The following is a 72,089-nucleotide window of genomic DNA, read 5'->3' on the forward strand; positions in this document are numbered from 1 at the left end:
CAAATCCTTATTCTATAAATTCTCAAAGTTTAAAAAAATATATATATCTAGAGATATATAAAGAAAAAAAAAAGTTTCAAAAAAAAAATATATTTATAAGGCAATGTGCACATAACATCATTATTCTATGAGATTAGTAGCATATATATCCCCTTGGACATTTTCGAAAGAGTAAAAGGACGGAACGGATATTACAACAATAATTTATGTTAGATGAAGTATTTTTACATTATTAAGAGTATTTTTTGCATATTTTTTTAAATAGGGAGTAAAAGTACTACGTGGATTATACTTTTGGAGCGTTCTATAAACTTGTACCTGTATACACACGCCATTGCATTGTCGAAAAACCAAGTTGCAAAGAACTATTATCCAATTTGGCTCTTTACATATATATACATACATATATATATCAATGGCATGATTTCAACAACAAATTTGAGATCTAAAGAGACACTAGAACACACAAAGTAAAATTGCTTATACATATACATACATATATATATATATATATATATATAACCGCACACATATAATAAGAATCCAAGCTCTGTTTTTTCAATTCAATTGCATACATATATATAACCGCACACATATAATAGGAATCGAAGCTCTGTTTTTTCAATTAAATTGCATACATATACATATACACATATAATAGGAATCGAAGCTCTGTTTTTTCAATTCAATTGCATACATATATATATATATATATACACATATAATAGGAATCGAAGCTCTGTTTTTTCAATTCAATTGCATACATATATATATATAGCCGCACACGCCGATACGCTTGCAATAGTATATACCGACATACATATGGGAGGAGTAGCGGCGAGCATAGAGCGAGGAAAGGTGCTGTTTGAGTGCTGTTTTGATTGTCGGCAACGATCGGTAGTGGAGGTCATCGTCAAAAGTGAAATTTGCAGAAAGTTTGTCATGATCCAAAGTTTAGGTAAGAGAGAATCTGGCAGGTCAAAAAAGGGTTAGGACTAGAGAAGAGAGAGAGGTGAGCTTTGCGTAAGGACAGATGTGAATGAATAGTATAATGGAGGACAAATTAAACTTTTTACACGTTTTTAGTCTCTGTTTGCATTGGTGTGAGTTGCGCAGCGGAATAGGAAGTAGAAAGTTGAGTTTTAAAAACCGTTTTGAGGGATTTAATCACATGCTCTTTTACCCAAATTTACTCAACTAAAATTACAGGTTAATTAACAATCACATAACAAAATATTAAGTAAAGTTAGAGTGACACCTAATTTCTCGAGCGTAAAATGATCCACTATGTATGAAGCAAAGTATACCAAACTGTGGCTTAGGCTCGCACCCCTTCACTCTACCAAGACCCAATTTGCTAAACGTCTCTGGCTTTGCGATCTCCTGTCTAACAACTCTCGACTTCAGACTTATGCCTCAAACCTTGTAGAATGATTGCTGGTAGATCAACAACACTCCGCAAGTGCCTTAATCTTTTAAAGTGTGATAAAAAAATCTTCTTCAAATCTGAATTTGTTGTAGAAAGAATAAAATCTGCTTTCTCTGATTGTTATAGATGCAATATTCAATAGCTTGAACTTCGATAAGGTTAGGAACAATACCCTAATTCACTCGTGTATAATGTGTATATGCTCTTAGAAAAATCTTACAAAATAGGCTCTTAATGAAAATCAGAATTTTGATTCAAAAAGCCGTATCAACCTAAGTGAGAAAAATATATTTTTATAGACTTTAGAAACCCTAATTGTACTTGAAAAACAAGTCAATTTCGTGCACAACCATTAAGGTAAAAGTTTATGCAAAACAGGAAGTCAAACAAAAAAAGGAAAAAAAGTTTCCAAAAACTGTTGAAAGACTCGAACCAGTTTAGGTGGTCTTGAACCGATTCAAGTTGGCTAATAAACTTTTGACACTTGAACTGGTTTAACTGCTCTTGAATTGGTTCAAGTTGGCCAAATCTGAAAAAATGTTTTAAACTTATAAAATTTCAGCATTGCTCAAGTTTCCAAAAACATATGTTGCATGCAAGTATCCTTACCTTCTAAGTACACTTTCTTAAGTGTTGTTCTCACATTTTCGAAGTATATCAAGTTCTCGATCACGAACAACACTCCAATTCCGCTTCCGATTTTAATCTTGAAAATTTGAATGGAAAAATTACAACTCAATAGGAATCGTTTAGACAACAAAATTTGTCAATTATAAATTTATATCTCACATTTGGATCCCATATTTAACCGGAACTGTCATTGTTCAAAAACAGACTAATTTGTATATGATTGTCAACATTGCAAACCTCATGATTGTCATTGTAAATTATCCTATAATTTAATTATATGAACCTTTTTTTTATTCAAATTTATATTTGGATTTTAATCTGGATAAACATCATTAAATCTTTTAATATATTTTTTCTATGTTGTTGGCAAGTGAATGAATTGGTGCAAATGAAATCCTATTTTTTGTGTGATTGTGAGGGGAAAAAAAAAAACAGAAGGTAAATGCTATATACTCAAACTAAACGCGTACACCAAAACCTCTCCAAAACTCGGTCATTTAGTCTGTGAAACAACAATAAACAAAGGGATTGGTGAAATAAGAAACTTCTTCTGTAGCCAGTGGTAATCTGTCCAACGTCACATTTCCTTCTTGAAGTCTACAGCCCTGAAGTCTTGAGATCACCTGGTGAAAAAACAAGATGAGAGCCCACTAATTGTTGTGGAAAAATTCTCCATATTTCATAAAATAATATAAAGATTAATACATCCATACATTTATTTATCATGATTCAAAACAAATGAACAACAATATCAATAAATAATTAAATAGCAATTTTTTTATTAAACTGAATAATACATCAATTGAGCAACATGAATACAACGAGCAAGAATTTAACAATATAAATAATTCAGTAATAGATCATTAATATAATAATAAAATTAAGAAGTAAAACGACAATAATAAAATAGGTTAGAAAGAGTTGGTCTAATTGTACTCACAGTGGCTCCAAGATACGTCTACTCCATATACACAATTACAGGAAGATTAGATCTAATTCGTGTCTTGTTGCCTACAAACTCAACAAGTAAATTGCCTGTTTGGGGGATGCTCTATGTTGTGATGGGTTGTTCCCTACAGTGCAAATGGACACTATTGAGGACACCAACTTGTTTGGAGATGGGCTGTATTGTACTAAACAGTGCAAGAACAATTTCATAGAATGGGCCAATTTCCAGAACAAAAAATTGGTGTTCCAAAGTGTGCCCAAAATATTGGTGGCCCATTATTCACTGTAGAAAGGAGAACAACAGCCCAAAGTGCAGGAATTCTGAGAACACATATTTAAGAATCGGTGGAACATTGCCCTAATTGTGAACCTGCCTCCATCTCTATTCTCGTTCTAAATTGTGAACTTGCCCTAATTTCTGAAACAACACTCTGACTTGCCCTAATTTCTGAAAAAAAAACACTCTGACTTGCCCTCTCTCTCTATGCAACTGCAAGCTACAAAATCTACAAGAATCAGAAGTTCGAAACCCACCTCCATCTCTATTCTCGTTCTCAATTCTGAAGTTGCCCACTCTCTCTCTGCAACTGCAAACTACAAAATCTAGCAGATCTGTGAACTTGCCCCCCTCTCTCTCTCTCAAGAACCCCATTGATTCATACATAGATAAGCTCAGACTTAGCTTTTTACAGCTAATTGAAAAGGACCCTTTTGGCTCTCTGATCTTATTTGACTATTTCTAGTCCTCCTTCTATATCAGTTCTCTCTAGGTAAACAGGTAGATCAACCCAAAAATTACCGAATACGATTTGTGTGTTGTTGAAAATGATCTCTATCCCCGCTCTGCGTTTTCCGGCGAACCCAAAGCTTCGGTGCGTAGATCTGTCACTCCGGCTATATATATATATAGCAAAATAGCTTGAATCCTCATTTTTTATATTTGTCTATCTGAAATTTAAAAAAAAATTGTTAGATAATATAATATATGACTTATTATTAGATAATATAATATATGATAAAATTTGTTTTTCTATATATATATATATATATATATATATATATATATATATATATATATATATATCAAAATAGCTTGAATCCTCATTTTTTATATTTGTAAATTTAAAAAATTTAAATTTAAATGGAGAAAGAAAATAATTGTGACTTATTATTAGATAATATAATATATGATTAAATTTGTTTTTTTATTTTTAGTAAAAATGTACTATGAAGAAGCAAATTTTCTATTTACAGGTTTTTATTGGTAATTTTTTAATATAAAAAAACCCAACACTCGTGCTAATTTCATGCAATGAAATTTATTGGTAATATTTACAGGTTTTTATTGGTAATTTCTTAACAAAGGAAACCCAACAATTTTTTTTGGTAACTTATAGTTTTGGAATTTGTCACTTAAAAAAAATATATATTACATGATTTTTTTTTAGTGATTTTGGCTACACTTTTACTCTTCCAAACATGTTTTATTCTCATATTTCTTAGAATAATATACATTACCAAACATGTTCTACCATGTTTTTGTTCCAAAATTCTCAAAGCAAATTTGGAACACCAAACATGTTTTGTTCTCATTTCAGAACATCACACTACAAAACACTTGTTCTGTTCTAGGCTAGAGCAGTACACTATATCACACTACACTTCCCAAACGGGCCTTAAAATACTCTCAAATACACTATACACGTATACATATATGGAAGAGTAGAATAGAGAGATGAAAAACTAATCTTTTAAAGTCTCACTCACCAGTCACACTATATATATATATATATATATCCATTTTTTTGATGCATAAAATGATAAACATCTAACCATTTCATAATGTAAAAGAATATGTAATGCTTATAACAACATAAATAGATAATTTAAATATAATTATACATTCAATATAAATATAATAAATTATTATATTAAATATTATTTAATAGTATTTAAGTATAATATAACTTTTTATTTAATTTTATTAAAAAATTCCTCAACACTAATATGGCTCGTGGTCGTTATATATATATATATATATATATATATATATATATATATATATATATATATATATATATATATCCATTTTTTGATGTATAAAATGATAAACATCTAACCATTTCATAATGTAAAAGAATATGTAATGCTTATAACAACATAAATAGATAATTTAAATATAATTATACATTCAATATAAATATAATAAATTATTATATTAAATATTATTTAATAGTATTTAAGTATAATATAACTTTTTATTTAATTTTATTAAAAAATTCCTCAACACTAATATGGCTCGTGGTCGTGGTGTGAAGTGTGTACTAATTTTTTTTTTTTTTTTTTTTTTTTTTTTTTTTTTTTTTTTTCCTTATAGCATGTTTATCGGCTTTACAACACACGTACCATTCAAGTCAGTAGTGTAGTTCAGAAACGAGATCTCAAGGGCTTACCTCCCGAATCCCTGTCACCGTCGTCATACCCCTGAGGACGAAGTATGTATTAGTTTAACAATAAAACTATCATATACATGTATTATTATACTCCGTATATAAGTGTGCATGTGTGTGCCCGTCATGGTGTGAAGTGTGGACTAGTTAACAATATACAATAACTATCATTATATATATATATAGTTATATACACACATACGCGCGTAGATATATAATTATATATATATACATATATATGATTCAAAAAGTAAACACATAATCTATCTGTTTGGAGAATTCAATGACTGATTCTAGCAACCTGAATCTCTCACAATTAAATCAACAATAAATATATTCTCCTCTATGTGTAAATCTGTTAGGAAGCAACAATAATCTGAAAAATATAATCAGCATCACACACACAATTGACACAATTAATTTTAGCGTGAAAAAAACTCCCCGATGTGGGAAGCAAAAAACCACAAGACCGGAGTCACTAAATCTTCACTATCAATAAAATAATAGGTGTACAAAAGTTCTCTCTAGTTAGAACTAGAGGTAATCAATCTCAAGAAATAATCTTTCTTGACAACAAAAATCTTTTAATCAAAGATTAAAGAAAGATCTCACCAAAAACACTGTTTACGAACCCAAAAACTGATCCAGAATGCTTGAAATCCAATCTCAACCATCCAAAATGTAGAACATTGTATTGCAAACCTACTTGCCAAATTTCAGCTCAATTGGACCACAAATGCCTGCTGTTCGAAGCCCTTGATGAAATCTGGTTGCTCTTGGAATAATCTGTTTTAGGGAATTTTTTTCTCTTTGTTTTTCGGCAGCAACAAAAGACACCGCCACTTTTTTCTTCTTCACCACACTACAGCATAAGATACATATATGTGTGTGTGTGTGTCTATATGTGGGCTTCATACCCACATTGGCTTCACTTGGGCCTCCTCAAATTAGGAGGGAACCCAGCCCAACAAATCTCCTCCTTCCCGACTAAGGAAGAGGATTCGCCATCCCGGCGATCAAGCAGCAAATCTCAAGCTTCTCCCTTGCCAGAGCCTTTGTTAACATGTCTGAGCCATTGCGATCTGTATGAATCTTTTCAAATTCCAACAACTTGTCATTCAAAGCGTCTCCGATCCAATGGTATTTCACATCAATATGCTTCGATCTGGCATGAAAAGTAGAATTCTTAGCAAGGTGAATAGCACTCTGATTATCACAAAAGAAGACATATTTTTGTTGCTTAAAACCAAGCTCTCTCAAAAAAAATTTCATACATAGCAATTCTTTACAAGTTTCTGTTGCTGCAATAAACTCTGCCTCAGTTGTAGAAAGTGCAATACATTCTTGCAACCTCGACTGCCAAGACACAACCCCACCTGAGAAAGTGATCAAATATCCTGAAGTAGACTTGCGGGTATCCACATCTCTTGCCATATATGCATTTGCATAGCCAACTAGCACTGGTTTGCCACTTCTAAAGCTAAGTCTGAACTTAGAAGTGCCTCGAAGATTCTTCATAATCCACTTTACCGCATTCCAATGCTCTCTTCCTAGATTTGAAAGAAATCGGTTAACAACACCAACTGCGTGGGCTATGTATAGCCTTGTGCAAACCATTGCATACATCAAGCTTCCTACTGCTGAGGCATATGGAACTCTTTCCATATCTTCCTTCTCTTTATCTGTGGAATGGCTTTGTTTGGTGCTTAACTTAAAGTGAGTAGCAAGAGGAGAACTTACCACTTTAGCATTATTCATTTTGAACATTTTAAGCACCTTTCCAATGTATTGCTCTTGTGACATATACAGTTTCTTCTCTTTTCTGTCTCGACAAATACGAATACCAAGAATTTATTTTGTTGGCCCCAAGTTCTTCATAGCAAAGGATTGACTTAGCTGCCTTTTCAATTTGTTAATTCTTGAAAGATTCCTGCCAACAATCAACATATCATCAACATATAGCAATAAAATAACAAAATCATAATCAGAGAATTTCTGCACAAATACACAATGGTCAAAAGTAATCTTCTTGTAGCCTTGCTCCCTCATAACTGACTCAAACTTCTTATACCACTGTCTAGGTGCCTGCTTCAAACTATAAAGACTTTTCTTTAGCTGACACATAATCCTCTTTTCCTTTCATCCTGAAACCCTCTGGCTGCTCCATGTAAATCTCCTCCTCTAAGTCACCATGAAGGAAGGTAGTTTTCACATCCATTTGCTTAATCTCTAAGTCTAGGCTAGCTGCTAAGCCAAGAACCACACGTATGGAAGACATTTTCATAACTGGGGCAAAAATCTCATCAAAATCAATGCTTTTTCTCTAACTGAATCCTTTGACAACTAGTCTAGCTTTGTACTGTGGTGGTGAAGTGTGTTCTTTTTGCTTCATCCTGTAAATCCACCTATTTTTCAAACCTCATTTTTCTTTAGGCAACTTCACCAGCTGAAATATGTGATTGTCATGTAATGACTGCATCTCATCTTGCATTGCATTAACCCATTCTGTCTTATGTTCATCTTCTATGGCTTCTGCATAACACTCAGGTTCTCCCCCATCAGTAAGTAACACATACTCATCTGTAGAATATAGAGTGGAAAGGTGTCAGTCTCCGATAAACCTCCTGAGTGGAACATCTGGTGGTGTCTCTGGTATTGGCAACTGATCAATCTCAATCTGTAAAGGAACATCACTGTCACCTGGACCCTACTGGTCATCCAGAGCATTATGTTTAACATGTGCTGGAACATCTGTCGAAGAAATTGAATCCAAGTTAATCAGACAAACATCGTATTGAGGTGTTGTTTTCTCTATTTTCTCAATATCTTGTATGATTTGATCTTCCATAAACACAGCATCTCTACTTCTCACTATTTTCTTATCAACTAGATTATATAACATGTAGCCAAACTCATCCAGGCCATAGCCTAGAAAGATGCACTGTCGGGTCTTCACGTCAAGTTTAAACCTCTCATCTTTGGGAATATGGACAAAAGCCTTACACCCAAAGACACGCAAATGATCATAAAAAACATCCCTGCCAGTCCAAACTCTGTTAGGTACATCGAACTGAAGAGAAGTACATGGTGTGATATTAAGAACATATACAATTGTACTCAAAGCTTCACCCCAAAAGGATCTTGGCTATTGTGCCTGTGAAAGAAAGCATCTTACTCTCTCAACTAGTGTCATGTTTATCCTATGTACTCTCCCCCATTATCTGTTCTGATGCACTTCAGTTTATTTCCAGTCTGCCTCTCAACTAAAGCCTAAAACTGTTTAAACATATCTAACTCTTGATCTTTTCTTCTCAAGGTATATACCCATAATTTCCTTGAATGATCATCTATAAAGGTCACAAAATAACAAGAGCCACCAAGTGACATCGTCTTCATAGGACCATAGACATCTGAATGTATCAAGTCAAGTATACCTAGCTTTCTCAAAGGAGGGGAACTCTTGAAGGAAACTCTATTCTGCTTCCCTGCCAAACAATGAGTACACTTTTTCAAAGATGCATTCTTAAATCCTGACAGAAGATTCTTTTTAGCCAACATTGTCAAGCTTTTCTCACTCATGTGAGTAAGCCTCTTCGACCACAAGTCAACTGAGTGCTCACCCTCTATTGCATTAATAATGCCTTTGGAGATTCTTACCTACAATACGTACAAACTAGAAAACTTCTTGCCTCAAGCAACTATCATAGCACCCCTGGTGAGCTTCCACTAGCTATTACTGAAAGAGCTGTAATAACCCTTATCATTAAGTTTGCCTGTAGAAATCAAGTTCAAGCAGATGTCAGAAATATGCCTTACATCTTTAATGACCAATCTTGTGTCATTATTCATTTCCAAGCACACATCTCCAATACCAATGATTTTGGCCAAGCCATCATTTCCTATCTTTATTGTCCCAAAGTCACCTGGTGTATAGGATGTAGAGGCATCCTCTCAAGATGTAGCATGAATATTAATAGAGGCACCACTATTAATAACCCAGCTAGTCTCCTGGCATGGAATATTAATAGCATCATTATCATAAACAATGAGGAAGTCTTTGGAAGTAGTGGTGGCAACTCGATCATATCCTTGCCATCATCATTCTTTTTCTCATTCCCTTTCCCCTTGTTGTTTCTCTTCAACTTTCTGCAATATTTCTTTATGCGCCCTTTCATGCCACAATGATAGCACTCAATATTAGCAAACTTGTTGGACTTGCTTCTGCCTTTATCTTTATTCTTCTGTCCTCTACTCTTACTTCTCCCTCTATTTTTTGTAACCAAAACCTCTGACTGTGAACTGGATCCCTGTAATTTTCTTCTCATCTCTTCATTCAAAACACTACTCTTAGCCAAATCCATATTGATTAAGCCATCCGTAGCTGAATTAAACAATGACATTCTGAAGGTCTCTCATGAGTTCGGCAATGTGCCAAGTACACATAACCCCTATACATCAGCATCAAACTTACTACCCATTCCAGCTAGCTGATTAATAATTCCTTGGAAAGTGTTCAAGTGATCTGTTATTGGAGTCCCATCTTGGTATCTCAAAGTCATCAAGTGTTTTATCAAAAAACATCTTGTTATTTCCAATCTTCCGGGCATAGAACTGCTCAAGCTTATTCCAAAGTGTGCGTGTATGTGTCTCTTCAACAATATGGTTCCAAACATTATCATCAACCCATTGTCTAATATATCCACACACTTGTCGATGTAGTAATGTCCATTCTTCATCAGACTTATTATCAAGCTTCACACTAGCAAACACCGGTAAATGAAATTGCTTCACATAGAAAAGGTCTTCCATTTTTCCTTTCCGAGTGTTGTAATTCAAAGTGACCAATACTTAAATTAGCTTCCATTATTTAACACAAGAAATTTAGTAATAATAATAACCAAGCTCTGATACCACTTGTTGGGATAATTCAAGGACTGATTCTAGCAACCTGAATCTCTCACAATTAAATCAGCAATAAATATATTATCCCTCTATATGTAAATTTGTTAGGAAGCAATTAAATAGAGCACAATAATCTGAAAAATATAATCAACATCACACACACAATTGATATAATCAATTTTAGCGTGCAAAAAACTCCCCGATATGGGAAGCAAAAACCCCTGGGACCGAAGTCACTAAATCTCCACTATCAACAAGATAATGGGTGTACAAAAGTTCTCTCTAATTAGAACTAGAGGTAATCAATCTCAAGAAATAATCTTTCTTGGCAACAAATATCTTTTAATCAAAGATTAAGGAAAGATCTCACCAAAAACATAGGTACTATTCATGGACCCAAAAATTGATCCAGAATGCTCGAAATCCAATCTCTACCGTTCAGAATGTAGAGCCTTGTATTGCAAACCCACCTACCAAATTTCAACTCGATCGGACCACATCCTTGATGAAATTTGGTCGTTCTTGGAATAATCTGTTTTAGGGAATTTTTTTCTCTCTGTTTTTCGGAAGCAGCAAAAGACGCCTCCACTTTTTTCTTCTTCACCACACTGCATCATAAGATACATATATATATGTGTGTGTGTGTGTGTTCATCTATATGTGGGCTTCATACCCATATGGGCTTCACTTGGGCCTCTTCAAATTAGGAGGGAACCCAACCCAACACTTTCTATCGTAATTATATATCAATTACTTCTAAAACCAAACTTGGTACCAAGCTTAAAAATCCTATCAAGTTTGATCATCGCATTCGGCACTCCATGTAAGAAGATGTGACAGATTGGAGACTAGTCCACAAATGAAGGCTGTTCAATCACACTCCCTAATAACCTAAAAGTGCGTTCTCATATAGAATTACATAATCTATCTGTCCTAGTAATTGATGTTACAAATATTTTAACTCAAATTGTCAAGTTTTTTCTTCTGACAATTTTTTCTTCTAAAAATTAAGTTTAAGTAAATACACACTTACAGTATGTGTTTTTTAGTAAGGATGAAACACTCAAAATTATTTCAGCTTGCTTAAATTCTCTCACGTTGCCAGTAGCCTCAATCAACATGGAAAAGTAATTTAAGAAATCAACAAAAGGGAATTAAAAAAAAAAGTCAATTGCGATATTTTTAAGAAACTCAATTTGTATACTAATTTTTTAAAAGTTCAAACCTGATTAGAGATCTCTCTCGAAGGATGGGTTATTTTGTCATTTCAACTAAACCAAACGTTTAAGTAGCAAGAGGACAATTGAGTTTGTGTGACCTTTTTTATGAAAAAAAATAAAAAAGGAAAAGAAAAAAGAGTGTAGGGGTTCTTTTTTAGTAACATAATAAACAAGTGTATAAGGGTGATATCTAAGATATAAATATGAAGGAAACAAAGAAGATGTTTGGTGGAGGAGGAGAAGAAGACCGATCTTCTAAGATTGAGATGGAGGTAGGGCAGATATAGATTTATGATGATAGTCCTTTTCTGGCTTATTATTCTTTCATGCGATAGTGCTATTTATAGACCATGAAACATGCTAATTATTAACCAACAGTTCTTTATGTGTCTCGCTCCTAACCATGACCACATGGGTAGTCATGATAGACCTAGAAACCTAAGAAGTCAAATCCTCTTATCGAGCCATGCATTATGTTGCGTCTCTCCCATTTGGGGCATTAAATATTCTTTGTTCATATTTGACCGTCGGTTGGCCAAGTCTGTCAGAGCATTAAATGTGATTTTAAGGTTTGTGATAAGCGCCGAATATTGCATATTCAAGTGCCCTTACTTGCATTAGTTAAGTCCATTTTTAGTTTATATGTATACATTTTCTCCAGTTCTTTGTTTCTGTGCATTTTTCAGGTTTGTCAGCAAAAAGGGAATAAAATGGAAGCTCATAAGGCTTGTTGAAGAGAAAATCATTCCGGGCTTTTGCATCTGGAAATCTCCAAGAGGAATCTGCTAAAACAAGTCTACAAAGTCCTTCTACAATGAAAAAGGGGTGAGTGATTCTCAATAGGCCAAGGCAAAATCCATGTAGAAGAATTCAGAGCAGAAAAAGAAGAAAATGCATTCTGATGCATTTTCGAGCGCTCGAAATCAGGACAGAATGGTCTACGGCAATCTTCGAGCGCTCGAAACCCATTCTTTGAGCGCTCGAAGGAACATGCAAACCCACTTGTGCCTTGATTCCCTCAACTTCGGATTTCCCTCTTTTATGAGTTAGTTGGAGATGTCTTTTGGTAGGAGTGGAGCCTTGTTTTGAGGAGGTTTGGTAGACATATCGTCTACAAAAAGGGAGGGGGGAACCATATATCAAATATACTTATATTTTTGCAAGATTTTTAGAGAGAGGGAGAAGGAGAAGATAGAGTTTTGTGTAACTAAAAAGGGGAGCTCGAAAATAGGAGTTACATCCAAGCTTCTTCCTTCTTCTAGGGCATTCATAGGTAACTAACTCTTCCTCTAGGGAGGTGATAAAGCCCTCCCTTGTAAGCATGTTCTAACTTAGTTATATTTTGGGGATTACAATGTATAATCTATGGTCTTTTCATGATCAAGAGCACTTCATTTGTTGTAATGGATGTTGATGTATATGAATGATTTTTCTAAGTTGATTATCTTATTCTAAATAATGTCTTACATTAATCATATTGCTTATGTTTTCATGGTGACAATGGAAATAAGGTTATCAAATGGTTTAATGGCATGTTGGTAGATATCTTTGATAGACCATTGCTTAGGCAATCCCTTTGATGGTTTATGCTTAATCTCTAGTTTCATGTGCTTCATCATTTTATCAAGGGCTTGATAATCTTTCATTTAAGTAAGTGTGTTTAAGCTGCACTCTAGTTTAGGTAGTTTAAACATATTCACCTTTGATGGATTATTCTTATTTGTGATTCAATGTACTTCTTGTTAATTATATGGCAACCATGTGTTGCTATATAATTCTTGACCATTATATATTGTTTTTCCTTTAAATTAGTTTCTAATCTAGCCTGTGTATAAGGATGGAGGCAGATTCACTTCCTTAGTTTTCTTTACTCGTAATTTATCTCTTTTAATTCTCGCAAGCTTTTATTCTATGAACTTCACATTCTTAGTTTTAGTGACAATCCAACAAATCCTCTATAAACCCCTTATCATTCTAAAATGATTCTAGACACCTTGGTTACCATAGACTAGCAGTCCCAGTGGTTCGACTTACCCGACCAATAACCCTATTTTACAATGATTTGTGCTATTGCAAATGGGTTGATTTAAAATTGATAATCGATCCGTCGATCAATTTTTGGCGCCGTTGCCGGGGACTGCAAACGGTTTAGCCACAAAAGTTCTAAGGTTAATTTTGGATTGATTGTTAATATTGTGATCTGTGAATATTTCTTGTGCGGTTTTGACTATCTTTGTGTTGTAAGTTGTTTGTGAGATACTAGGGACTTGATGCTCGCTGAGGGAACGCTAGCAAATTTGTAAGTCTAGAGGACTTCAGGTAAGTTTTCGAAGTTCTAGTTTCAGAAATTGTGAATAGCTTGCATGTGGTTAAATTAGAGATAGTTAAATTGTGAAGCCCTTGTCGAGACTATTTATTGTTTCTCCATATTGCAAAGCATCGGTCCTTGTCGTGGCTATTTATTTTATTTCTTGTTGATAATTGAGGAGAAAGGGATCATTACATGTGGATGTTTTGGAGAAGGGTTAAAGTGTATCCTGTTTTTGTGTTGTATATATGTTATGTGTGAATTTTTATTTTTATTTTTTTATTTTTTTTATTTATGTATCTCAACAAGAGGTTGAATTAGTCCTAAATGGAGGGTTATTTTCCTTCAACTCAATTTTACTAACTACATGAGTTTTGTGCATTTTGCTCTAGTCATACACATCATACAAGAGATTCCAATGCAAATTTCTTTGAACCGGGTAATGATCCATACTTCAATGGTTATGACTCGGGTTGGGGAGATCATCAAAACTTCTTATGGCATGACATGGGAAATTCAGCCACACAATCTCATGGGCAATATTTTCACGCCAATTTTCAACCCAATGATCATTATTTCCAGCCTTTTTCTCTTTTTCCACCGTCTCAATTGGATGAGTTTATTGCAGCCAACAAACAAATGTTAGAGTCTATCAACAAGCAAATGATGGATTCCAATAAGCAAATGTTGGATGCCACTGTTAGCATGCAACCCACCACTTATTCTCATTCCCAATCTAGAGTTGAGCTAGATGATCAAATAGCCCAAATTCAACAAATGGTTAATGCTCTAAATGATGAAAAGGAAAAAGAATTTCCAATTAAACTTGTGGCCAATCCAAAAGAAAATTCTATGAATGATGAGCTTACTCCTAGTAACCTTCATAATAAGAATTATCAAATGGTTACCACTTGTGAAAATGAAGAAATTGTGGTTAAAGATCAAATTGTTACCACACAAAAAATTGAAGAATTTGTGGTTAAAAATGAGGAAAATAATGATGAAGAGATTGTCTCCTTTAAAAATCCAAAACAGCCCCTAAAGAATCATTCGCTTGATGCACCTCCTTCAATGGAGGATCCTCTAAAAGCTTGCTTGTCTCATTTCAATTGTGAGGATTTTGATGTTGACAATTCTATTTGGGAGGTAAATTCTTTACTTGATATTCCTCCACCTATTCACTCTCTTCTTTGGGTAACATCAAATGTATCCCTCTCTTGGGAGCTTGCACCTCCTCTCATTCCTTCACTTGAGTTATCTCAAGCTGTTGAGCCCGAACTGCCAGATAAGTGTGACGAGGATGTTGAAAGTCTAAAAGATAATTTGTCAAGCATTCCCGTGCTCAATATGACCCTTCACAAGTCTTTGCTTGATATGCCCTCACTTGATCCACCTTTACATTATCCAAAACAGCCCCTAAATAATCCAAAGTTCTTCATCGAGGAAGAAGAGTGGGTTGAGGTCTTTTCTTTACCTCTTTTCAACTTTTGTCTTCAAGTTCTTTCTCCTCCGCTTTTAAAAGAACTTTCTTATTTGGGGAAGTATAACTCTCTAGAGAGACTTGGTGTAGGGTAAACCCTATTTTGAGATTCGTCTAGCTATTGACATTAAATTTAGCACTCATGGGAAACAATTCTTTCAACTTTCAAGCTTCCCTCTTCCAAGTTGCCTTAACCAAGAATTTTTCGGAAATTAGCTAAGTTTAGCCAAAATGTGAACTCTTCCGGAATTGTCTCGAGTTGTATTCCAAAACCACATTCGGTTTTCTTAGTCGTTTTAAGATCTCGGTACCATTTTCGAAATTTTTCAAGGTCATTTCGGCAATTTTCTCGACAAATCCAAACATCACGGGAAATTTGGGCCTCAAAAATAGCGCTTCTTGCAAATACTTTCCTAATCCCGTTCCGAAAGTTTTACGAGGTGACCCGAGTCCATAAGAACTTAAGTTCTACATTGGCAAATTCTCGGACCCCGGTACCGATCCCGTTCGTTTAAGCATAAAAATCCAGCATTTAAGGCATTCAAATTTTTCTAAGGCACCTACAAGCGCTCGTCCATCTTTTTCGAGCGCTCGTAGCTCCAAAAAGGGGAACTGCCTCATTTTCGAGCACTTGTCCCATGATTTTCGAGCACTCGCATCTCCACAAACCCTTACTGCCCCGTTTTCGAGCGCTCGTCCAGGCAGACGAGCGCTCGTCCTATTTTGGTCCCTTCTTAAACGACCTCCTCTCTCTCACTTTTCATCTTCACACGTTCTCTCCCCTTGCCCCCCACGACCCCCCATGCATACACCCTCTCCTAACTTCTCCACCCCTTCCTCTTCTTCACTTCTTCATCTCCAACCTTCTCCACATCACCACCACTTACCACCAAGCACAAGGGCCTTTTGGTTCTCCATTTTTGGGTAAGTTTCTTCTTTCTCTTTCTCTTTCACGTTTTTGGTATAAATAGAGGATGTGATTGATTGTGTAGAGGTGTGGTATGTGTTTGGGGCTTGTATATTGTCAATTGCAGGTAAAATTTTTTGGGTTTTCAAGAACCATTCACTGTCTTTGCCTCTAATTTTTGCAGAGTGCAAACCACCTGCTCGACAAAATTCTTGAACCAACTTCATCTCTCTAAATGGCACCGCTTTTGGCATTATTTTGTTATCCATTTTAAACTTGTGGCTAATGTGTGCATATTTGTGTTTTGTATGGATTTTTATCTTTCAATAAAATTCATGTTAGTGTTATTATCTCTGTTTTGGTTTTTTCTTAAGAGACCTATGCTTTTACATGTGTATATTAGTTTTGTTTTGACAGGTCTTCATGTCCAAGTTTGGGGGAAACATTTGCGCATTCACATAGATGGAAACCTTTGCCTTCGTCACTCCACTTAGTATTATTGTTATTTAACCCTCTCTACTCTTATTCTGATTTACTTGTTGTCCCATATTGAGGACAATGTGTTATTCAAGTTTAGGGGTGCAATATTGCATTTTTGGTAGCACTTTTGGTATCACAATTTTGTAAAGCAGTGATAGTGTAATTTGAAACTTGTCGGAGATGAAGCATATGTTTAATACCCTGTGTATAGAAGCAATTGTTAAGTTTTGAAAATAAAGAAAAAAGTGAATTTGAAATGATCATGTGGATGCAATTTAGTCTGTATAAATGTTTCAATTAGATTCTCGCTGGATTTTATACTCTTTTATGCTTCACAATGCACAGATGCACACCGGAAACTTAATATGTGAGGCATACAACTGGATTGACCTTGATTTTGACCTAGTTAATCTGAATTGATGAACCTAATGGATGGATACATTTGGCATGATATATATATAAAAAATAAAAATAAAAAAATAAAAAAAAGAAGATAATGACTAGCTTAAGTTCGTAGCCTGGTTGACTCGAGTTATTAAACCCTAGGAGTGTCTTTACACTTAGCACCCTAAAGCCATCCGGTTTGGGGTTGTTGGCCTAACGCTTGCTACATGGGTTAGTTAGAAAGCTTAAGGGACTTAAGCATTGCACGGTCATTCACAAAATAAAACTAAAATTAAAATAATATAAAAAATAAATAAATAAACATGGTCCGTTGGAGTTTGTAGCCTCGCCAATTCAAGCCATTAAGCCCTAGGATTGTCTCTACACTTAACACCCTAAAGCCATCTGATTTGGGAGTTATTGGCCTAACGCTTGCTAAATGGATTGTTAGAAAGCTTAAAGGATTTCAGCATTGCACAACCATTTTATGTATCATTTTTGAGTTATAATAAATTGTCAGCAAGCAACAAAAGTTGTTTTGTAAATAAATTCATGCCTTAGTGACTTTATTTAAAGGGGAACTCAATGATTTGAAGACTTGTGTCTTGAATTTGGAAAAAGAAAGTAAAAGCTGCATGTTAAGAATCCAATCCACTTTCACTGAAGTTAGAGTTGATTTCCATTCAAGAGATGACAATTGAGTTATTTATATAGACTAAGATGCTAATGCATGTATGTTGAAACGTGTTTAGCAAAATTTTGTATCAATGCTTCATATATGCAAGATAGTCTGCCTAATAACCCCGTCTCCAGTTCTTTGTCTGTTTCAAGTTGTATTTGAGCTATGTATGTATTTCATTTTGCCATGGTTGATATTATTTTCTTTGGGAAGCAATCCAATAGTTGTCGTTAGTTGAGTTTTTTCATTTTGGTTTTGCTATGGGACTAGCAAAATGTAAGTTTGGGGGTGTGATAAGCGCCGAATATTGCATATTCAAGCGCCCTTACTTGCATTAATTAAGTCCATTTTTGGTTTATATGTATATATTTTCTCCAGTTCTTTGTTTCCGTGCATTTTTCAGGTTTGTCTGCAAAAAGGGAATAAAATGGAAGCTCAGAAGGCTTGTTGAAAAGCAAATCATTCTGGGCTTTTGGATCCGGAAATCTCCAAGAGGAATTTGCTAAAACAAGTCTACGAAGTCCTTCTACAATGAAAAAGGGGTGAATGATTCTCAATAGGCCAAGGCTAAATCCATGTAGAAGAATTCAGAGCAGAAGAAGAAGAAAATGCATTCTGATGCATTTTCGAGCGCTCGGAGAACCTTCGAGCGCTTGAAATCAGGACAGAATGGTCCACGGCAATCTTGGAGCGCCCGAAACCCATTCTTCGAGCGCTCAAAGGAACATGCAGACCCACTTGTGCCTTGATTCTCTCAACTTCGGATTTCCCTCTTTTATGAGTTGGTTGGAGATGTCTTTTGGTGGGAGTTGAGCCTTGCTTTGAGGAGGTTTGGTAGACATATTGTCTACAAAAAGGGAGGGGGGAACCATATATCAAATATACATATATTTTTGCAAGATTTTTGGAGAGAAGGAGAAGGAGAAGATAGAGTTTTGTGTGGCTAAAAAGGGGAGCTCGAAAATGGGAGTTGCATCCAAGCTTCTTCCTTCTTCTAGGGCATCCATGGGTAACTAACTCTTCCTCTAGGGAGGTGATGAAGCCTTCCCTTGTAAGCATGTTCTAGTTTAGTTCTATTTTGGGGATTACAATGTATAATCTATAGTCTTTTCATGATCAAGAGCACTTCATTTGTTGTAATGGATGTTGATGTATATGAATAATTTTTCTAAGTTGATTATCTTGTTCTAGATAATGTCTTACATTAATCATATTGCTTATATTTTCATGGTGACAATGGAAATAAGGTTATAAAATGGTTTAATGGCATGTTAGTAGATATCTTTGATAGACCATTGCTTAGGCAATCCCTTTGATGGTTTATGCTTAATCTCTAGTTTCATGTGCTTCATCATGTTATCAAGGGCTTGATAATCTTTCATTTAAGTAAGTGTGTTTAAGCTGCACTCCAGTTTAGGTAGTCTAAACATATTCACCCTTGATGGATTATTCTTATTTGTGATTCAATGTACTTCTTGTTAATTATATGGCAACCATGTGTTGCTATATAATTCTTGACCATTATATATTATTTTTCCCCTAAATTAGTTATAATCTAGCATGTGTATAGGGATGGAGGTAGATTCACTTCCTTAGTTTTCTTTACTCGTAATTTATCTCTTTTAATTCTCGCAAGCTTTTATTCTATGAACTTCACATTCTTAGTTTTAGTGACAATCCAACAAATCCTCTATAAACCCCTTTATCATTCTAAAATGATTCTAGACACCTTGGTTGCCATAGACTAGCAGTCCCAGTGGTTCGACTTACCCGGCCAATAGCCCTATTTTACAATGATTTGTGCTATTGCAAATGTGTTGATTTAAAATTGAGAATCGATCCGTCGATCAGTTTGCTGTCATAATGTATATATTTCTATCATCTCGTTGATCGGGCCTTGCTGGGAGTGAAGGCACTTCTTTAGTTCTCATCCACCAGTCCAAGATCATTCAAAATTTCCCAAAGTAAGATCCCACATAATTGAGAAGGCCGCCCTACCTTCGTTTCATGCTATGTTTGAACTTATGAAGATATGGCAATTTAAAGGCGATCTCCATAGGGCTCTAATGCCTTAGTGCACTGTGAGGCTTAAAAGGGACTTGGATGTTGAGCCTTCGAGCCCTAGTAACTTAGTATGGGCTAGGGCTGGCAATACTCGAGGTCTGGGCTCTCAAGGCTTAGTGACTTGGTATGGTACTAAGGTTTGGGATGCTCGAGAATTGGGTTTTCAAAGCTTATTGACCTGGTGTACTGCTAAGGTTTGAGTTGCTTGAGGATTGGTCCCTCGAGGCTTAATGAGCTGGTGTGATGTCAGGGTTTGGGTCGCTTGAGGGTTGGTTCCTCGAGGCTTAATAATCTGGTGTGATGCCAGGGTTTGGGTCGCTTGAGGGTTAGTTCCTTGAGGCTTAATAACCTGGTGTGATGCCAGGGTTTGGGTTGCTCGAGAGTTGGTTCTTTGAGACTTAATGACCTGGTGTGATGTCAAGGTTTGGCTCCCTCGAGGGTTGGTCCGTCGAGACCTTAATGACCTGGTGCGATACCAGGGCTCGGGATACTCGAGGGTTAAGCCCTCGAGGCTTGGTGACCTAGTGCGATGTGTAATGTTTCTGATTTTTCTATTTTTTAATTTTCTGGAATTTTTTTATTTTTCTGGATTATTTTAGTTTTTGCCTCGTTTTACGTGCTAGGCACAGTGAGGTATGTCGGGTATGTTCTGAGAGTTTATTGGGGCATTTTTTCGAGTTCGAGGCTTTTAGAAATACTTTGTTGAGCATTTTGGCATTTTTCAAATTTTTGGGTCGGGTGGTACCCGCAACCGGTTTTGTCGTGCACGAGTATTATTTTTTGGGGCCATTGTATTTCATACATTATTATTTGATGTATATTGATATGGTTACATGTTTAAATGTGTGGTTGTAATGTGTTTAGTGTGTGTGTGTGTGTGTGTGTGTGTGTGTGTGTGTGTAATAATGATAAAGGAAGATATTTTGGCCTGTGGGACCCACCAATTGTTTGAACAATTATAATGAACACATGGTCATTTGATGAACATTTTTTCCCCTTCTCTGTTGTGCCACTTCTTCCTCTCTCCACAAGCTTTTCTTTTTCTTTTTCTTTCACCCCTTTAAAGCTTAGATCCCTCCTTTTCCATTAGGATTTTGGCTTTGCCACTAAAGGCAAAGTCAACAAGCACGACGAGAGCTTTGTTTTGATTGGAGCAATGTCCCGTTTGGAGCACTATGGATTTTTAGGATTTGCATTTATTTTGAAATTTTTTCTCTAAATTGAGTTAGGGGTTTCTAATACACATATTCTTAAATTTCGGTGAATTAATTCCTCATAATTTGGCCCTAGCATGTTTAATTTACGTAAAATTGTTTATAGTGATTTGGGGTTTATATGTATCGAATGTGGTATTTGTATTTTATGAGATGATTGAGTTGATATCTATGCCTACTTGAAATATTATGAAATAACATGTTAGATTTAAAGTGTCATATGCTTAAAATGTTTATGTGCTATGAAGGTGAGGTTGATTATTTGAAATTTAATGTGTTAATTTGCTCCCAAAGTATGCAAGCATGATATAGATAAAGTGTATGAAATTTTATATTGTTATGGCATTAGAAGCGCATAAAGCATTCATGCACAAGCATTGTGAAATAAATGGGAAAATTGTTTTAAAAAAGAAAAAAATTTCATTTTGGGGAAAGATTTTGAAAAGTGGTTTGCGAAAATCCGAGCGCCTAGGAGCTGTCTAGTGGTCCGTGGTGTTAATGTGACCTAAAGAGAACTAAGGATAGATCTTAGCGTGGTTGAGCTAGCTAGGCCCCAAATGATGCCCTAGAATTGCCTTGTGGTTAAGAATAAATAGCCAATCATTCTCTCATGACACCATTGAGCTGCTATGGGTCAGGTTTAGGGCTGCAACTCTGGCAGATTTGAGGTATAACTTGAGTCCAACCCATTATATGAAATGCAAAACCCAAGCCCAACCCTACCCCTATCATCAACCTTAACTACTCAACCCGAGCCCAACCCATCTTTCTACTTTTAAATTCGGGCTTGTAACTCGAGCTTAGATTTCGAGTTAAAATTTCGGGTTAATTTGGGTTACTCATATGGCTAATCTTTATATTGAAAATTAATATGATCTTGAATTAGTTTTAGATTAAATTACTCTTAAATAAGAAGAAATTTAAAGACTTTTTGTAGATTTTTAATAAATTACAAATAAATTTTTAGAAAATTAATTCTCCTAAATTTTACCATACAATAACTTAAGATTTAACAAAAAAGTTGAAAAGAAAAAAAGTTATCATAGTTTAAATATTATATATAATGTATTTAAAAGTAAAACTATATATGAAAATAATACTAGAATTCGGGTTCAGGTTGTCTCGGGTTGCTAATACTTCAACCCAAGCTCAACTCTAATTCAATTCTGGTTGAGATTTTTCAACCCAAGCCCAACCTTAATTGTAAAAATAATTACGCAAGCCCGTGAAAAACCGGGCTAAACTCGGGTTGGGTTTGAGTTACCTAACCCAAGTTGCACCCCTAGTAGGATTGCATTAACAGTTTGGAACGGTGAAACAGAAATATTTTGAAAATGGGAAAGTGACATGAGTATCTCATTACATCCCAATGGCATTGCATTCCGTTTATGTGGATTGGGTGATCTTGTGTTTGTATATCTTTGTAAATTTGTGATCTTGTGACAGTAACTATATTCATTTCGTAGTATTTTGAAGAATTTCTCATGTAATGTTCATCGGAGCATGTAAATGAGCAATGTTATTATATTTTGGATGGATGGGATGACTATAGGATACTTTGAATGATTTACTAGTGTTTATGATTACGGAACCTTATAGTATATTTGCAATGAGTTGGGACAAGTTTATGACGGATTTTGGCTACCAAACGAGCCCGGTTGATTGCAGGACCATCGGAGTTTTAGTTTGCAGGTTTTGCAGTTCTCAGGGCTGTCGGCCGGCTGGCTAGGCATGTCAGTAGACCGACAGTGCATTTCGAGCCTTTCCAAATAGTTGGGTTCTCAAAGGCATTGTTTCGGCCGGCTGACTAACTCAGTCAGCCGCCGACCATGTAGATCCAGCCAGTCGACATAAGGCTGTTAGTCGGTTGACGCTGCTTTACCCACATGCAGTTCTAACCCTTATGTGTTGTTAATAGTCAAACCATGGGATGACCTATATATATTATGTATCGACATTTGATAGGACCTTAATGCCTTAGATGACCTCGGATTGGGGTAAGAACCCGAATAACGATTCCGCGATTGATGATTGACACCAACAAAGAGAAAGGGCACTACTATTATGAAAATTTTATTATAATGCATACAAAGATAGAAGGTTGTTTGGTCGGACTATTGGCGGTAATTATTCACTTTGAAAATTATTCTGTAAAGGAAAAAATAAAAGAAAAGACAGGGCAAAACCGCTACACGTTTCACAAAAAATAATTATGACAAATAGCTTATTATCCATGGACCATTTCTCATCCTCGTCTTTTTGCAAAGTGGCCATCACTTTTATTTCCATTTTGAAAAGTCAGTAAGATCAAAAAGAAAGAAAAAAAAAGTTGGGGTTCACATAAAAAAATAAAAATAAAAAACAAGGGCAAAATCACTACAGGTTTCACAAAAAATAATTATAGAAAACATCCATGGACCATTTCTCATCCTCATCATTTTGGAAAATGGCCATCACTTTTATTTTCAAGTCAAAAAGTCTGCCAGACCAAAAAAAAAAAAAAAAAGAAAAGAAAAAGTCAGATATTAAGTTTTGTCCAATGCTTTATTTTATTTAAAGAAACCTAAATGTGAATTTTGATTAGACTGAACGAACTAGTAGGGGGTTTTAGTTGTACGTCTCGTCAAGTATCACATGGTTTTATTCTTTGTCACAGTGTATTGAATTGGTCGTCTTTCAGTGAAGTCTGTCTCATCTAGTACCATATAGACTATATAGACTTATTCTTTGTCACAGTGCATTGAATTTGTGTGCCAGTGAAGTATATTCTATAAATGACCAAAGTCCAATATTTGAAGTGCTCAGCAGAACATATCATTTGATCTGAAAAACCAAAGCCCCCATGGACTTGAAAAAATTGCTTCTGCAACTCACGGTTTTGGGAGTTATTTCAGCAGCCATGGCAGCACCAAGAAGCGGTCAAGCAAAGCCGGGTTGCCTAGACAGCTGTGGCAACGTTAGCATCCCATATCCATTTGGCACAAACCCGGGCTGCTACTACGACGAAGAATTTCTCATAACTTGTAACAACACTTTCAATCCTCCCAAACCTTTCTTAACAGATAGTACCATTGATGTCACCAACATTTCACTCAATGGTCAGCTGAACATTTTGCAGTATATAGCCCGCGATTGCTACAACCAGTCGGGTTCACAGATCTCACATAACGTACCCTCACTCCAGTTGTCCAAATTCAGGATCTCTAGTACCAAAAACAAGTTCACAGCAATTGGCTGTGACACTTCCGCTAAAATTCAAGCTTACCTAGGTGAGAATGAATACGCGAGTGGTTGCATGTCCATATGTGACAGCATAGACTATGTCACCAATGGGTCGTGCTCTGGAATTGGTTGTTGCCAAACATCGATCCCCAAAGGAGTAAGCTATTATGAAGTGACATTGGAAAGCTATTACAATCATAAAAGAGTGTGGAATTTCAGCCCCTGCAGTTTTGCCTTTGTTGTTGAAGAGGATAAGTTCAACTTCTCCTCGAACAATCTTAGTGACTTGGAGAATGTAGAAAAGCTTCCGGTGGTGCTTGATTGGGCGATTGGAAATGAGACATCGTGTGAAGATGCAAGAAAATCCTCTGGATATGCATGTAAAGATCATAGCAATTGTTATGAGGTTGATAATGGTTCCGGTTATCGTTGCAGTTGCTTCGATGGTTACAATGGAAACCCTTATCTCCCCAATGGTTGTCAAGGTACCTATCAAATTCATGTAATTGGGTAAAATATGTTCATTGCTTTTAGTTAAATTACCTAGAGTAATTTATGTGATGATTGACTTCTCTTTTGATTGTCACGCAGATACAGATGAATGTAATGATCCAACACTCAATCTGTGTGAAAAGAAATGTGAGAATACAGCCGGGAGTTACAAGTGTTCTTGCCCCAAGGGGTACCATGGAGACGGCAGAAAAGATGGAAGTGGATGCACTGCTGATCAACTACTGGTTATTAAGATTGTTCTAGGTAAGTTTTTCGGCTTAATCACTTTAAATTCATGCAAATTTGGTTATGGATATTGTGAAGAAAAATAAAAATTCAAATCTAACAAGTAAACTCGGTAGTCTTATTTTATTTTTCCCCATTAACTTCGATGTTAATGGCAGAGGAAAACCAAATTTTCATTAATTTTTTCTCAAACAAATGTGTAGCTTAGTCTATAAATTGTGAAATATGAATTTATGAAAATTTTCTATTATACCCAAGGTATGTGCGTTATCAAGTTCCTCAATTGATTTGCGAGTGTATTTTAGTCACATAACTCCAATTAATTTCGTGCAGATAAAAAATTCATTTTTCATGTGCTGACAAATTGCGTCTATTGGAAAGTCCGATGCTGAAACATTCAAAATTCTACTATGTCGTAGAAATCGAAGTTAGAGGGAGACAAATTAATTGTTTTTCAACATTACCTTTCAACTTTTGTCAAAATTTTCCTGTCGCATGTTCTCATTAATGAAAGTCTAAAATATGGTGATAGACTAAGTAAGATTCAACCATATTATAACTCGTCGTTGGTTTGACTGAGTCAAACTAAAGAACAGTGTTGCAATTTTACTTCCAAAACTAACACTACAAAGGAATTTGTCTTGGTTAAGATAATTATTCCCCAAAGTGAGAGATTTGCGTTCTTAATGCATTACTTTTCTGAAATGTTCTAAGTTCTGGATAAACAATGACTTGATCAAATAGAAGTCTAAAAATTCTTTTCAATATTTCAAATGCAGGTATTGCAATTAGTGTTGCAGTTCTACTTGTGGGCTTCACTTGGTTGTACTTGGGAATCAAGAAAAGAAAGCTCATTAGGCTCAAAGAGAAGTTCTTTCAACAAAATGGAGGTTTAATGTTGCAACAACAACTCTCTAGACGGGAAGGGTCTACCGAAACAGCAAAAATTTTCACAGCAGAAGAGCTCAAAAAGGCCACTGACAACTACAGCGAGGACAGGATTGTAGGCCGAGGAGGTTATGGAACAGTTTACAAAGGAACTTTAACCGATAACAGAGTAGTTGCCATCAAGAAGTCCAAAGTAGTGGATCAAAGCCAAATAGAACAATTCATCAACGAAGTGATTGTACTCTCACAAATCAATCACAGAAATGTGGTCAAGCTTTTGGGCTGTTGTTTGGAGACAGAAGTCCCTTTATTAGTTTATGAGTTCATCACGAACGGAACTCTCCATGACCACATACATAATGAAAGTAAGACGACTTCACTTTCCTGGCAAACTCGTCTGAGGATCGCTGTAGAAACTGCCGGAGTGCTCTCTTATTTGCATTCTGCAGCTTCGATTCCTATCATCCATAGAGATGTCAAGCCTACGAACATACTCTTAGACGACAATTACACTGCAAAAGTGTCTGACTTTGGAGCATCGAGGTTAGTTCCCATTGATCAAATGCAGTTATCCACAATGGTGCAAGGAACTCTTGGATACTTAGATCCCGAGTACTTGCAGACAAGTCAATTGACAGAGAAAAGCGATGTTTATAGCTTTGGGGTTATCCTTGTTGAGTTGCTAACCGGAAGGAAGGCAGTTTCCTTTGACAGGCCAGAGGACGAGAGAAACCTAGCTATATATTTTCTCTCTGCGTTGAAAGGAGATCGCTTGTTTGAAGTTCTTGAGCGCAGTATTGTTCATGAGGAAAATACTGAGCAACTCAAAGAGGTTGCTATTCTTGCAAAGAGGTGTTTACGAGTAAATGGGGAGGAGAGACCGACAATGAAAGAAGTAGCAATGGAACTGGAGGGACTAAAAATGATGGAGAAACATCCATGGGTTAACGATGAATTGAAATCTGAAGAAACTGAGTACCTGCTAGGTGACGCATCGGACACTTACAGATTTGGAGTTACCGGCAACACAACAGGTGCGTATGATAGCACTAGAGAGCATATTGCTCTGCAAATAGATGGTGGAAGGTGATTGTTTTGTCATTTGTGCATATATATATCTTCATTGAAGGTGTGTGTTAGATTATATATTCAAAATGTGTTTCTACTAATTGTTGTACTATTGTAGGCCATTACACTTTTTCTTTTTCTTTTTTGTAGTTTCTGTTACAAGAGTTAACTTTAGCAACAGAACAATTTGTAGTTTCTGAATGCTGCAAAATAAAAGATTGAACACATGGTTGGCAGGGAAAAAATAGAGGGATTTTTCTTTTTTCTTTTTTCTTTTTTTTTTTTTTTTTAATGAATCCTTATATGTCTTTTAGGTGGATTTTTAGGTCCCTTAGATTTCACTTTTGGGTGAGGTACATCAGCCAAGGTAATTATGGGACTCTGTTTTTGTTCAGTTCCGGTTTTTTTTTAGTTTTTTTTTTTCTCCCACGTTATTGAAACAAACTTTCTGCCACTAGACCACTTTGTGGTAGGTAAATATGGTAATCTCCCCATAGGAATTTTGAGGGATGAGAGAATAGTTGCCCTCAAAAAGTCTAATTAGTGGACGGAAACCAAATTGAGTATTAAGGGTATGACTGAAAAATATACTACACAAGTAGTTTAGGATTTAAATGTAAAGAAGGCAAAAATAATAATAAAAATAAAAGTAAGACTTATTGGCTTTAAATGAAACTTTTTATGACTAATTTGTTTTTCATTAAAAAAAAAAAAAGAAATGTAAAACTTGGTGGTAATTTTCCCTTATCATTTTCAAATATAGAAGTACTTTTTTTTTTCTTTTTTTTTTTTCTTTTTTCTTTTCTTGTAAATTGAATTTTATACTCCAAAAAGAAAGAATGTACAAGAGGTAGAAAAGATAAAAGGAAAACTATTTTCAGGCCGAACTGCTTAAATCTTTTTGGGCTGAAGGACCATGCATCCATTGTTTCGGCCCAAGTCTTATGCTGAAGACTCGGTCTTGAATAGCATAGCTCAAAATGAAAACGGGCTAACGGGCGTGAGAGAGAATACTAGAGACAAGGCCCAAATAAAATGGAGAAAAGCTCCCCAACCAGCCCAAGCACAAAACCTAAAAACCCCAGGAAGAGTAGCAAACAAAAGAGAGCTATTTTGACTGATCAAAAAGTATAAGACAATATTTTGGTCCCTCTTTTCCATACGACACGCCACACCACCCCACCCCACCCCAACCCCACGTCATAAATATACACGCCCAATCAAATATTCCTAACTTTTTAAGGGCAACTGTTCTCTCATCCCCTCAAGTAGATATTATCTTGTTATGGTTAACATTATTATTATTATTATTATTATTATTATTATTTTTTTTTTAATGCATGATCATTGGTCAGGTATAATAATGACACGGTATGCATGGTGTATTTAATATTTACTTTTTTAGAAGACTTTAAAAAAATTTCAAATTTCAAAACTAGTCTTCTAGCTCAAAAATACATACCTCTCGATTTCAAAAAAAGTATTCACATTTTTATTTTTAACTATCCCAAAATATACATTACTATTTTAACCTTCTTTTATTAAATTTATAAAAAGTAAATTATCACGTCATTATGGATTCACTATAGATAAATTTGATATTTCATTAACTATCAATACAATAAAAAAAATACTAAAAAAAATACTAAAAATCGTCTTTTTAAAAAATTAAATTCTAAAAAATAGACATTTTATTGGGACCGTGGTAATATTATTATTAAATTTGAAATTTCAAAACTTACGATTGGTTTTCAAAAGACATCTTTTCTTTGTTGACTTTTCAAAATGAAAAATATAAACACTTGTTCAGAACATCGTAATATAAATATGTATAAATTAATATAGTTAATTGTCAGAGAAATTTTTTAGATGGCTCTGACCAATTACCGTTAAACAGTAAATAAAAAAACTAAATAAAATTTTCACATTTTTAACATAATAATTATTTGGCTGTTTAATGGTGAGTGACTCAGCGGCAATGATTGAATAATGTAATAATTTCCGGCTGCCAACATTCATCCATACACACACACTATTTGGCCATCAATTTGAACTTAGGCCATCTGCACCGTCTTTTCAGATTTTGACTCTTTAAAAATATCACATCAACTTTTTCAAGAGTCACGTCAATAACTTTTGCTTTCCAGAAACATACACTCCATTAAACTCTTCGAATTTTCACTTTAAAAAAAAACAATAATAATAAATTAAAATTATAAATTATAGCCGTTCAGACACTGTTTGTGTTAACCAAATAGTGCCTTAACGGCCAAATACACTATTTGTGTGGTACACATTTAAATTTAAAGCAAAAAAATAAAAATAAAAAAAAAAACAAAATTTAAGGGGAAAAAAGAAAAGTTTTTAATTTATTTTTAGCCCAATTTTTTTTTTTTTTTTGGACAAACAATGCCTAAACAATATATTTTTTATTTAATGAATTTTATTTTATTTTTTTCCCAAAAAAAGAGCTCTAAATAACCTATTTTTAGGTTTTTTCAAAAAAAAAATTCTGCCAAACAATGCCTTAAGTACTGTGCATAGCCGTTGGAGAATAGAACAAAAAACACCTAATGCAAAACGGCTTTGTTTTGCATTAGAAAAAATAAATAAATAAAAATTACAGTGATCACGGGCCGGCTCGCTGAATACCGCGAGTCAGCCCGCGATTACTAGTGGGCTCCAGTCCATTTAGCTAGGCTGCTCCGCGGCCTTTAGTCTAATGGCTCGCAAAAATTGAACTTTCGCGACTCCAATGCAGTTGCTCTTAATCTCATGTCACGTGCAAAACAGAAACTTGTCCCCTTGACCAAGGGTATAACGTGCAACCATGTGTTCAAGTAGGAGGCAGAGCTGTGAATAATTTTGAGCTAACCGCATTGATATTTTTTAGGAAATGAAAGTAACTAAAAGCCAAGATGGTGCTCACAAACAATTTGCAACCCAAATCAACTAAACAGACCACATTGTCATTCCGTGATGCTACCTTACAAAAAGAAAATGTCTATATGCAAAACGACAATCTCGAAATATCGCTCCTGTTATCTTTTCTATATTGATTCATTTCAATTCCAAAATCTTGTGTACTGACAAATTAAGCTAGATTCTCATAAGGATTGTGACACCTCTCCAAATCTTCCACTGTTTTTATGATCTCTATTGGATCACAACAAATGAGTTTGTTTGTCTCCGGGTTTTAGCCGTCTGACTTTACTCTTCTGTGTGGCCCCTATTTCCAATCCACTTCATCTGTCCCTTTTTAGTTAACATAATTTAGGACACCCCTCGTGTATCCAAAATAGCCCCTCAAAAATAGTAATTTTTGCAAACAAACCTATTTTGTGTTCTTTAAAATTTAGGTAAAATTTCAATTAGTCCCTCCAAATTGTTTCAGAATACTTATTTATTAGCCCCAAAAATGATGGAGTCTAGAAATTAACAGAACTTGTCTTTCTCAAAGTTCATAGAAAATTTCATCTGAGATCATTTTAGAATTATTGTAAAAGTTCAAATATGGTATGGTAGTCCTTACAAAAATTGACGCTCACATTGTAATGACCTGAACCCGTAGGTCCGAACAGTTAGTCTGGTCCTTAACCGAATTTGATGTCGACTAGAGACAACACCATTCTTTCCTACGTCAATACATATTATATGTGTCATTCTAGTTTTATAAAAAAAATAAGTAATAATAAATAAATAATAATAAAATGAGATTATAACTAAAAAGTATGTCAAAATAGTCTACTAACCCATCAAACCCTCTGGAGGAGCGTCGTCCGCCACTTGCCATCCGTGTCCTAAAAAATATTAAATATAAGGGGTAAGAAAATTGCTCAGTAGGTGGTGTCTAAGACACACCTCTTGTGACCCCGTGAATCCATACAATGAATAAAAATGGGGAATATGGATCATACTATGTTGGAAAGGAATACAACATTAATTTCAATTTCATGATAAACAATGTCGTGCCATGATATACAATGCCATGTATGTCGCTCCCCTTACTTAAAAACACTTCCATTCTTCACTTTTCAAACCGTTAATATAACCCCCTTCGGTAACCCTTCAGCGACAAGAAAAGTATTGGTTACTGTCCCTAACCTTTGGTATCCCCGCAGCGTCATTTGGGATCCAGATAGCTCAACCACGCTAGGGCGATCTCCCTAATTCCCTCTAGGCTACATTAACGCCACAGACCCTCAGTACCCCCTTGGCGTCCGGTTTTCACAAAATTCTTTTCTCAATTTTTTATTTTTTATTTTTATTTATTTATATTTTATTTTTCAAAACCCCTTTTTCATTTCAAAACATTTCCCTTCCTTCATGCCCAATGACATACATGTATATTTCATGCCTTCAAAAATTATTATTTCACAATTAATATGCTCCTTCATACAAGTTTCTAGCAAGTTAATAAACATCATAGGCATAGAGAATCAGCACATAAAACATGTTCTTTCATACAATTCAATTAAATACACATACTCACATACTTCATATACACAATCAAGTCAATTAAGGAGTAATTAACACAATTTAGCAAAATCAAACACAATAGGCATAGAGATTCACCACTTAAACATGCTTTTACATATCACATCAATTAATTCACATAATTGCATGCTTTAAATACACAATTAAGCCATTTAAAGGAATATTCAACATAATTGAGCATGTTATACAGCAAAACACATAAAAAAAAAAAATCTCACAAATGAGCAAGAAGTTGTGGATTAAGAACCCCTACCTCTTAGGATGCAAAAACTCTCAAAATGGGTCTCAATTTTCAGACTTCCTAGAGTGGCAAAAAGCTGAAATTGCTAGTATAGATTTGAAGGTCTCGTTGTGAGCTTCATTTTGCCGCAAACGACACTCAAAAATTCCAAAGGATGAAGGAGAAATCTTGGATTGAAAATTGAAACCTAAAAGAAGAAAAAAAAATCCAGAAGAAGAGGGAGAGAAAGAGAGCTACGGGAGAGTGATAAGAAATGAGTGACCAAGTGGTCTCTAGACCACTTTAAATGGTTGTGGGCCCCACCTAGAATTTTATTTTCTTTTTTTCTTTTATTTTTAACCTCATTTTACACCACACAAATATATACATACACATACACATACTAAATTACCACCACATAAAATGCATTAAATAAAAATGATTATGGTGCAAATGGTCCTAACTAAAATCCCCGTAAGCAACAGTTCCGGTAGCAGGTCCCACACGAGACCGTCCGACTCAAAAAATAAAAAAATGAAAAAACAACCACCCTTACATTTCATAGAGTCCTGGACTCAACGAAATGCCCCAATCAACACTTGGACATAACCGGCACACTCCACGGTGTCCGGTACGCAAAATGGAAAAAGACAAAAATACCCCTATAACGACAAAATTCCAAAAAATTAGAAAATGGTGAAAATCAGAAACATCACACACATTGTTCCTATGGGAATTTAAACCCTTGAAAATGTAAGAAAGTACAATTATTAGACTATAACCCTTAGATTTTCATTTACATACCTTATATGAATTAAAGAGGAGAAGACGATCACATTTACTAATGTCAGCACATGTTTAATTAATTGTAATACACAAAACTTTTCATTTAGACATTTTCTTTGGAGGATCTTTACAAGAAAAATACGTTTAGGAATATATTTTAATACTCAATTAGAAAGATTTAAGAGCATGAGGGTGCACACATACGAATTTGTTTGTTTTTAGGGTTAATTTCACTCACGTCCCCTCAAGTTTGGCTATTTTTTACCCTCAAATATATGTCGAAAATAACTATCACTTACTTTATAAACTTTTGTTCCATTTTTCACTAACACCCCAACCGTTACTTTAACAGTTCTGACATGATGTAAACTGACTTTAATACCCTTTGACTTTGTCAAAAGAACATTTTGCCCTTAAATAGATTAAAAGACTAAAAGATCCCAAATTTTTCTATAAATTTACAAATTATATATATACACACACATACATATATAAAATAATGTTCAACTGCTCTCTGGTGAGTAAGGAGTAATATACTCACTGAATAATCCAATTACAAAGGAATGTTGTACTCTCAAAATATGTTTATGTGTGTGCATAAAAATGAATTCAAAGACAAGTAAAATTATCAAATCATGTAACTAATATAAAAAATATGAAAGAGAAAGGGAATAGACCACCTCCTCCACCACCACCTATGTGACGTTTCCGATTTTCGACACTTTCCATTTTCCCGGAATTTTGTCAAAGTAAGGGTATTTATGTCTTTTCACGTTTTGCGTGTGGGATTGTGGTTGGGTCCATTTGCATTTAGTGCATTTTAATTTATATGATGGTGTGACATTTAAATGGTGATACATTTTATATGGTGTAAAATTTCAAGTAAAAGATAAAGAGAAAAGAAATAAAATTTGTAGGGCCCACCACTATATCAAAAGTGGTTTAGAGACCACAATTCTGCGTTCTCATTTCTCTCTCTCGTAAGTTCCTCTCTCTCACTCTTGTTCTTACTTTTTCTTTTTCATTTTATTTCAAATCTTTGAAGCTTGATTCCATCTTCAATCCTTAGAGTTTTTGAGTACCGTTTGAGGCAAAATGAAGAGCACGACGAGCTCTACGTGTGTGTACCAGAAATTTCAGCTTTAAGCCTCCCTAGGGACTTCGAAAATTTGAATCCATTTTAAGGGTTTTGTTCAAAATCAAGGTAGGGGCTCTTAATCTATGAGTTCTTGTGCTTTTGTGAGTTAATCTCTCTTAAATGATTGTTTGGCATATTCAATTTGTATAGTTTCTAGCTAATTGATTAGTTGTGATATATACTTGTCAATTTTGTGCAATTATGTGTGATAAATGATTTATGTGAAGAGCATGCCTATATGTTGATTCTTTATATGCCTATCATGCTAGATGTTATTGTATGAAAGCATGTTGTAGCTTCCTTCGAAATTCTTATGAATTGTGTTTTACTAATTAAATTTGAGCTAATTGTGAAATGATGAACATTGGCATGACATAAATGCATCTATGCATTTACATTGGGTAAGAAATGGGAAAAATTGATTTTGAAATGAAAAATGGGAGTTTTGAGAAAGTATGTTGATGAATTGTTTTGTGAAAATCCGGTCACCGCGGGGGTACCAAAGGGCCGAAGTGTTAATATAGTCTAGAGGGGACTAGGGAGTCACCCTAGCTTGGTTGAGCTAGCTAGCCCCATAATGATGCCGCGGGGGTACCAAAGGTCAGGGACATTAGCCAATCCTCCTCTCGTGTCGCTGCGAGGTCACCAAAGGACGGATTATATTAACAGCTTGAAAGTGATGTTTTGAGAAAAGAAAATGGGGAGCGACATCGGCATGTATTGCATCCCATAGCATGCTATTGTTTATAATGAGACTTGTTGTTACGTTGTGTTATCCCGACATTATATGATCCTCATTCCCATCATCCTATGCTTTGTTTTGGATTCACAGGGACACAAGAGACGTGTCTTAAGTGCTACCTACTGAGCGATTCGCTCACCCTATTATAATTATCATTTTTTTCAGGACATGAAAAAAAAGTAGCTGACGGTAATCCACCTCAGCTTTAGCTTGGAGTAGAGAAATGTCTCTTTTGTTATCTTTTGTAAATGGACCTAATTTTTGTAAAGTACTAACTCAAGATGTATTATTTTTGCAACGTGTGGTGTATTGAGGTTCAATTTGTATATGGCTATTGAGAAATTGTAATTAAGTTTTACTCACTCTAAATGAGTTTGTGTATTTTAAATAACGTGTGGCAAATTACGTTAATAACGTAGTGGTTGATGTTGTATTAGGTGTTGAAACGTATTTAATTATGTACGTGAATGTAATGGTGTGGGTGGTTAATTACCAAAGGTTGGTGTATGTGGGTTTTCATTGGATAGTGGGAAGTGGAAGTGAGAATTTCCCAGAATCGGTCGACGTGTAGCTTCCCATACGTCCACCAATATCTTGTCAGTGGGTTATTGATGCACACTCTCCAAACCAGTCAACGTGTGGTTTCCTATACGTCGACCGGTATCTTCACAGTGAGTTTTTGTTGCACACGTTCCAAACCAGTCGACGTAAAGATTCCATACGTCGACCGGTATCTCGGCAATGGGTTCTCACTGTTCATAACCCAAACCAGTCGACGTATAATGTCTGTACGTCGACTGGTTCTGTCTTTTATATGTAATTGCTATTTAATTTCTCTAATTACACTTTGGCACTCAATTGATGTTGCAAGTATTCACTTTATGACCCAATAAAATGCAATAATTATATTTAAACCACTAAAAGGACTATATTGCCTCGAACCTTATTTTAATTATTATGCGATACAAGTAAAAGACATTTATGTCCTTTGGGTCTCAAACCATGTGAATTGTAGCAAATTACCATCTTGCCCTTTTTAGACATTAATGTTTAAATTTAACGTGAAAAGACCGTATTACCTTCGGATGGTTTTGGGTCGGGTAAGGACCCGTTTAATGATCCGGATCAATGTGGATCTGGGTCGTTACAACCTACACTGGTACTGTTGCCACCCCACAGTCGCCCGCCTCCACAGCTACCACCGCCACCACCTACCCCGCCAGCGGTGGTGGAGGTGGTGGTGGCAGCGATGGAGGTGGTGGTGATGGAAGTGGAAGGCGCCGTGGCAATTCAAAATTAATGAGATTAAAAAAAATTAATTAATTTTTTTTTTAAAAAAAAGAAACTATCCATAGTCATTTTACAATTAATATTTAATTAGAAAAATTACAATTTCTTAAAATAACTATATTTTTAATTAACCGTAGAATTAGATTCTAAGGTTACAATTTAAAGTGAGTATATTATTTCTTGCTCACTGGGAGCAGTTGAACATCACTGTACATTCACACACACACACACACACACACAGCGCCATCGACAAGCACCACACCACCAGTGGCCACCTCAGCACTACCAGACCTACCTTCACCCCCACAACCACCACCACCAGAACCACCCTCACCTCCATGACCACCACCACCAGACCCACCACTGAAACAGTCATCGAGCTTTGTAATACCCCTAATTTTAAAAAGGATAGTTTCGGCGTTTTTAATATTTATTGTATTGCCTCTTAATTTATTTTATTGTCTTTATCGCATTTTTATTTATTTTATTATTTTTTTTTTCATTTGTTTTATTGGTTATTGATTAAATTGGTTTTATGTGATTATTTGGTTTAATTATTGTTTACCTATGTGTCATGTGTTTTAAATATAATTAAGTTATCTTTTATTATTTAATTGGCATTTTATTGTTTAAGTGTTTTTATTTATTTAATTGGGTTATTTAATTGGAATTAATTAGTTAAGTGGATTTAATTATTTAATTTTTTTTTTTTCATTTAATTCTGTTTTAAGTTACAGTTAACTTTGGGGTTGGAATTTCACGTATAGGTAAGCCGTAACAGAGATAGTTTCATGGGCCGACTAGGTTTAGAATTAGGGCTCTGTCTCTGATTAAACATGGATTAGGGTTTATGTTTTTACGCCTATATATATATACGGTTATAATCTGTATCAAGGGTTGGAAAAACCCTATTCACATACCAAAGATACAGAGAGAGAAACAGAGAGCAGTTGTGGGGAAACAGAGTGAGGCTTAAAAGGAATTGTACAGAGAGGACCAAGGAGGTTGAGTAAGGATTAGAGACAGAGTTATAGGAAGCTTGGCGGCGTTCAGAATTGCCAGAAAACTTAGAGACGACACAGGGATTTCAAAATTGAAATCACAGGCAAGTTCTTCTCTTTCTCCTTCTCTTTGGCTCGTGTTCTGTGTACCTAGATAGTCTCTAGGGATTAACTAATTAGTAAATGAAACTTATGTGTTTAATGTATGCTTGTTGATGATTCGTTTGCATTGAATTCAAATCTGTTTACAGTTCGTGTATTGTTGCTCCCAGTTCTGTTCATTAAAGCATATTATAATCTGTTGAGATCTTAGTTACGATTCTTACTTCTATCTTCCGTAAACAAACCCTAGGGATGTTAATGGGATGTTATAAGACTCCTAAGATCAGTTTGTGAAGAGAAACAGAGAGGTTGGAATAGAATTATAATTTCAGTTTTGTTCCTAACGCGGGTTAGTTCGGTAGCAAATTTAATCTCTGTAATTGATTTTAATTGTTATTATCAAGCCATTGGGATGCTACTGGGTATCAATATGAGACCTAAGTTTGGTTTTAAAAACTAACAGAGTGTTAGGAATAAGCCGGAGAAGGAGCACAAGAGCTGGAGCAACGCACCGGGGACGAAGGCTCTCAAAGGAGGTGAGAGCCGGCTCCATAGAAGTGGGAGCCGGCTCCCACAACAAAGTAGAGCCGGCTCTAGGGAGTCCTAGAGCCGGCTCTAGGCTGGAAATAGAGCCTGCTCCAAATTTTGGAGCAGGCTCCCTTTCTATTTTTGATTTATTTTAAGTTTTTTTTTTAATTTTCTACGTATTATGTGCACTGTTGGAGCATGGAGACTATTGAAATGAATTTGGAACTTTACAGAGGGATTAAGGAATAAAGTTTGAGTGTTATTAAGACTCTAAATTAATTAAAGTTTACTTCTAAATTGTCGGGACAAACAGGGTAAAATTAAGGCACTTCCTATGTTGTTAACAAATGGAAGTTGAATTAATTGTTGAATTAAATTTCAGCAATTTGATGGAATATAATGTGTTTATAGAACTTGTTTTAGAATGCATTCAAGTGCATGATAAGGTCATTTAATTATTAATTTTGATCTATGCATGCTTAGGAGGCTAGTTGCTGAGTTATTAAATCGTTTCCTGCAACTATATGGTTAATGCTTGGATTTAAATTGCCGAATTGTTAAACAATCTTCTGAAATTATTTCAGCAATTTATTAGATAATAATAGGATTATTTAACCTATTCACATGCATGATGGAGTCCCTGACATATTAAATTTGAACTATGCATGTGTTGGATGTTAATTGTTAGAATAGTTTATTCTTCGATGCAATTACATGGATTACTACTGGGTTTTATTTGCTAGATTGTTAAGATTCCTTCTGCAATTATTGGTTGGTGGTTTTTGGTCTGTAAATTATTGAACTGTTATATATGTTGTAATTTACATGAATATGGAGGATTGTATGTACTAGTATGGGACGGTGACATACTAGGGACGGTTTAGCTCAAAACGCATAAACCTAACCTAATGGATTAATGGAATGGATTGAAAGATATCGAATCCTAATTGTGACTAAGTCAGACCAGCTGTAACCAAGTTGGATGACTTTCTGGATTAACGGATGGTAGTTAAGTCATATCCACTGAATAAGTTGAGTGACTAACTAGTTGGTTTATTGTAGGTCAGTTTAATAAATAGTTGAACTGCTTACCCTGGATTTGGACGGACTTTATATATATGTTTATGGTACCACGAGTTGAGCTTGAGTCTCAGACTCGTTGGTTAGGGTGCGTATATGCAGTGGATGCGTAGCTGGTTATAATAGGTTGAGGTGTACCCTGTTAGGTCTAGGTACTCATGCCCACCTTTGGGTGCGTATTCGCATGTTGCCTTCTATTCAGGTGGAGACCCCTATTATAGACTAGTGAATGTCCCTTAGTGTGGATATATTTATACGTATGGACTAGATAGATATTGTGAGGTGTCTACGGTGTATCTGCGTATCGAGTCACTGTATGGATTGCAGTTAGATTAGAACTTGCTCGTGGGTCTGACCCACTCCTTTATTATTCTTTTCAGGTACAGGACGGTTCCAGCCTTAGAGCTTGATCGTGCTTGTCGAGGACAGTCTCACTTTCATCGGATTACGTAGGACTTTCCCCAATGATTCTAGTATTATCTATTTTCAGTTTTCAGTTTCAGTTGAACTTTTGGTTAGGGGTCCATCAGTGGATTCCCAAGTTGTAACCTTAAAGTTTTGGAGGATTGGAGTTTAAATTTTCAGTTATACATGGAGGATTTTATAATTAATGTTTTTTTCAGTTTTTATTCTATCTTTATTGTTCTTTTTGTCATCTGTGTTCGTTTTAAAATACTTTAATTGTTTGATATTCCCTAGGGTTTGGGCCTGGGCTTGATCAACCCGTGTCTCGAATCCGAGGGGTATCACAAGCTCCACCATCCTTGTCACCGCTCCTCGTTACCGAATAGATAACTATTACAGCTGCTGCTCTTTAATTTGTTCACACCTAGTTCAAAGTCGTCCTCACCATCAGCGTGGTTCTTTGCCACCGGTAACAACAGACCTACTTCTCTGCTCTTTCACTTCATTAGAGATCGAGAAGACCCATGGTCACCGTTCTGAAACTCATCGGAGTAGTTGGGTCTTCATGTTGTGTGTTGATTCCAGTCGCCTTCTTTGATAGGAGCAAGCGAAAAAAATGATATATCCGATTGAGTCACACAACACCACCAATAAAACCTTACTGTATCCGCCCTTTTGGTTTAGTTTTATGATATTAATTAAGTCTGTTTATCGAGTTCATCACCGCCGGCATTTCCAATCTTCTATGTCTGTCCTTTTTGGGTTTAATAAGCCGTTGTGGGTTTGATTTGGGGTTACGATTTGAGGGTTGTGGTGGTGGCTATCAGCGGTGTCGATTCCAGCTGTGGTGGTGATAACATGGGTGTATTGGTGGTTGTGGGATGAGTATGGCGGTGGCTGTCACCGGTTATGGTGATGGCAGCGCCGGTGGTGCAAATAGTGGTGGTGGTAGGTGGGTGTAGGGGTATTATAGTCATTTAAGCATGAGATTAAAAAATTAAGGGTAAAGTTGTCTTTTCCCATATATTTAACGGAGCCACTAATAGAAAAACATAAATGAACCTAACTGATAATTATTTTCGAAAGAAGTTTGAGGGTGAAAAATGGCAAAACTTGAAGGGTCCGATTGAAATTAACCCTTGTGTCTAAAATGAATTGGAACTAAATAGATTGCAACAGTTCCAAAACTATGGAACCAAACTGAATCAAAAGATTATGTGATGTAGGATAGATTTTAGTATTTTTTGTAATTAATTTTCTTATTTATTTTTATTTTTTAATTTGCAGAGGGATTTTAATTTTAAGTAATTTCTTTATATTTTTAGTTTTGTTTCCTTGTATTTGTTAATGTTGTTAGTTTCTTTTATAGTTGTAGGGTTTTATTTATTATAAAAACATGTACGGAAAAAAATAATAATAATAATAATCAATTTTATCAATAAAATTTCATAATTTTATATAAATTTTATTTTATAGATTCAAGGAACCCTATTGTAGATTCAAGATAACTCTCATTTTTTGTGAATGTATTAATCATTTTCGCTATGTCATAGATTCTCCTAAGATTCTCCTCCATACAATCAACTTCTAAGCATGAGAAAATGGAAAACAAGGAAATAGTTAAGATTGTGAGAGTACATGCAGAATCACATACCATGCATTTTTTACAGCCCTGGGCCCAACCTGTTTGTTATGTTCAAGAGCCTTGGAGCCTATAAACGGAGTCCTAACCTTAGTTTTAGACATCTTTATCATAAAAGGACCACTGCTTTGCTAGTAAATTACATATCTGAACACGAATTTATTTATTGAATTTAGGTAAATTTAGTCTTCGAATTTGAAAAAGAAAGAAAAGAAACAATTGGTTATTCCATTTTTACTTGGATCAAACTTCCCAAATCTATTCAACCCTGATTTACTTGACCTGCACACAACTACAATGACATCATCTTAGTCCTTGCAATATTAGACTGCATTGTTGATATAGAAATGACTAGAATCCTATGTATATAACTCGTTTGGATGGCCAGGAGTCCGAACACGAATGACAACAAATTTTTCAGTAAAATTCAACAAATCCGTTTTGATCAAAAAACTCATTCCCAATTGAAAATGGACAACGAATCAACACTCACTCACTATTTGTGTGAGATATGTTGCTTTCGAACAATTTTCATTATTTAGAAGCATGACGAATAGTTTTACATTTTTCTTTTAGAGGTCAAAACAAATTCGGCTGTTCTGCTTTTTGGTAGTTATCAATTGTGCGTATGCGTGTGTAATTTTTAGAGAGTGACAAATTAGACTGTTTTTAGGACATCATTGCATATACAAAAATAGTGGTGGTACCATTCAGCATAGCACCATTATTTATTAATAATAGATCAAAATTTCTCCCACGAAACTCGTGAACTTTTCATAGCTTCCGCATCCTCAATTTTACATGCATATGAAAGACATATAATAGCAGTACTGCAGTCGTAACTTCAATAGATTGAGAGTTACATTAGGCATAAGATATACAGCTAGGAGTATATACAGAGAGAGAGAGACTCAATTAAAGGAGCTAGTAGTTTGATTGTTTGGAAGCTAGGAACCATGCAGTAAAGTTTTGGAGGGTAGTATCATCTGCTCTGTAGTTTTTTTGTGTAAATGCGAGCAAATCCGACCATGTGAAGTCCGGATACTTTCTTGGCCCTTCTCTGCTCAAAAGATCTTGCGGAGGTTTGACCAACTTGTCTTGGGTAGGGCACACAAAATAAGCCAAAGACGTTCTCTGCTTGTATTTGTTGACCACTGCCCTATGCAGACAACTCTTATATCTTCCATTTGATAATGCCTGTTCATCCAAATTAATAATAAAGCCCATCATCATATTTAATTTCTCTTATAAATCAACATTTCAAGTACCCATTTTTTGGTGTGTGTGTGTGTGTATATATATATACATATATTGAAATAAGTATTGGAGGAAAGTAAGTATTAGAAAAATGATAATAGTTGTGTCCCCTCTACCCCTGTGAAAGGTGAGGCTGGAGTTCCTCTAGGCAATTGGGCGTGTTTTCTTACTGAGAAATATATATATATAATTATTTTAAAACCAATTCCCCAAACGGTTTTGTATAATTGAAGGGTGTTTATGCTTCATGCAGTGGATGACTGCATCAAAGAGATAAAATCCCTCGTAACAGGTTCAAATAATAATAAATTAATTAATTAATAGTGAATTAATGTTCCCATAATTCATGTATAGAACTATGACTGTGGCGGTAAGGAAATTGACAATAAGAAAACAAAAAAAAAAGGTGTTGTCCTGCACCATTCTGATCATCTCGTTATCTGGCGTAGTACCAACACCATAACAGAGAAAACACAAATTAATCAATAGATAATTTGATTTTTCTTGGAGACTTACTGTGAAGGTGTCACCAATGTTGATGACCAGGGCGTTATGTCGAGGTCGAACAGACTGCCATTTCTTGTTGACAAACACTTCCAGGCCTCCAACTTGATCTTGATGAAGTATGGTCAAGGAGGTGGGATCACAATGCGGTCCGGTGCCTAGGGCAAGCCCTGGCTCTTGACAAGGAGGATAATAGTTGCATCTCATTATAGAGCTACCATCTTGGAAGAACTTTTTGTAGTACAATCTATCAACCCCCAAGCTGATCCCCAAGATTTCCATGATTGCAAGAGACAATTCCTTCATGGACTCGCAATATTTCTGAAAAAGAAATCTGCAAATAAAAAAAATAAAAATAAAAATAAAAATAAAAAATCAAATACATGTAGTTAATGCTGTACTAATTTCAAACCAAATTCACATTGACAGATGTTGTGATCGATATCTTCCCTTCAAATAGGAGGTTGAGTCTCCGAGCCCTATTTGAGGCAATATTATGTGTGTGCATGTTTACTTCAACTTTCAAAAAAGGAAAAGAAAAAGGCAAAACAGGTCTTACCCTGTTTGTTCAAATTCATTTCCCAAGGCAGATTGAAAGAAATTTGCTACAACAGGGTTTGAACTATTCTCATGGAAGCCGAAAGAAAATGTTTCCTTCCATGGCAATTTTGATGAAAAACGATCAGCATGTGCACCAGAATAGCCCCACATGCTACCAGGCTTCTTCTGAGCCCTTAGTTTCTTGCCAATGGGTAGCTTAAAGAAAGCATTTATATGTTCATGTGCTAAGCTAAGTAGTTCGGGATCAACACCGTGATTGGTGACTTGGAAGAAGCCATGGCTCAAGCAAGCTGCCCTAATGAGCTCTGCAGCACGTTGTGTTCCCGCCTCATCACCTTTGAAGAACCCTTCAAGATCAACTAGAGGCGCGTTAAGCTCTTCTTGAGCATGAACTAAATCCCCTTTGGGCCACATGAATGCTTTTGGTATGTTGGTTTGTTTTAGCAAAATGGACAAGTCAGAGAAAGAACTCTGGTAGTCTCTATGATCATTGTGCTCCATTAATGGTGAGCGTAGAAGCATAGAGGCACTTGAATCCATTGATAGATGTGATACAATAGGGCACAGGCCAATATATGTTATTTATACAAAAATCAATACAGAAAGAGACAGGAGAAGAATGGACAAAACACAATGAAATTAGTGGCTTCTACTTTGTAGCGTGTTGTAGGAGGTTCGAGACACAGTAAATATCCCAATAGAAAGATTAAACAGAAGTTGGGAATATTAATTGTAAAAAAAGCCAACAATTGGGTGAGGTGAAAGTCTAATCCTTATTCACTTCTTTAAAATAATGGCCACTAGACTCGCTTTGCAACAATGTCCACTCTCATTGTGGAGGTGTGGAGAGAGGATCCGGTCGCGTGCACAACATAGGAGAAGAATGAAAATCACTGACATGGACATCGGATGATCCTCACAAACCGCTATAACTTCATGTGAGATGATCTTCATCTTTTATTGTGCACGCACCCGTGATCACTGACGTGGACATGGGGCCATCCTCCCAAACGGCTATAACTCCACCTCATGTGAGATGATCTTCATCCTCTATTGTGCACGCACCCGTGATCTATCAAGAAACATCTAAATTGGTCATGTGTGTGTCAGGATATATATATATATATATATTTGTCCTCTTTTGATATGACTTTACTTGGCTGTTCTTTGGACCCATCTATACAATATTCACTACTAAATCATCCAACTTTAGCGTTAATAAATTTTGATAAATTATTTTACACGATTAAAGTGTTGTGTTTTGATGATCATTCTGTAATTTGTTGCCAAATTACAAATTTTACGGCTTCCAGCCTATCAAAAAAGAAAGAAAGAATTTTTTTACCTTTATGAACTTTATTGTTATACGTGTTGCCGTGTAACAGCAAAGGGATTTCTCCTTCTTTTACCTAATTAACAAACTCACACACAGGATCGACCGAGCCATGGTTCTTTTGAAACTTTAATCATCGACTACTTACTTTGAACATTGAGAAAATATCACAAGACTACAATCCTTCCAAAAACTTTTGCAAGATTTCAACACCGCAAGCATATTGTTTACTTAAATTAATTATTGGCTTGTCCTGATACATTGCACTTGACATGCCTATCAAAAAAGAAAAAGAGAATTTTTTTACCTTATGAACTGTATTGTTATACTTGTTGCCGTGTAACAGCAAGGGGATTTCTCCTTTATTTACCTAATTAACAAACTCATGTGAGATGATCCTCACAAACCGCTATAACTTCATGTGAGATGATCTTCATCTTTTATTGTGCACGCACCCGTGATCACTGACGTGGACATGGGGCCATCCTCCCAAACGGCTATAACTCCACCTCATGTGAGATGATCTTCATCCTCTATTGTGCACGCACCCGTGATCTATCAAGAAACATCTAAATTGGTCATGTGTGTGTCAGGATATATATATATATATTTGTCCTCTTTTGATATGACTTTACTTGGCTGTTCTTTGGACCCATCTATACAATATTCACTACTAAATCATCCAACTTTAGCGTTAATAAATTTTGATAAATTATTTTACACGATTAAAGTGTTGTGTTTTGATGATCATTCTGTAATTTGTTGCCAAATTACAAATTTTACGGCTTCCAGCCTATCAAAAAAGAAAGAAAGAATTTTTTTACCTTTATGAACTTTATTGTTATACGTGTTGCCGTGTAACAGCAAAGGGATTTCTCCTTCTTTTACCTAATTAACAAACTCACACACAGGATCGACCGAGCCACGGTTCTTTTGAAACTTTAATCATCGACTACTTACTTTGAACATTGAGAAAATATCACAAGACTACAATCCTTCCAAAAACTTTTGCAAGATTTCAACACCGCAAGCATATTGTTTACTTAAATTAATTATTGGCTTGTCCTGATACATTGCACTTGACATGCCTATCAAAAAAGAAAAAGAGAATTTTTTTACCTTATGAACTGTATTGTTATACTTGTTGCCGTGTAACAGCAAGGGGATTTCTCCTTTATTTACCTAATTAACAAACTCACACACAGGATCCACTGAGGCACGATTCTTGTAAAATTTTAACCATTGATTGCTTACTTTGAACATTGAGAAAATATCGCAAGACTATAGTCCTTCCAAAAACTTTTGCAAGATTTCAACACCGCAAGCATATTGTTTACTTAAATTAATTATTGGCTTGTCCTGATACATTGCACTTGACATTGATCTTATAAATAATAATAAAAAAGGAGTAATAGTACCCTCAATTATGGAATCGGCATCACCACATCACACTATTGTCAATTCCATAGTTAAGGACACGAACTGTTGCGAGAGTGACTTCACCATGACTCTTTTCATAGGAAAAAGAAAAATATAAAATGCTAAAATCCTGTTATTTTACTTTTGACAAGTTAGAGCACCATCTTAGTGGTAAGGGGACAGAAATTTACCAAGGCGTCTGTCACAACAGAATTGTACCAAAGATTACTACATTTTTATGGACCCTATCATCATCATTCGCGTGATTATCATATACACTAGATTGAATTAAAATAATTTTATGGACTCATATGGAATAAACATAAACTCAAATGATATGAGTTTTTCTTTCGAAGAAAAGGTTAAGTGTTCAAGCCATATTAAAGATAGACACGAACTTAGTGAAGACCCAATGGGGGCAATTACACCCCCACTCAAATTTTATTCTTTTATTTTTTAGCCACTACCTACATACCAATTTTGTTTTTCTGAATTATATCTCTATAAATTTTTAAAATTGACCCCCTAAAATTACAAAAAATAATCACTATTGCCCCTACTCCATATAATTTGAATCTTTTTATCTTCTTATTATTAAAAGTCCGTCCCCTCTCACATAATTTTCTGGATCCGTCCCTGGTTGGAGATTATATCGTGAGTTTGTTCCTACGAAAACTTGGACTCTCAATATCTTGAAAGACGAAAAAGTATCTATGGGTTCGTGAGTATGTACTTTTCTTTGAACTTTCAAGAAAAAAAAATAAATAAAAAAAAATAAAAAAATAAAATTATAAAATAAACTGAAATAAGAATTATAATGCAGTCATTACTATCCAATAGAGATTAGACAGACTGAATTATGAAATTCATGTCGATTAGTTGATACTCACCCAATTCGTGTCAAAATTATATGGTTTCAACACATTCAATATTTGGAATCCAGTGTTACATGTGGGGATAAATGAAGTTTGTCACAACATCAGTACCCTCTGTGTCTCCCCAAATTCCACAAAGAACAATAGATATGGACCAGGAAGGGCCCATGTTGCCTGAAATACCCTCAAAATGAGAATACAAGAAAACCATCGTCAAATGAAGTGTTCTTGGATTATACGAATACTACATTGAAGCTTTCATAATCTGAACAAAAGAACAGACCTGTCCATGTGAACGTATGGTTTTTATCCATTTTTTTGGAACACGTACCCTTCTTCTCAGTATCTCTAAAGCTTGTCTCCTTTATCTAAATGGGAATTACCATGTATTCAATCAATCCTCAACATGATACGTGTCATGCGTTGAGTAGGCAAGAGATTATATGGATGGGGGCCTCGCACGCATCATAATTGCCTCTAATGTCACGTGATCAAAAAGTTTAGGGCCTGCCTGATTTGAGTGTTATTCAAATAGTTTCTTGATTTTCAAAATTAGGGCAAATCTATTTTTCGAACTTCTATTATTGAGGCATCGGGAGAGAGTAAGATGCATTCAACTTTACCTCAGCATATGGGAAAGCATGTTTTATTATTTCAAATTGGTAACCTCCATTGGTCAAGACTCTATTTTTTGTTTTCTGATCATGAAAAAAAAAAAAAAAATTAAAAAATATTGATTGTTTAAAAGTTTTTGAAAACTCAATTAAAAAATTAATTATTTTCAGATAATTAAATTGTCTTCTATGATTGTTTGAATATTTTTTTGTTTTCTGAATTATGTTGCGAAAATTGAAGCAAGCATGCTCTTAAATTGCCGATTGTTTTTTATTATGTGTAATATAGAGAGAGAGAGAGAGAGAGAAAAAAAAAAAAACTCGCTTCATTTAAAGGGTTGAACCATTTTGTGTGAGTTAAAGCTGATCTCAATAAAATGCTGTCACCACCAAAGATAAAAAAATGTGACAAGTCAATTGGTCATAAGGTGACTCGCAGTAATAACCCTACCCAATCCAACCTAAGTTAACTAACCTCTATACCTTTTATAATACAGAGTAATAATACATAAGAAAAAGGAAGCCGAAAAGAAAAGGAAAGGAAAGTGGCAATTTTTTTTCATATTTTACTATTGGGCTAGAATTAAATCCCTTTAAAAAAAAAATTTGAAAATGAAGGGCAATATTATGTAAAATTAAAATTTTCTTCCATTTTCACTCACATTTTCTCTTTGCAACCACAAAAGTCACATATTTTTTTTCTTCCAAACCATAAGTTTATTTGTAAAGAAAGTCATAACCCAATACTAATGCCAACTACATGTAATAATGAGAGTAAAAGATTGAAAAAAAAAAAAAAAAAAAAAAAAAAGAAAGAAAGAAAGAAAGAAGAAAAGAAAAAAAAAAAGAAAAGAAAAAAGAAAGAAAGATAGATAGATAGATCTACAGAAAAGAGAGAGTTTAGAGCAGCAAAAATGGCAGAGTTTGATTCTTTCGCTTGCTTAGATGGAATTAAATTGGTTATACTCGTCCTTAATTTCTACACATGAATTTCCTTGAAATTCCAAGATTTTCCTCCTATTACAATCTCTTACTTGAGCAATTAGCTACAAGCGTGTAACTAATATTTCAATTGACTTCTCTTTTCCACTCTCTCATCCATCTCTTGGTTTATCATCCGATTGGGATCATATTCTGCACAATTTTGTCTTAATTTTTTTTTTTTTCCTCTAGGCCATTTTCATCCTTCTAATTCAAGAGTGCATTACTTGATTTATTGATATAAGTTCCTATTGTTAAGTAACACATTAATGTCTATATATCTAATTAAGTATAAGAACAATTACACTTGAATTACACTAATAATTCCAGATCTGTACTCAATCCACATTTAATTCTAATGCAATCAACTAACTCCAATTTAGGTACAAACAACAAGAAAACAAGAAATATATATATATATACTAGAGAGAGAATGCAAAAAAATAAAAAAGCAGGGAAAAAGAAAAGAGAAGAAATAACAATATACTGATCAACACACTAGTTCCATATGTACAAACAACATGTTCTTATAAAATGAATACTTAAAAGTCACAATTCTCAAAAAATAATAATAATAATAATAAGGTGCGACAATATTGAATGTTTGATCTAGGTGATCATTTTCAAATCTGTTCATGATCATATGCCAAAAATATATATAAAACAAAACACAACCTGAATTTATGAACAAAACAATCAGTATGTATTTGAACATGCATGCAAACTCAGACTTACAGAAAGATGAAACAATCCAATGCGATTAGAGGATTATTAATGTCCTCCGTTGGAATTGCTTGATCCACATCTGCATTAGACACCACTTCCTCAACTGCAATCTCATCAACCTTGGAACCAATCTGAATAGTACATTTCTCTCTATTCCTCGAACAACTGCAATGTCTAGTACTTATAGTATTGTTGCTTGGACTAACTGGTCTAACAGTTTCCTTCCTCACACATGATGATGCTTCAGAACTCACCTTACTCACTTTAGAACCAATCGAACGCGTGCCAAGACTTTCTTTAGGACTGTTTGATAAAACCCCTTTGCAATTCTCTCCCGTACTGAACCTCCTACTAGGAGATGGAGACCTCAAAGTCCTACTAGAAACCGAATATGGGGAATTGGGCTTCTCAGGCTCCTTACGAAAGCTCTTCTGTCGCGTAAGAGTTGGTGAGCTAGCGCGAGCTCTCTTCTGTGGTGTTGCCCTAACCGGCCTTTGTGGAATGGACTGCTTCACTGGTGCCAATTTCGCGACATGAACTTTAGTAGGCGCTGATTTATCAATGAGCATTATGTGTGGATTGTCCTTGGCACAGGACCACAAGAACTCGTTTGAAAAAGACCGGTCCTTCAAGCTTAAAATGGATGATGAACATGACGATGAGGATGACGAAGAGGAGGTCAATGAGTAGGAGCTGCTAGTGGTGCAAGAAGTGGAAGAAGTGGATGAAGGAGGAGAAGATGGAGGCAGAGAGTACTTCTTAGTAATTGGTGGTGGCGGAAGAGGAGAAACTTGAGCTTGTGAAATTACCAGTTTGTCTTGAACATAGTCACAATCTTCTTCTTCAGAGTACTTCTTCTTGGATCTGCATTTGCTAATACAAGAACCCATTGATTTGGGGTGGTTTGAGTTTGAGAGACAAATTGACAATTTGGGACTATAGAAACACTTTACATAGTCTTAATTTGTGTGTGTGTGTTTATATGTCTATATTTTTATATATATAATTGGAAAGCAAAGGGAAAGTTAGGGTGACTTCTGCTTTTTTTCTTAGTGTGTTTCAGATATTTGAATTTGGTTGCCGGGTTTGAATCCGTTGTACAACGGTTACATCTAAAAGACTGCTGGTGGGTTGCTTTTGCTTTATTTATGATCATGCCTTCTCCAACTTTAGAGAGAGAGGAATTTGAGTGTGTAAATCAAGGTGGGGTCTTTGTGATCATGTAGGTTGCAACCAGCACAAGCACACTAGCTCACAGTGTTGGAGCCACATTTTGAAACAAAAATGGTTAATGGTTTAGATCAAGTCACTAGACTCACCTCATATGTTCATCCTTTCATGCCACAATTTTGACACTTTCGGAATGATTTGAGTCAACATATACATGGTTTCAAAAACTAAAGATGAAAGCAAATTGGAATAAAAATATCTTCATTTTTATTTGGCAACATTGATTCTTTTGTTGATATTGTACTTCATAAGATACTTTTTCTGAAGTTCAGGAGGGAATTTTTTTAAATGATTCCGTGTGTTTTTTTTTTTTTATGCTTTATATTTTCTTAGAATTATCATTCAATTAATTTAGAAATTAAACAAAATTTCAGATCTGGGAAATGGTCATATATCTGTAATTCTATAGTGAATAGTACTTTAAAATTAGTTGATGATAATATTTTTATAGGAACCAAGTCTGTCAACATTCTTTGGAAGTTGATCCAGTGCCTGCATGTGTCCCAAGTCATGGCAGGGGCATCTTAAAAAATGAGTGCCACTATATCAATTTATTTTACTTGTTTATTTATTTTTCTGAACATCACAACTCTTACCATACATATATAAGAGAGTGTCACTTCAAAGTCTTGAGTATACTCATGTTAATAATCATTTATTTTCAAATTTTAAGTTATTGGATGGAAGAATATACCATGGTTGTCTTTCAACAATTTCAAACAATTCATATAAATATATAAGGTTAAGTACAAAAAACACTCCTAAAAAATACTTACAATGCATGTAACACCCCTTTCGTGTAAAAAAACACCCCTTAAGTTTCAATTTGGTGCAATCAAGTCATTCTGGGAAATTTAAAACCAAACTTGACTAAAGTACTCTTAGTCAACAATTTTATAAAATATATGAAAAAAATACAAAATTTTGTAAAAAGACCAAAAAAAAATCTGCGAAACCCATTATTATTTGTCATCACATTGGTAGAGTAGAACATTGACTGACCAAGAAGCAGACCCTGTTTGGGTTTTGTGATCAATATCAGATAAAAAATGTGAATTTTTGGATGGAAAGGGCCATCTTGGTTCATATATCAACAACCACAAAATGAACAGAGCACTTGTAGATTGATATTAATTCAAACAATCCCATCAAAGAATAATCAAGAATATGAATAAAATAATTAAAAAGACCATTGCAATCTATTGGAATGGATGTGTCTATTGGTGAATAGACATCATGTGAACCATTGCAACCTATTGCAATGGTTGTGTCCAATAATGAAGAGATACACCCAATCCGAAAAGACATTTCTGTTTCTATAAATACCCCTCTTTGGATCATTTGCAAGTGGTAAAAGTGTTACTCAGAGTATACTTGAGGGTGTAAAAGTGTTACTCAGAGTATACTTGAGGGTGTTTTCTGCACTTAGCCCTATATATATATATATATGTATGTATGTATGTATGTATATAATAAAAGAGACAAGCAAAGAAAGGAAATAACCCATTATATTTATTTTCTTAATTGTATTAAAATTGTTGAGTTGTGGTGCCAACACTAGGCAAATTTTGTTGGCTCGTTTTGTTTTGGGTGGGTTTGACCCAATTCTCAGTTTTTATTGTAACCTGATATATATAAAAAAAAATACTATGATTTGTATTGTTTTAGATTGAACATTGAAAATTTCGAAATAAAGAGAAAAATATGATGTTAATGGAATTAAGAGATTTGTGTATCTTCTTTATTTAAAATTCTCTCTCTTACACGCAAGTTATATGCTAGAGTACGTTATACATCTGTGTTCCGAATGCGGTGTGATTTTCCTTTCTGGATTTATTTTTTAATTTTTGGTGGTGAGTTGTCACAACCAAATTATAAAACCTAAAAGTTGGATGAGCATCACCCTAATGGAAGTTTTACAAACTCAGGAAGTGGAATGGCAGTGTTGTTTCATAAGTTCATTTTGTTATACAGTAACATTTTCACTAATAATAATAGTGAATTTAAAAATAAATAAAATTATATATATATATACACACCATATAAAAAAGAAATCCTGGAGTTGCTTGGTTGGGTATTGCGTAATAGGGAAACAAATTAGAGCAGCCTGTGGCTCCTGGGCTGCTTCAGGCCCATTGCAAAACACTTCGATTCTTTCCTTCACAGCCTAAACGCTGAAGATCGTTTGTAAGGGGATCCGAAGATTTTCAATCTGTATGGCAAAATCTTTCTGGGCTTTCGGGCTTAACTTTTAGGCCCACTCTGCAACCATGGCCCCTTTGGGAAAGAAAAAATATATTTATTTAGTATGTCTTTATCACTATATGGCAATATTTAATTAGTCAGTGATATCATGTTATCAATGTGATTCTTTTAAGTTCTTTTTTTTCATCCAAGGTGTTCATCAATCCATTGCTTGGCTAAGTAAGGCCTTTTTTGTTTTTCGTTTTCTTTTTTTATCCTCTTGGGAATCAAACTATCATTTCACATTAAGTCATGTTTGACATGTGTTATGATATTGTTTTTTTATATAGGTAACTAAATTTGGGCCGATACATGTTTGGAATGACTGATATTAGTTTGGAATAATTCATAACATATCAGATTTTTTTATCCTAAATTCATATCACTAAATTAGTGATATTGTGTGCTTTGATATTGTAGCAAAAGAATTAAAGCAAATTTTTTAATTTCTCAAAACAAATTTTCGTTACCAAACATAGTTCTGATTTCTACCCAAAACACTCCTACAACAAAACCGTTATTTTGGTATTGACCAAAACCACATCATATGCCAAACAGGTCCTAAATATTGGTGTTATTAGGAATGAGTGAAAAAATAAAAATAAATAAATAAATAAATTTGAATAACTCCTATCAATATATAATTTAAGGCTTGAATATCTCCTTTAATGCTATTTTCTAACACAATTAACAATGTGATATTACAATGAATGGACTTGCGAAACAGTGTTTTATTAAACAACTCCAAATAATTAAAATCAATTTCTTGAGTTGAATTATTCAAGAATATGGTTTAACAAATGCTAAAACATAGCCTGCTTTTTTATTTTTTCCCTTTGCATTTGATGTTTTGTTTGGAGGGAGAGACAGGGATCCTTGAGAGGGCAAGGAGTGAGCATTAGATGGAAACAGAGCAGCAATAGATTGGACAATGCAATCATACATCATCCTTTTCACTAGCTTCCTTTTGGGTGGAACCAGACCACCTTCATGGCTCTGTCTCAGACTCCACCATTTTCTCACCTGACTCCACCTCCACCTCCACCTCCACCTCCATCTCTCTCTTGAATTCTCTCACTGCCCTTCTCAGTAAATAGAGGTAGGCCTGCCTTCTCAGTGTGTTCTCTCTCTATATATGGTCAGGCCGGCATGATGCAGTTTGAGACCTAGAGCGAAATCGTTAATTTAGCCCATCTCACATTCATTATATTAATGCTATACTAACAATTTATTTGAAAATTATTCTATTTGATAAAAAAAATAATTGGTTAAAATAAACGTGTATTGATCAATAGAAGCGCAATTGTATTTATTTGGCAATTAATAGCTACACAAAACATAATTAATACATTAAAAAGAAATACATAATAATATCACTTGTACAGGCTCTGCTTCCATTGGAGGCTTTAGCGTCATCTTAATTACCTTGCGGTTAAGTCAGTTTAGTATATAGTCTCAATTGGAAATGTGGAGTTGATAATATTATAAATATTAGTCCAACTTTGCTGATCCAACTTGGAGGGTATTATTATACTTTTTCAATTTTTACGTAGCCCTAATTGTATAACAATGCAGTTGACCAAGCGAAAGCAATTAAAACATTCACAAGAAACGAGACTATCTTAAATGCACAAGATAGGATACCTTGGATCCATAAAGAAAAGAAAATTCACAAAAGAATATAATATTTTATTGATAAAATTGTTTGATTCCTTCTTGTCTCAAAGTACATTGTATTTATAATAAATAAAATCCTAAAACTATAAAAGAAACTAATAACAAAAAAAAATAAACTAATTGCTTGAGTAAACTAAAAATATATAAAATAAAAAAAAAATTACTTAAAATTAAACTCTCCCTAAAATTATAAAAAAGAAAAATAAAATAATAAAAACTTAATTAAAATTGTCCTACTTCAGTAGTTGAGGGCAGTGGTATATATTCATTTTGCTATTCATAATAGTGAACATAACCCAAATTTGGAGTGAATTATTAATTTTCACAACAATTCTGTGTATATAAAATGGGCACTTCTTTTCCAGACAAAAGGGTGAGGAGGAATCTCTGAGCTGTGAAAAAAAAGGTAGAAACTTGGAGAAGAAGTATCATAAGCTGCATCCAGGGATGAAAAGGGTGGCATGGCAGAATGAGATTCGATTAAAATGCCATGTGGATTTGAATATGACCTTCTGTAAGTACTCCTTTGGATCTTTATGTGTCTTTTAGCATCCATCTTTGTCACTGCCTACCAATTCTATAGATACAAGTGCACTAGTATAGCTATAGCCAACTCAGAGCTGGCTTCTGTTGTGAGCTTGTAAATTGTGGGCCATCAGTGTCACCAGCCTGATATCCCACAAGGGATTGCATGACCTTAAATCCACTCTCTAATGCCCCCTTAAGACTACACTAGTGTCATCTATAACAACGTTATTCCTTTCGTCTCAAAATAATTTAAAAACTATTATTTATTGTTCTTAACACAAATAACTATTTTGGGTCGGTGATAGATCTTAAAGCATAAAAGAGTCCCAATTCTCAGTGAGAGGGAGAAGTATTAGGTCTTGGTGATTGTTAATGTTCAATTTTCTGTATATCTCACATCTGTCGGTAACAACAAGAAGATGTCAATTTTTTGGACCTAAAAGATGTGTTAGACAGCTAATGCTACACTTAATCCTACTCCTTAGTGCTTATAGCTAAGAGAATATCTCATACTTTTTTCTCTCTCCTCTTTTTTGTCTTCACTTTAGCACTATGATTTTATTTATACTTTATACTTATTTCCCAATTTGTGCTTGTCATCCTTAAGCATAATTTTATTGAATGTCTTAAAAAAAACCTAGTTTTACAAAAACAGAAGGATTAAAAAAAAAAAAAATCTACCTTTGTCTAAGGATTTACTATTGTTTACAAAAGTCTGCAAAGAAATGTAACTTTTGGAGGAGGCATCTAATTGCAGCATCCTTGTGTTGCACTATAACATTTTATTATGATAAGATTGAGAGCTTTCCATCCATAATTATCCCCATTTAAGTTGAGTCTAGGCTTTGCACAAGCTAGCCACAAAAAAGAGAAGTTCATTAGGATTGCCAATCCTAAACCCTCAACCTCGTAATTGCATCAGGTCAACTGCTTAACCATTAATGCTATATTTATGTTGGAAGGAAATATTTGGGGGGGACAAAAGAATACCCCACAAAGATTAGGCATGCGCAGTGTGGTGGCCCACTATCCAGCTAGCCAAACAATGGCTGCCACTGTCACTAGAGTCTGAAAAATAAGCTGTAACTCAGATGTCATCATGCCTCAATTTCAGGTATACTGTATTAGTGTTGTGACTTAAGCTCACCATTTCCACCACCCCGGTGTCTGTTCACAACTTTTCCTGTACTTTATCTTATCCAACTTGATCTAATTGTTGAAAATTTCCTGGGAATGATAATTAGAAATTTTTTGAATCTTTTCTACTTTTTGGTTCTTGAAACAAAACACAAGAAAAGTAAAATGTACACAAGAAAAGTAAAATGTTTCCTTTCTCTATCTCAATTCATTCTAACAATGACAACCAAACAGAGGATGTAAAATTTCAACTTCTGAGTCTTGATAATTTATGGAATTCCCTTCCCCCATTCATTTCTCTCGAGTTTTGTGGTTGGATCATTTCCTGAATCTCTCTTTTTCAAATGTGGTTTTGGGAATTTGTGAAATGGAAGGCAAAATTATCAACCAATAACACAATCTACAAACTATGAATATAAATTAAAGATAGCAAAAATACAAAATACAACACAAATCATCAAAAACTCTGCTACAACATAATGCAGAGATGATGAAAAATGAGCAATAAATATATACAATCTTTAATGAAACATAAACCCATCATGAGTATGGAAAGATACCCTTTTTATTCTTCTTCTTCTTCTCATCCATTTGAGCATCTAAGGCCTTATTTGGAAAGACCTTCTTTGAGCAGCTACAACAGTTGGACATGGATGGTTCAGAGTCAGAGCAAGAACCAAACAGAGAAGCAATGGATTGGACTATGCAATCAAACATCATCTTCTTGACCGATCTCCTCTTAGCTGGAATGACACTTCCTTTCTTGGGTCTGAACCATGGCTCCATCTTAGGCTCGACCACTTTCTCAACTGGGTTCACCACCCCTGCCACCATCTCTGCTTCTCCTCTGTTTTCTCTCTCTAGAATTCTCTCTCTCTCTCTCTAAAAGAGCGGCGGCTTTCGAGTGGTTAAAGAGTGAGGTAGTATTTGAGTCACTGAGAAGGAAACTTGGGAGAGAAGTATTTCTAGAAGAACTATTAATATGACTGACACGTGTACGTTAGAAGATGTGAATTTAGAGTATCAGCTATTTCATATGAAGTAGAGTGTCTTAATTTGATTTGCTATTGACTTTTAATTCTCATTAGATATGATTCATATGAATTATTGTGTACTAAATTTGGACAACAATCGAAAATCATGTTGGGTACAATGAACGCATTTGGAACTGTTTGACACAGTTTTTTCACTTTCAACATGGTAATAACTCATAAAACAGAAAAAGCGTCTAGGTTCATTAACTTCATTCACTTTTGGAACTGACTTTAAGTTTAATGCTTAATAACTAGATTTGTTATAAACATTCAACAGTTGGCATAATTTGTCCAAATTAACATTCGGAAAATTAATGTAATTTATTCAAATAATAATAATAATAATAAATAAATAAATAAGTAAATAAAGAGAGAGATGATAATAACAATGACATAATACTATTTAGGTACAAAAGTTGTCAAAATTAAAAAATAAAATCAATCTTGGATACATGACAATAACAATGACAATTCGAATGATGATGCAATTTGTGATGACAACAATAACAAAGACAAGAACGGTAAGCAACATCCTATTGATAATAATGGTCCAATGTTGGTGCACGATTATCAATTAGATTGGGGAAATGACACAACCTGCCTATTGCAATCCCATCTTGTGCCACCAAAATCTTCTTATTGTACTTGTAAGCAATTAGATATATGACCATATGAATCATACGTGCTAAATATGTATGACTCGGATGCTGGCAGGTTTTGAGATTTTTAAAATTTCAAGAAATTTTAGACAAATTTTTAAATGTGAGGCCTTTATACGTAAATTAGACTAGTCCCATCTTTGGTGGAAGCAAACCCCTAGTCATACCCTTGAAACATGGCTCAATCTTGTTTTGGACCACCCCTTCACCTGGGTTCACTTTGACTGACTCTGGTCTAGCTAGCCTTGGCTCGGACCAGTTCCTCACATGCAAGGGTTCAACCCCTCCATCCTCTATTCTCTATCTAAATCTCTCAATTTGGGTAATTCGGTAATTTGAAGGTTAAAAGGGCATCAAACAGCTGGTGGCCATAACAATAAATTGGACCTATGCCCTCTCCGATATATAATTGAACATTTAATACCCTGTGGTAGCTATAACACTAATCTTGCTCATTTAGTTCTTTTCAAACCCTTTTTTATGGTTGAACATTTTGATTATTGAAGGACCACTTCTTCAAGAATGTCATCATCATGTTATTATAATTATTATTATTTTTTTAACAAAATAAAAATAAAAAATAAAAACAAATAAAATAAAATAAAATAAAAATTTGAACATAAACACACATGTTTAGAAAGTTAGACGCTTAACTAATTAAACCACTTTATGACATCCTCCAAAAACTCCTGTTTTTGGAGGCCCTTCTCATTGATTTTGGGTTATTTAGACAGAGAGAGACTCTATTTGTTAAAGTGCTATAAGAAATCGGTCGCATGAAGATTTCAAAAGTTGAAGCCACGTGAATGATGGTCAAGTGAGCAAATCAATTTGAGATGGTCCAATTCTATTGAAATGTAAGCAATTTAACAAAAAGAAACAAAAGTCAGTTCTCTCTCTCTCTCTCTCTCTTATATTTTTCCCTCCTTTTGACAGCTTTGAAAAGACAATGACCTTCCTTTGAAATCTATTTTAAACATGATCGATTAGGACCAACCAACTTTGTGCTCAAGGTTGCTATCCCGATCAATAAGAGCTGTGACTAAAGGCTATCGTGTTTAAAAATTAAAAAATATATATATATATAATAATCGTGATAATAAAAAGTGATGCAAACTTTGACTCATTTGTATTAATGAAAATTGGACAAAAAGGAAATTTTGTGCTATGTTCAACTTTATAGAATTAAAGTCTCAGTATTAGAATTAGAATCAGTCAAAAAAAAAAAAAAAAATAGTTCAATTTTATGTAACTTTTGAATTAAATTTTACACTATAAAAGAACTTGGATGTTAGTATTCACCAACTTCTATAATGTGTCCTCACCAATTTGAGTGACCCAACCTAAAATTTCAAATTCTCACTAACCTTGGTTAAAGTTTATCTCCTTATCTATCACACATTTGATAGATAAAACAAAAGGTGAAGTCAAGCCCATATAAGAAGATTTGTAATAAGACGAAGATTCATTCTTACAGGGTTGATTGGTGAAGTTTGTATGTATTAGGTTGTATGAATTTGGAGCTATTCTAATCGAATTAAATATCGGCTTGACTTCGCCTTTTTTTTATCTATCAAACGTGTGGTTGATAAACAGATTAACTGTAGAAAGGTTGGTGAGAATTTGAAACTTTAAGTCGGGTCACTCAAATTGGTGAGGACACGTGATAGAACTTGGTGAATACTATTATCCACCTTCTTTTTAGTACGTCTTTGAAATGACTCGTTGATTGGTTGTGTCGGCCACTTGGATCTCCTTGATCCACATGCAATTTAAGTCTGAAGTACTGCTTGTTCGTTTAAATCATACACCATTATAGTTGAAACTCAGATCTCTCAGAGAATTGTTTGCACTCCAATTCGGCTAAAAACTATTATTTATTTTATTTCTTAACCTTATTACAATTTTTTTTATTAAATATGTTTTATATTTTTATTTTTAAAAATCTTACATAAAATTTTACGATATTAAAATTCCTCCAATCATTACCGAACACACCTCAAAACAAAAATATTATTTTCCTTTCGAACGAAAACAAAACCGCAGAATGTAAATGGTTATCCAACAAACTCTTAAAGTGTCGTTGATAATTTTTTTTCTACGGAAATGTTCTGGAATTCAAAGTCGGAAATGTTTGGACCCCATAAAAGGGAAATAGAATTTTATCAGTTTTTTATACCTTTTGGTTCTAGAAACACACAGGAAAGTGAAATTCTCAAAATGTTTTGTCATTCTTTCTAACAATGACAACCAAACAGAGGGTCTCAATGATTATTATTTTTATTATTATTATTATTATTATTATTATATTTTTTTTTTTTTTGAGGAAGCAAACATTTACAGAGAATGTCAAATTTCAGCCTCTGGGTCTTCATAAATTTAGGAATTCCCACCCACCATTCATTTGTATTCATGGTTTTGGGAATTTGTGAAACCCAAAATCTCGCAATAGTGAAATTGAAAAACCTTGTGAATGATGATAGGCAAATTTATCAACCAAACATAAACTATGAAAAAAAATTAAAGATAAAGAAGAATACAAAAAAAAAAAAAAAAATCTCTACTGCAACATAATGCAGAGATAATGAAAAATGAACAATAAATATACAATATTTAATGACGCATAAGCTCATCAAGAGAAAGGAAAGATACCCTTTTTTTTCTTCTTTTTCTTCTTCTCATCCATTTGAGCATATAAGGTCTTGTTTGGCAAGACCTTCTTTGAGCAGCCGAACAGGGGAGCTTCAGAGTCAGAGCAAGTATGAAACAGAGAAGCAACGGATTGGACTATGGAATCAAACATCATCCTCTTGACCGATCTCCTCTTTGCCGGAAAGACACTTCCTTTCTTGGGTCTGAACCATGGCTCCACCACCTTCTCAACTGGGTTCACCACTCCGGCCACCATCTCGGCTCCTTCTCTGTTTTCTCTCTCTAGAATCCTCTCTCTCTCTCTAAAATTTTCCAGTAGTTAAAAGAGTTAGAGAATATTTTGAGTGAGAGAACGGTTAACTAAATTTAGAATAGTCATTGAGAAGGAAACTTGGAAGAGAAGTATTTCTAGAAGCACAATGAATATGGAGACACGTGTCCGTTTTAAGATGAGAGTTTAGCCAAGATACAGGGATCAAAATAAGATTTTACATAGATTTTCCCTTTTTGCTATTAGGGTATCTCAATTAGTTGAACACATTTGATTGTTTCACTTTCAACATGGTAATAACTAATAAAAACAGAAAATGAGAACTGGTTCATTCACTTTTGGAACTGACTTTAATGCTTGAGGACTAGCTTAATTTTGTGAACCCAGGAAATATATATATCTTTATAAATTTTTAATAGAATTTCTTAATATGTTGTGTTTTACTTTTTTTAATACTACATAGGTAATAAAAAAAAATTAAAATTATAATATAAAATCAATCTTGGATATACAATGACAACAATGATGATGCTATTTGATGTCCAATGTTGGTCCAAAAAAATATTCCTTTTTGTCCTTGCAAGCATGCTTTTTGGACTGCATGGTGAATTGAGATTCAACCTTGGTTTGGACAACTCCTTCACCTGGGTTCACTTTGACCGATTCTGTTCTGGCCTTGGCTCGGACCATTTCCTCACATGGGTTCAACCTTCTCTATCTCAATCTAATAAATTGGGTATTTTGCAAGTGGAAAGGCCAAGGTTTTTTATTTGAAAAAAAATGTAAAAATGAAAGCATCCTGGTGGGCCTATTGAATCTTTCATAGGGTAGGTATTCAGTGCACCATATATCGAGTTAATATTGAAAATTGAACCTGGCAGAGGCGTATGTTATTAGTAATTGTGTTGTTTTAATAAGAGATTCACTCGTAAAAGTAGGTCAAGAAATACTAAAAATAAATAAATAAAGGGACAAACAGAGTATAGATTCAAATCAAGTCCTAAGTTCAAACTTCAAAGCTACAATAAGCCCACAAGACTATATCCATATTTACAAGGCTGGCCCACCACAAACATACCATAGGTGGTCCAACAAAGACTACTTTGCCCTTAATTAAGACTCTTTTTCTTCAACTGACAAAGACCATTTTATATTTATTTTTTGTTTTTATTCAATTGGTTATGAAACATTTTTTAAAGGCAGCTTATAAACAGGTTTAAAAAAAAAAAAAATGTCAAATGAGAGATCAAAATCTCTCCCTCTCCCCCGAATGTGTGGTGGTTTCAAGAGTTGAGGATGTGGAAGTTTTAGATTGGTCAAATGATTTTTTAAACAATTACTACGTATAACATATGATTTTTTAAAATTAAACTATTTTTAGTTCAATTTCAGAAAATACATTTAAAAATATGATTTTCAATGTTCTTATTTTCATACTACATAATATGGTTAAACTAATTTTTCTTCAAATGCACAAATTCCAATAGAAAATAGCGACGGTCAAAAGGATTTGAATGTTTTAGGATATGAGCTAAACCAATTTGGAAGGTTTAGTCGAATGGATTGGGAAACATAGTAAGGTTGGAGTCGGTGGAATAATAATAGTATAGTAGATTATTTTTCGCACCTCTTTTCGATGGTTCGTTGGTTGGTCATTGTCGGCACTCTCTTGTTAGTAAGTCCAAAATGGATTTGGATCACGTTACCGTACTCTAAACTGAAAACAACTTTGAGTGGGTGACTCACATGAGCACTCACCCTCTCTATTAAAATATGCTCAGGTATGCCATTGCTTTTGACCTTTTATAACTTTAATGAATTTCAGTAACTTTGAAGTGTAACTTTAGTGTTTGTGCTTTTCTAAGAGCCATTTAAAATAGAATACGCTTGATTGGCCCAAAATCAAATCCTTCCATATTATTGGTTTATTTGGCAAAATAATTGGAGATGCTTTTAGGCTTTGTAGTGCAGGCTAGAATCAAATGTCTTAATCATCCAAGTAAACAATAATTTGTTGAAGCATAGACTCCACAAGGAGATTTACTGCCCCCCATGGACAGAAATTCCCAACTTTTATTAAAATATTGTAACCATTTGTACCCATTTTCCCTTTCCTTATATATCTTTAATCCAAATTGCTTTCCCCCAATAAAAAATAATAATAATAATAATAATAATAATAATAATTCAAATTGCTTTATATTATTTTAGGATTTTCATGGAACTTGAAGGTGTGACAATCTCACCCAAAATTTCCTTAAAATCTTTATTTTATATTTTTACTACCAAAAGAATATGGTATGTATAAGGTGGCTGTGTCATTTTCCGGCCACTTTTCTGTCAAATGTCATATAGAAAATAAGAAGAAATACCATCAAGACAGGAATTATGGGCAATGGTGGTGACAATAACCGGAGAAGAGAACTTTCACCAAAAACTTAGCTCAGTGTCACATCTCGTGGCTTGAATGGCTCTTAAACTTGTCAAGGCAGCACGAGAGCTTGAAAAGGCCGAGTCTGTGACATTAAGCACTATAACTAAACTTTAATCATATGGAATAAATTGGTAGATCAATAGTACAATACCCACCAATCATAAATTGTTTTAAAGCATATATATTGATATATTTAGCAAAAACAAATAGTATGAAACATATATAGTAAACTTTTTATTCATAAATCACAGAAAACATATAAATAGAGGATAGTGGAACACTCATTGACCAGTCACTCAATCACCCGAAGTAATTGAAAGACATAAAGTACAAGACAATGATACATATAAAGTTATAGCGTACACACCCACACACACACAAATATATCTATATATAAGATTAGGCATTATGAGCATCACCATTAGGGTTGATCTTGGACTTGTTGGTGGAGGAAGCAAGAGATTTCACCACTTTCTCAGCAATCATCTCGTTCACAAGCTTCCTCTTTGGAGGAATCAAGCTCTCTCTATTGGAATATTTTGACATGGACGCTTTTGCCCCTCCCTCGCCTGTGTTCACCACCTTATCTCCCATCTCTCTCCTCTCTCTATCTCAATGCTCCCCTCTATTGTGTTTCACAAATAGAAAAGAAATGTTAGGGATATTTATAGAATGGTGAACCCATCCTTCTCCACTTTTCCTCATGCATGTTGGTGTGTCATGAAAAAGACTTTAGTACACCGTTGATTACTAATATCATATTATCTTATTGTCATCATTCAATTATATACACATTGTTACATAAATAAAAATAAATTTATTTTAACGAGAAATATTAATAGATGTCAGAATTTAATCAGTCAGAAACATAAAATTATCAATTTTTTTTTTTCTGAAAATTAAACACATACTCAACGTCTCCATGAGATTATACTATATATTGAACTAAAAACCTTTTAGTAAAGTCATAGATTTGCAGAAACATTAAAATATTTTCGATGTGGAACATGATACATACTTATAAATGGAAGATTGAATGGTCCCACTTGCAGTAGAATGGATCATGTGGGTGTAGGTGTTGGGAACTCAAATTAAATGATCATTTATGTGTCGGCCTGGGCTTGCAGTGGGGGTTAGCTTTGTATATGAATGAATGAAAAAGTTAGTCAAATTAAGGACCCTCTTGTAGTCTTGTGTGTGTGGGTCATGAGCTCCTCAGCAGCTCAAGCTAATATTATTAATAATAATAATAATAATAATAATAATAAATATTTATACTCAAATAGCTCAATACAAATGGTAAAACACATATATTTGAAATAGTATAGACACTGCCAGTGAGTCAGAAATAATTTAGTTATATATACAAGATATTTTGTACAAAATGTTACGGGTTTGGAGTCCTTTAGAGGGCATTTGTGATTGTGTGCGACTATTTATCTTTCAAAAAATTAAAAAGGTTGCATCACTGATAGAAGAAATTTACAGACCAACAACATAACTGATATTGACTTTTTGGAAAGAAAAAAGATATTGCAAAAATCTCTTTTTAAAAAAAAAATCATAAATGCTTCTAGTACCTGTATAAATAACCAAAAAATTCTACTCAGTATAGGATAGTATATTTTTTTTTAATTTAACCAAAAATTTCTGCACTCTCTCACGTATGGTTTGTCTTAATTTTATTGTATTTTAAAATTAAATGCGAATGATGTCAATTACTATTTGAATGGTTTGTAAATAATGCTGATAGATATATTGAATGTGATAGTGAGACGTAAGAGATAAAGTGGGTGAGTAAAGAAAAAAGAGGGACAGCGACATTAGAGGCATGCATGTGCATATATATATATATATATATATATATATATATATATATATATATGGCACCAAAAAGCTTTCTAAGAAGCATATATCAGTGGAACACTTAAATCAAATCTCTACCTCTCTAAAAGGAAAAGGTTTAGAAATCACCATCTGTATATAAAAACAAACAGTACTGGCCGTAATTGCTTGGAATATTGATTTTATTTAAATTAATATAATATAAAGGTTAAAACTCTCAATTTGTAATGCTCCAATAAAGAAAAAAAGACACCTACCTTTCTGTGCTAAAACAAAGAATAAAGGGAAAAAGCTGTAAAGAGATCGACCTAGATAATGGAGTTTTTGGGAGTGGAAGTTCTATTTAAACCACTGTGTGTGTTTGTGTGTGTGACGGAAAGCATCATGTGATGAAGTGTGCAATGTTACATCAGATATACACGATCAACCCTTACATCATGCATAAAAATAAATAAAAATACCGCGTGCAAAACTGTCATTTAACATTAACCAAAACATTTTAACCCAAAAAAAAAAAAAAAAAAAAAAAAAAAAAAAAAAAGAAAACATTAACCAAAACAGGAATTTGAAAGATGTTAATTAGCAACATAACTGTAGCGGACCAAAATTTGTAACGCTTTTTACAACCAATTTATTATAAGGATAGAAATAACAAATAAATAAATATATATGCATCCACTTTAGCCTGTAACTTCATCACTGGGCTGACAATCTCCTTCAACTACCGCATTATGGTAACCCCAATATATTAGAAGAACAAGGGATTCTCGCAGGACCAAACTTTCATATCATTTTGACACCATACAAATTGATTAAACACCATATCATTTTGACACTTTTAGATAGTCCAACAAATATAAGCAACCAGGCTAATACAGTCTAGCGAAGACAGCAAACGATCACACATGGAAGACCACATTTTTGCCCAGACAAATGGATGCTGACTACTAAAATCTAACCTGAGGGGACTAAACTTCCTCACAAGAGTAGCAAAAAGATAGGTACATAGAATGTGGTCCACCGTCTTAACTGGAAACTCGCAAACTGGACAAGAAGATATCTCAAATGACCCACGGGCAAAAAGGGATTTATTCACCAGAATTCTTTCATGGAGGCTCTGCCATAAGAAGAATTTAATTTTTCTATAAGCACAAACATACCACACCATACGCCACAAGCTACCTTTATCTGCCTCAAAGCTGCACCCTTCATCCGAAGCAGAGCAAGACTTTTTATTGAAGAGATAAACAATAAAGTAATATGCACCCTTGACTGAGAAAAGACCATTTTTAGAGGCACCCCAAACCTTACAATCAACACCGCCCATTAAACATAGAGAAATTTGCAAAATTAGTTTCCAATCCTGCAGGTTAAAAAAAATGATCAAACAAGTCAGTGTTCCACTTATGCGATGAGTGGTTAATTAAGTCAGCAACAGTAGAAAAATGAGCTCCATTTTGCTTAGAAGAAATAGAGAGACAATAAATATATCGGACCAACAGTTAATACTTGAGCCATCATCAATGTGCCAACGTTGTGACGACCTTGGATTTTTCAACCCAGTGTGTGCTGTGATGACCTGAACCGGATACAAGATGTGGAAGCAAAAGAACCAAAATGGCCTCAAGAGATGTACGCCATCCCTAGGCACCACGATGACTCCCTATGAAGTCACGGAATTCAAATGAATAAAGTGCGGAAGCAAAACAAAGATAGTCCTTAGAGATATGCGTCATCCCTAGGGCACAAGAATGGACTCTTAAAGAGTTTCGAGACTCAACGAAAACAAAATGAAGAGAAGGGCATTAAAACCCTACAAGAGAAGAGCCAGGGGTAAAATGGTCATTTTACCCTAAGAGGAAGGGATTTAACTTTCAACAAGTCAAATTAGATCTAAAACATCATAAAACATCTTTTGTTAACTTCACATGAAGTCCCAAGGCCAAAGGAAGAGAAATCCCAGATGAACCCTATCCCGGTTCAAACCAAATCCGACACCTCTCACTAAAACAAGGATATCCTGAGCCAAGAGAAAAATCTAAAACTAAAACTGGTACCATTGGAAAGATAACGAAAAATTAATGAAGTTAGACTCAAGAATCACCTGATTCAGAGTCCAAACGGAAAAGATACCAAGTCCTGAAGTCGAAGGAAGGGAAACCCTATCCCAGTTCGAACCAAATCCTGACACTACTTCACTAAAATATGAATAACTTGAGTTACAAATGAAATATGAAGCTCTAATTGGTACCATTAGAAAGCTTATTTCAACGTGGTCAGTTTAGACTCAAGAATAGACCAATTCAGAATTAAAACGAGTGAGATATGGCCCGTTGAAGAAAGGTGTCTAGAGCAGGAACAGTACTCACGGGCGCCCGCCCAAAAGCTGCGGGGGCCCACCAATTACGGCAGAAACCCGCGGGCGCCCGCCCAAAAGTTGCGGGGGCCCGCCAAATGCTGCAGTAGCGTGGGCTGGAACCTCCAAAAATGCAGAAACAGTGTTTTTAACAGAAAATTGAACTTGAAGCGCGATTGATGAGGTCAAGATGACATTTTTCTGAAAAACACGAAGAAGAAACTCCCCCTAAAATCACATTTTTTATGTGACAGAGTTGAGAACGGAATTTATTTCCCAAAATAAATCACCAAAATGCCCTTAAGAAAGATTTTTCAACAAATGGGTGAAATGAGTCCATAGGAGGCTCAAAACACAAACGAAAGGGTTTTTCATGAAAATAATCATGCACGCAAAAGTAAATAGTAATTTTGAGCACGCGGGAATGGTCCGCGGCTCCCGGAAATGGCCGAGTCAAAATCCGACCCCCCAAACGGCCAAAAAGCGAAAGTGAACTTGAAATAGAATTTTTGAAATCAAAAATTAACGAATGACATCAAATGACCGTTTGGCCCTTGGCCACACTTCATACATGACTAATGAGATCCTATGGAAGAATCAAAATAGAATTCCCACACCCGATGCAAACATGGTGAAACAATAACTCAACATTTTTCAATAATTTCATAATATTTCATGAAGTCATAAATTACATAAGATACAAAATACATGTCATTGGCCTTCGACCTCATCTCATACATGTCAAATACATTGTAAAGAGTGTACTCATGTACACACTACATAAATTGAATCAAAAATACACATTTTGACAATTAAGGCTACAAATGGCATTTCAAGCCAACCTTTACAAGAACTAAAGCCTTCAAGTCAACTATCATCCAAGTAATGATGAACATCACACAACAAGTCTTCGTACCTGAAACAGCCCCCCAGTAACTTCGGGATGAGTAAACAAGTTTACTCGTACAGAATGAGCATGCATAGACTCGATTTCTTTAGAGATTTTTAGACTAACATGAAACAGTTCAAAAGGATTATGCCACCTAACGTCTATGTCAAATGTGAGACTCAGAGAGCATCCTAAGCTACCTTAACTCATTTCTAACATAATTCACACCCTTCATGCAATTCCAAACAACATAAGGACATGCGATACAAAACAACAAGATATAGATTTGCAAGGTTATCAACTTGAAATCTAAAATACGAAAACGACAAAAGTGGGTCATGCCACCTAACGTCTATGTTCCAAATGAATCTATAGGATCATTCCTAAGTTGCATTTGAACAATATAGCATAGATGTACTTAACAAAATCAAAATTTACAATGATTCATTAAAATCATAAAGCACGGATGTACTTTACAACATCGAAATTTAAAATAATTCATTAAAATCATAAAGCTCTGATGTACTTAACAACAACAAAATCGCCAATAACCAAAATCACAAGTCACAAATAAACATGATTGTCAACTTGGAATTGAACGCAAAACCAAATAGTGGAAGACTTGGACATCTAAGCTCGGAATTCTGCCGACACCTCAATGGTTATTCCGGGCACTTACCCGCGGGTCATACCACCCCCAGTGCGTACTATCTTAATTGGGGAGAACTCATACCTCCCGCACTAGAGCCAAACTCTAGCCATATCACTTGTAACAACAATGTCCCAAGACTCCAAAATAAACCAAATAAGTTCACAATTTATACATAATTTATATAATGCACGAAAACACCTTCCATGCACAAGTAGGTTGAAACCACACAATCCATGCCTTAGAGTTTACTTTCTAAAATGGCATATATAATGTCAATTACAAAGTGTCCAATTCATTACACAAGGCAACAATATATTCCATGAAGAAAATATATTCTCATGAATATAAATATAACAACAATGTTATCCGATACTCAAAACACAACTATGTGAATACACAACAAGTCCAAACCCGTGATTTATATATAGAAACAACTTCTACTACAAAATTAAATCTATGGAACAATTAGATAGAATTTAATTAAATAAAATAATTAAATTCTCTAGATTTAAAATCAATTCCAATTAGTCTCAAATTAATATATGTTAAACAACATATCATGGTCATTACATATATTAAATCAAAAGTGCAAAGTGAGCAAGATACCACCATGTAGAATTTAATTAATTTAAATTAATTAAATCTCTAAATTTCAAAAGTTGTTCAAATGATCTCAAATTAATATATATCAAGCACTAAGTCATGGTCATACCATATATCAAGTCTAAAATGGAATACAAGCTAAACAATTTACTAGAATTTAAATCAAATTAAATCCATTTAATCTCTAGATTTGAAGCCTCATTTAAATCTTCTCAATTTAATATATAACAAAGATCAACTCATGGCCATGCCATTTACCAAGTCTAAAATGAGTTATATGCAAGTTATGATAAATCTCTAATTTCTCAAATTAACAAAAGTCATGCATACAACTTATATTTCATACAAGAGTAAGTAAAACAACTTGGAAAATTAATTATAACACCCCCTACCTCACTAGAGAAGTGTCTCTCTAGAATCCAAGGAAAATCAACACAAGATGGCAAACCCTTCAAGGGTTATGAAGAGAAGGATGAGGGGAACAAAAAGTATTCCCAAGGTTAAGCTTGGAAATCAATAGAAGGCTCTCAAAAATCAAGGTCAAAGCTTTAGGCTTTAAGCTCAATTCATGGAGGCTATGGTTTGTGGTAAGGAAGCTAATGACATAATGTGAAAAAGTGTGAGTGGAGGAATTAGAAATCCTTCACTCACTAGGTGATCCTACACTATGGTCAACACACATATCTATGGTCAGTTGCACAAAAACCCTTCTTTAAAACTATAATCTCAAAGTGGCCCAAAAAGTAATTGCAAGACTTAATTTGGAGCATACACTTATCACTCATCCAAGCATCCATTGTAAGCTTAATCCCAAGCCTACACTTGTCAACCATCCAAGCCAACAAGTGTACCTATCCTAGGTCAACAAGTGGTTAAATCTCCACCCTCCACATGTCCTCATCCAAGGCCTCAAAGTGTTTCCACACAAATGTCAACCAGTGAACCAATGAGAGTGTGACACTTGTCACACTTTCCAAAAATTGTAAAAAAGTCCTTTGTGAAATATCTTCCAAATTAAATTGTAAAATGGTCCCTAAGATGAAAAATAATTACTTTACAGTAATTACACAAATGACCCCAAAAGAAAGAAAAATTCCAAAAAAGTGTGCATCCACACCCCTAAGGAAGTACACAACTAGCATGTTTTTCAACAAAAGTAAAAATACATGTAGCATAGAATTAAAATATCGTGGATGCATGCAAAACCGAAATCAGATCCGAACACGAAAAATGAGGTTATGCCAACAAAGTGACAACCGAGAAATAGATGAAAAGTGAATAGTGTCACAAAAGTGAAAATGTGAAAATGACTCGATCCCCAAAGGAAGTCGTCAATTCAAGGAAAAGAGTCTCGGAAACCATCCCTGAGCACTCAAGATGACATTAAGTGGCGAGAAACCGAACTCAGAAAGGAAAAGGTCAACGGAAAAAAATTATCCGTGAAAATCTGAGAGAAAGGAAAGGAAGGAAAATGACCGGATCATTACAACCTTCCCACCATAAAGGGATTTTGTCCCCGAAATCCAGCCCCAACAAAACAAAAGGCGGAACCAGGATAACTACGGAATACATTTCCGGGTATCCCACACAACATGCTACAAAAGCAATCCCAGAACTGAAAGACAAAGTATAAACCAATGTCATTCTCACCCACGTGCGCACGACAGGACAACCTCCCAAAAGGGAAAGTGACCACTCGGCCACACAACAAATTAGAACTCACACACAGAACCCAAGGTCAGACAAGGGAATGAAAGACAACAATCGAAAACATCCCTCCTGACGAACCATCATAAAGAACCAAAAACAATCACCAAAAGAACTCCAAGACACCCACTTATCGAATCAAGGTACTGAACAAGGACAACGTGGCAGCACGAATAGCGACAAGAACTCGCCCACGACGTACTCAAATATATGGTAGCAATGTCAGTGCCTAGTGCCCGCCCACACTTACTCGTCAGTAAGGTAGCATCGACGGCTACTACCACTCGCCCACACACACAACTTTGTATGGTAGCATGACAGTATAATGCACTAGTTCATAATCTGCCCCCACTAGGTCTACCCAAGAAACCTCTTGATACAAATGACATCAATGTCAAAAATAATCATTACCAAAAGCACCACGGAGGCCAGACATTTTGTGAGAGTTGAGATATGGTCCAAAGACGTCCGGCCAGACCATCCTGGCCAATCCCAAACTCTGACAACAAAGCCATAGGTACCGCTACGCTTAAGGCCTTAAATCCTCAATACAACAAAGTTGACAACTCCAATATTTCAAAATACTTCCATAACAACATCAATCAAGAATCCAAAGTCTGACAAGCAAATTGAAACCTTCAGAAATCAAAACGAACCTCACTACAAGACATTTCAACGAAAGTCTTTCATATCTTCCTAAACATATCAACTACAAGACCACACCGTAATCAAACAACAGATCCACATCCCTATCATGGGTAACTAAATCCTTGAAATATAAGTCCACTAAGTGGCACACACATCAAAATCCTGACAACTAAGGTCACAAAACGAATCTCTCGAAACCGTGCTTGGCAACACCAAACTAAATCAAAATTCCTCAATTTTCCATTAATCCATAAACAACCACTGGAACTACGATTCCTCAAAACTATACCTAGCCACAACTAGGATTAGACGACTCCACAAACAAGCCATATCTAACAGTGATCCTTCAAAACTCCTCCTAAAAGTCAACCATATCAAGGTTTCCAAAACTGAAACAAGTCTCCAAAAGACATCCCTAAACAACGTCAACTCACACAATGAGTCAACTAAATCCTCAATCAAATGGACACAAATCCCCATAAAATGATCTCACACCAATCCACTCACACCGAACACCACAACCCATCAACAACTACAGCAAAACTCCCCAAGGGAAGACACGAAAGAAAGGGAACCACCAGTCCTAAGATGGACAACACCATGACTCAGTCTCTGAAACGAAAGAAAACAAGGTTAAGGACTTCACCCCCTACATGGAAATAAGTCGACCAAAATCAACCAAATCCTCACCAAGGACTTAAAACAATAATGGTGATCCTCACAGACCAACCAACCCCAAAACCGTGCACAAGGCAACGAAGAGAAGAGACTAACCCCTTGTGAAGTCCATTACTCGAACCAAGAAAGAAAA

At 34.9% G+C, this 72,089-nt stretch overlaps 3 protein-coding genes across 3 annotated transcripts; 1 reads left to right on the forward strand and 2 right to left on the reverse strand.

The window, feature by feature from the left end:
* Positions 1–23,869: 23,869 nt before the first annotated feature.
* Positions 23,870–27,166, forward strand: LOC132274472 (wall-associated receptor kinase 2-like). Its single transcript, XM_059775739.1, has 3 exons — positions 23,870–24,802; positions 24,909–25,073; positions 25,835–27,166. The coding sequence occupies exons 1-3, from the start codon at positions 23,938–23,940 to the stop codon at positions 27,031–27,033; spliced, it is 2,229 nt and encodes a 742-aa protein (XP_059631722.1). The 5' UTR covers positions 23,870–23,937; the 3' UTR covers positions 27,034–27,166.
* A 14,049-nt stretch (positions 27,167–41,215) lies between these two features.
* On the reverse strand, positions 41,216–43,297 carry LOC132273357 (gibberellin 20 oxidase 2-like). The gene is made up of 3 exons (XM_059774320.1): positions 42,763–43,297; positions 42,216–42,537; positions 41,216–41,639 (listed from the first exon to the last, which is right to left on the reverse strand). The coding sequence occupies exons 1-3, from the start codon at positions 43,284–43,286 to the stop codon at positions 41,367–41,369; spliced, it is 1,119 nt and encodes a 372-aa protein (XP_059630303.1). The 5' UTR covers positions 43,287–43,297; the 3' UTR covers positions 41,216–41,366.
* Positions 43,298–48,495: 5,198 nt separating this feature from the next.
* Positions 48,496–49,669, reverse strand: LOC132273358 (A-agglutinin anchorage subunit). Its single transcript, XM_059774321.1, has one exon. The coding sequence runs from the start codon at positions 49,600–49,602 to the stop codon at positions 48,718–48,720; it is 885 nt and encodes a 294-aa protein (XP_059630304.1). The 5' UTR covers positions 49,603–49,669; the 3' UTR covers positions 48,496–48,717.
* Positions 49,670–72,089: the final 22,420 nt, after the last annotated feature.

Source organism: Cornus florida, unplaced genomic scaffold (genome assembly GCF_030987335.1).
Source record: "Cornus florida cultivar Cherokee Brave unplaced genomic scaffold, ASM3098733v1 CherokeeBrave_3.0.0_Hap2_Chr09, whole genome shotgun sequence".
NCBI lineage: Eukaryota > Viridiplantae > Streptophyta > Magnoliopsida > Cornales > Cornaceae > Cornus > Cornus florida.

Excerpts from the sequence above, each read along its gene's own strand:
- LOC132273357 (XM_059774320.1), bottom strand. The coding sequence starts at position 43,286 with ATGCTTCTACGCTCACCATTAATGGAGCACAATGATCATAGAGACTAC. Across the intron at positions 42,538-42,762 it reads AATGAATTTGAACAAACAGG|ATTTCTTTTTCAGAAATATT; the intron begins GTAAGACCTGTT and ends TTTTATTTGCAG. Across the intron at positions 41,640-42,215 it reads ACATTGGTGACACCTTCACA|GCATTATCAAATGGAAGATA; the intron begins GTAAGTCTCCAA and ends TTGGATGAACAG.
- LOC132273358 (XM_059774321.1), bottom strand. The coding sequence starts at position 49,602 with ATGGGTTCTTGTATTAGCAAATGCAGATCCAAGAAGAAGTACTCTGAA.
- LOC132274472 (XM_059775739.1), top strand. The coding sequence starts at position 23,938 with ATGGACTTGAAAAAATTGCTTCTGCAACTCACGGTTTTGGGAGTTATT. Across the intron at positions 24,803-24,908 it reads TCTCCCCAATGGTTGTCAAG|ATACAGATGAATGTAATGAT; the intron begins GTACCTATCAAA and ends ATTGTCACGCAG. Across the intron at positions 25,074-25,834 it reads GGTTATTAAGATTGTTCTAG|GTATTGCAATTAGTGTTGCA; the intron begins GTAAGTTTTTCG and ends TTTCAAATGCAG.